Source organism: Blennius ocellaris (assembly GCF_963422515.1).
Source record: "Blennius ocellaris genome assembly, chromosome: 7".
In the NCBI taxonomy this organism is placed as follows: domain Eukaryota; kingdom Metazoa; phylum Chordata; class Actinopteri; order Blenniiformes; family Blenniidae; genus Blennius; species Blennius ocellaris.
This window is the reverse complement of record NC_137656.1, coordinates 2,115,880-2,187,968: the sequence shown is the minus strand read 5'-3', so window position 1 is coordinate 2,187,968 and position 72,089 is coordinate 2,115,880. Positions and strand designations below refer to the sequence as shown.

Below are 72,089 nucleotides of genomic sequence, written 5' to 3'. Positions count from 1 at the left end.
ATGTGTCTTTAAGGGAACGCTGCGATTTATCTGCTTCCTCCGCGTTTGGGTTTAAAGAGACGGCGTCGTTCGAGCAGAAGATATAAATAAGCTTCAATTTGGGAGGCAATTATTCCTCCAAAAGGCCATTTCAGCAGAAAATATTCGTCCAATCAAACGCTTCCCCGGCCGTACTGTCGTCATGCTCCGCAGATGAGACACACACACACACACACACACACACACACACACACACACACACACACACACACACACACACACACACACACACACACTCGCTGGCCTACTGTATCTACGTCAGCCGGGACACAAGTCAAGGCTGGAACCGGCTAAACTCGGCCTCTTTTGGCTTCTCGCGGCTGCACGCGCTCCTCCACGCGCTCCTCCACGCTCCCGAAGCGTGTCTTCACCAGGTGTGGTCCTGCTCCTCCTCCTCCTCCTCCTCCTCCTCCTCCTCCTCCTCCTCGTCCACCCCCCCCTGACCCCCACCCCCCCACCCCTCTCATCTCGCTCCCCTTGACCCTGACACGCCGTGACCTGGACGCTGATAACCGGGGGACAACAGCTCCGCCATTCCTCACCCCTCGCCAACTGACACACTTCCAGAGTGTGTGTGTGTGTGTGTGCGTGTGTGTGTGTGTGTGTGTGTGTGTGTGTGTGTGTGTGTGTGTGTGTGTGTGTGTGTGTGTGTGTGTGTGTGATGGGGGGGGGGGGGTGTAACCTTGTTCTCTTCACATTTCTCTTCTGCATTTCTTCTTTGCTCCTGAAAGCCCTCTCTCTCTCTCTCTCTCTCTCTCTCTCTCTCTCTCTCTCTCTCTCTCTCTCTCTCTCTCTCTCTCTCTCTCTCTTTCTCTCTCTCTCTCTCTCTCTCTCTCTCTCTCTCTCTCTCTCCTCTCTCTATGTTTTCATGACACACACATAGAAATAAATGTCCACGCTGCAATCAAGAGCAGTTGATGCAAGAGCTCAACATTTTTATTTATTTATTTATTCTTCTTCTTCTTTTTGTAATTTTTTTCAACATCAAAAGTCAAGAGTTCTGCCTCCATTTGAAAAAAAAAAAAAAAAAACGCCGCCCAGGCTACACGTTTTGCGCCAGGAAGTTGTATATCGGGGGCAAAGAGCTCGACCTCCCTCGAGCTCCGAGGTGAATGTTTCTGTTGACATTCGATTTTTTGAATGAAGTGGGAGAATAAACACGGCAGGATTGGCCACTTTGTGTCAAAACAACGTCTGGCCGGGCTGCCGAGGCGAGCGCGAGACACAGACGTACGAGAGGATGTGGGAATTATGATTATTAGCATTATTATAAATGTATTACTGCATTAATGATGATAATAATACGCTTAATTTGGAGGCACCTTTCAGGTCACTTTACAGGAAATTAGAGTGTAAAACATCAATAGATCATAGAAAACAAAAAACAAAACAAGTGAAGTACACTGTCTAATTAAAGTCACCTGGAATCACACTTGGTACGTTTTTTTATATTTCCGTCGTGAAAACAACTGTAGAAGCTTCTGAACTACGGAAAGACGAAGGCCCCGTTTCCACGACGACGTTTTTCAAGCGTGACCTCGTTACGCGTCGTGTGCGTTTTGGGTGTTTTGGCGCTCGGAGACACTGAAAAGCACAACTTTTGGAAAACGCTCCGACGCCGTCTCCATGGAAACGAGGGAAAGGGCAAACATTCTCTGCAACACGGCTGTCGTGCATGTGGACGACAGCGAAGATAACGAGTCGTTCTGCACGTGCTCAGTAGACGGACAATAAGAATGTTTTCATATTATGCTGGGACTTTTATTTTGACAGTCGCCGTAATGACGATCCAACTTGGTCGTGTGTCCGTTGTTCTCCCACTGTTTATGTTACGTCACAGTGTGGCTTCAGCACAAATACAATCAGCACCCACTAGTGGCCTGGCATGCAAACTACATCATTTTCAAAATGTTGCCTTTTCTAAAACAAAAAAACGCAAAATGTTTGCTTGAAACCTTGTCATGTCTTTTCTTCCTCACTGTTTTTACTGCTGAATATTACTTTTTAGATTTGATCTTGCACACTGGCAAGTTACAAACGAATTGTTTGTCCCACTGTGGGGTAAATAAACAAAAAGAGAATCCCATCAAAGTATTTTACCGAAGTCTCATTCCCTGCTGATGAAGACGACCGCCAAGGGAATGTTGGACACGTCCAGGACTTATTTAAGAAATCCAATCAAGTCACCCAAAACATGTTTGTTTTGTGTGTTTTCAAACTGGCACTCAAGGGGTTAAATTCCTCTAAAAAGAAGTAAATGTTTGGTAGTTTCTGTGCAGGACTGGAGATTTTCAAAAGATTGATGAAAATCACATTAATCTGTTTTGAAAGCAGCTATTAGAAATGGGACGTAATCACTTAAGAGGACGGTTGTTTTTTTATAAAAATTTTGAATTAAGTTTGACTTTCTTACAAAAAAACTAACAAAGTGAGGAACAAAAAAAAAAAAAAAACGCGTCAAAAATGTACATTAATGTACCTTCATTAGACTCCGAATATTATTATATAATATAATATAATTCGCCACTTATTCCTTCTTTTTTTTGGCGATTTCCTGTTGAAAAATAACCGAAAGTTTGTGTTTCCGTTGCGTACGGTCGTACCGATCTCTCATATTCCTTCCCTCCGAGTTCACCGTGGGTTTTTTTCTTCTTCTTTATATATATATATATTTATATATATACATATATATCCTCATTGGAGAAAAAAAAACTACTGGTGGTTTCTGTGCAGGGCTGAAGATTTTCAAAAGATTGATGAAAATCACCTTAATCTGTGAGGTTTTGAAAGCAGCTATTAGAAATGGGACGTAATCACTTAAGAGGACGGTTGTTTTTTTATTAAAATTTTGAATTAAGTTTGACTTTCTTACAAAAAAAACGGTAGTAAATTGTAAACGAACAAAGTGAGGAACAAAAAAAACAAAAACCCGTCAAAAATATACATTAATGTACCTTCATGAGACTCCGAATATTATTATATAATATAATATAGTTAGCCACTTATTCCTTCTTTTTTTTGGCGATTTCCTGTTGAAAAATAACCGAAAGTTTGTGTTTCCGTTGCGTACGGTCGTACCGATCTCTCTGAGTTCACCGTGGGTTTTTTTTCTTCTTCTTTATATATATATATACATATATATACTCTTTGGAGAAAAAAAAAAACTACTGTGAGCTACAAGTGCCCACAGAAAAGAGCGTGAATGTACTCACTCCTCGCTAATTACCGGCCCGGACCCGACACTCCTGCCCTTCGCCGCGCCGCCGTCATTCACGCCATCCGATCGGTCTTGATTGGAAAAGAAACAAGGAGGGAGGATTTTAATTGAGTTCACAATGTGTCACTGTGTTTTTGTGGCTCGCAGGTATTCACGGGAAGCGCTTTTCTCCAACCGCCGCGTTTTTTTTTTTTTTTTTACTCCCGTCTCCAGTTCTGATGTCCGCCGGTTTGTAAAAAGCCTCTTTTATGACGGCTAATTACCAACCAGCTCGCCAGCGGCCTTGGGAAATGAATGCGATTCTGGCATAAATCTACACTTGAACATCTGGTGTCCAGATAATGAAAGGAAAAAAAAAAAAAGTTCCACACTCATAATACAGTAGAAAGAAAAAAAAAAGTCGTGCTCTCCTTCATAAATAGCGATAAGACGTAGAAATTATCTGGTGAGGAGAGTCAAAGAAAGTGAACACAACCGCTTGTGATTCCAATTTTCTGTTGTTATGAAATATATGTGACACACTTTAAGATCTTCATCCAAACAGTCAGAGGGGAACAGAGACAGGGGGGGGAAGGGGGTGGGGGAGGGGCGGGGGGGGGGTCAAGGATTATTTGAAGGATTTTGAGATAGCGTTTGGCTCGCGTTGCAGCAATATTTGCTCAGCGAGACGTTCGAGGCCCATTTAGGCTTTCGCCGACTTTCCCCATCCGTCACACCCGGCGTGACGCCGCGACTCACGGGAGCGCCGTCGCCGACGGCGACGACCGCCGCGCCCGACGACGACGACGACGCACCGGGAGAACGACGGTCGCTACGCCGTTCAGCAGGAGCGTGAATTTACAATTCATACCGACACACAGAAACGCTTTTTAACATGACGCCTCAGAGTAGTGGATAGCGAAGACGGGGCGGAGCTTAACTCCGTGTGGGCGGGGCTTCCTTACCTGATCGCACCATTCCTGCTTGACGGAGCAATTTCTGTCCCTGCCAGTAGATGGCACTGTCGCTTTAAGAATACGTCTGAAGTATTTAATAAAAAAAACTCCCCCTTGAACTGCAACCTTATCGTGGTGGGGGAGTTTGCGCACCCGAATGACCCTCGGAGCTATGTTGTCGGGGGGCTTGCCCCCCCAGTAGGGTCTCCCAAGGCAAACAGGTCCGAGGCGACGGGTCAGACTAAAAGCAGTTCAGAAAACCCCCATGGATACACGCAAGAGGAGCAAGGTGACGTCGCCCGGTTTGGCGCAGCCGGGGCCACACCCTGGAGCCAGGCCCGGGGTGGAGGCTCGCACGCGAGCGCCTGGTGGCCGCGTTCTTGCCCGCGGGACTCGGCCGGGCTCAGCCCGAAGGGACGACGCGGGCCCCTCTTCCTCATCCTCCTGTGGACCCACCACCCACAGAGGCTGCCGTAGGGGTCGGGTGCAGTGTGGATTGGGTGGCAGTCGACGGCAGGTGCCTCGACGACCCGATCCCCGGACACGGACTCTGGCTTTTGGGACATGGAATGTGACCTCGCTGGGGGGGAAAGAGCCCGAGCTTGTGAGGGAGGTTGAGAGATACCGGCTAGATATAGTCGGGCTCACCTCCACTCACAGCTTGGACTCTGGAACCCAGCTCCTCGACAGGGGCTGGATACTCCACTTCTCTGGAGTTGCCCGCGGTGTAAGGCGGCGGGCTGGAGTGGGCTTGCTTATTGCCCCACAGCTCAGCCGCCACGTGTTGGAGTTCACCCCGGTGAACGAGAGGGTTGCGTCCCTACGCCTACAAGTAGGGGACAGGTCTCTGACTGTTGTCTCGGCCTATGCACCGAACAGCAGCTCAGAGTACCCAACCTTCTTGGAGTCCCTGGGAGGGGTGCTGGATAGTGCCCCAACTGGGGACTCCATTGTTCTCCTGGGGGACTTCAACGCCCACGTGGGTAATGACAGCGAGACTTGGAAGGGGGTGATTGGGAGGAACGGCCTCCCCGATCTGAACCCGAGCGGTGTTCTGTTATTGGACTTCTGTGCCAGTCACAGCTTGTCCATAACGAACACCATGTTCGAGCACAGGGGTGTCCATAAGTGCACATGGCACCAGGACACCCTAGGCCGGAGGTCAATGATAGACTTTGTGGTCGTGTCATCTGATCTCTGGCCGCGTGTCTTGGACACTCGGGTAAAGAGAGGGGCAGAGCTGTCAACTGATCACCACCTGGTGGTGAGTTGGATGCGCTGGACTGGGAGGAGGCCGGATAGACTCGGCAGGCCCAAACGTGTTGTGAGGGTCTGCTGGGAACATCTGGCCGAGCCCTCCGTCCGCGCAGCCTTCAACTCCCACCTCCGGGAGAGCTTCTCACAGATTCCGAGGGAGGTTGGAGACATTGAGTCCGAGTGGACCATGTTCTCCACTTCCATTGTCGAAGCTGCTGCTCGGAGCTGTGGCCGCAGGGTCTCTGGCGCCTGTCGTGGCGGCAATCCCCGAACCCGGTGGTGGACACCGGAAGTAAGGGATGCCGTCAAGCTGAAGAAGGAGTCCTACCGGGCACTGTTAGCTCATAGGACTCCCGAGGCAATCGACAGGTACCGGCAGGCCAAGCGAGCCGCAGCCCGGGCTGTGGTGGAGGCAAAAACTCGGGTCTGGGAGGAGTTCGGAGAGGCCATGGAGGAGGACTTTCGGTCGGCCTCGAGGAAATTCTGGCAAACCGTCCGGCGCCTCAGGCGGGGGAAGCAGTTCTCCACCAACACTGTTTACAGTGGAAGTGGGGAGCTGTTGACCTCAACTGGGGACATTGTTGGGCGGTGGAAGGAATACTTCGAGGACCTCCTCAATCCCACCACCACGTCTTCCATTGAGGAAGCAGAGACTGGGTTCTCAGAGGTGGACTCGTCCATCTCCCAAGCTGAAGTCACCGAGGTTGTTGTGAAGCTCCTCGGTGGCAAGGCACCGGGAGTGGATGAGATTCGCCCAGAGTTCCTTAAATCTCTGGATGTGCAGGGACTGTCGTGGCTGACTCGTCTCTGCAACATCGCGTGGCGGGCGGGGACAGTACCTCTGGACTGGCAGACCGGGGTGGTGGTCCCTCTCTTTAAGAAGGGGGATCGGAGGGTGTGTTCCAACTACAGAGGGATCACACTCCTCAGCCTCCCCGGGAAAGTCTATTCCAGGGTACTGGAGAGGAGGGTCCGGCCGTTAGTCGAACCTCGGATCCAAGAGGAACAATGCGGTTTTCGTCCTGGTCGTGGAACACTGGACCAGCTCTATACCCTCCGCCAGGTGCTTGAGGGTTCGTGGGAGTTCGCCCAACCAGTCCACATGTGTTTTGTGGATCTGGAGAAGGCGTTCGACCGCGTCCCCCGAGATGTCCTGTGGGGGGTGCTCCGGGAGTACGGAGTCCGGGGTCCCTTGTTGAGGGCTGTTCGGTCCTTGTATTCCCGGAGCAGGAGTCTGGTTCGCATTGCCGGCAGTAAGTCGGACCTGTTCTCTGTGCACGTTGGCCTCCGGCAGGGGTGTCCTTTGTCACCGGTTCTGTTCATCATATATATGGACAGAATTTCTAGGCACAGCCGGGGGCCGGAGGGGGTCCGGCTTGGGGACCACAGAATCTCATCTCTGCTATTTGCGGATGATGTGGTTCTGTTGGCCCCATCAAGCCTGGATCTCCAGCGTGCACTGACACGGTTCGCAGCCGAGTGTGAAGCAGCTGGGATGAGGATCAGCACCTCTAAATCCGAGGCCATGGTTCTCGACCGGAAAAAGGTGGCTTGCCCCCTCCAGGTCGGTGGAGTGCCCTTGTCCCAAGTGGAGGAGTTTAAGTATCTTGGGGTCTTGTTCACGAGTGGGGGAAAGATGGAGCGTGAGATCGACAGGCGGATCGGTGCAGCGTCTGCAGTTATGCGGACGTTGTATCGGTCCGTCGTGGTGAAGAAGGAGCTGAGCCAAAAAGCGAAGCTCTCGATTTACCGGTCGATCTTCGTTCCTACCCTCACCTATGGTCATGAACTATGGGTCATGGCCGAAAGAACGAGATCCCGGATACAAGCGGCTGAAATGAGCTTCCTCCGTAGGGTGGCTGGGCGTACCCTTAGAGATAGGGTGAGGAGCTCAGTCACCAGGGAGGAGCTCGGAGTAGAGCCGCTGCTCCTCCACATCGAGAGGAGCCAGCTGAGGTGGCTCGGGCATCTATTTCGGATGCCCCCCGGACGCCTCCCGAGGGAGGTGTTTCGGGCATGTCCCTCCGGTAGGAGGCCTCGGGGCAGACCCAGGACACGCTGGAGGGACTATGTCTCTCGGCTGGCCTGGGAACGCCTTGGGGTGCCACCGGAGGAGCTGGAGGAAGTGTCTGGGGCGAGGGAAGTCTGGGCTACTCTGCTCAGACTGCTGCCTCCGCGACCCGGCCCCGGATAAAGCGGTAGCCAATGGATGGATGGATGGATGGTATTTAATAAAAAAAAATTGTTTTCCTTTTACACATTTCTTATTTCTTGTACAATATTGTAAATAACATTTCTTTGTTTTGGTAACAAAAGTAGTTAGTTTGATTAAGAATCCGCTGGTTATGTCGGGGTAACGTGGGCGTGTTCGTTTCTTTCATATCCTCCTCTGAACGGAAAATCCAAAAAACAAAAACAAACACGGACCAAGATCATATTCCAGTTCTTGTAAAAACTTTTTTACAGTCGATTGAAGGATCATTTTGGGCTTTATTACATAACGACACTTTGGGTTTTATTACATTTTAGAACAATGGTAAAGGCTCTGGTAAAGATGGACGTCGTTACACATATATTTTAGACGCTTCAATCAACACGTTCACTATTTTTTCAGCCGTCTTTTCCCGAAAATTGAACATTTAAATGACGAGTTGACGGGCCGTGGCTCTAACAGGACCACATCAACCTGATCTGACCTCTGGAGGCCCAACAAGTCAAACATAACATATTAAACTACAGATATGGACAAATGGCAAAGTCTTTCCTTCTTTTGATCCTTTTGTAACTGCAAGAATTTGCCAGTCTATTCTGAAATATACATATTAAAAGAAATCAGATATTGTATTATATATAAGTCACCTGTATCTGGATATTGTATTTTTATTCAGGATTAAAACAATTTGTCATCATCTGGAAATTGTTTTGAGTTTACGTGTCTAAAGTGTCACTTCACATAAGTTGGACTCGTTGTTTTATTGTGAAAGGCATCGCGTCATGTGACCTCCACAGATGCATTAATGTCGGGAGTCAAATTCTGACCAAGGGTGGTTTTGAATGTCATTTTTGCCAATCGAGTGTTTTTAGATCAGCCTCTTGTCACTTTTCATTTTTAATACTTAAAAAAAAAAGAAAATCACACGGCGGGCCGGATTACATCCTCTGGGGGGGCCGCTTCTGGGCCCCGGGCCGCATGTTGGACACCCCTGGGCAAACTCTTTCGTTCATACCTGCAAAACTCCCAGACCTTCAGTGTCACAGAACCAGTACGTCATCAAACTGCGGGAGGAAACCACAAACACATGCAAACTCCTCACGGAACTTGTTTTCTCTCTCTCTCTCTCTCTCTCTCTCTCTCTCTCTCTCTCTCTCTCTCTCTCTCTCTCTCTCTCTCTCTCTCTCTCTCTCTGCGATCGCTGGAAGTTGGAAAGCGTCGCTCGGCGATCTAAAACCACAAACAGATATTTTATTTATTTTTTCTCCCATTGAGCCGCCCGCTATTCAGCTAAAGCAACCACGTAAAGTGCTCGTTCATTCAAGAGGCGGCCGCCGGCTCTGATGGATTACTGCGCGGCGGATATATTTAAGAGCGAGCAAGGTTGCAATTGAGTTTAGCCTTAACTAACAGCCGGCTCCCATTGTCGACGGGACACAAAAGCCAAGTTCTCAAAGTAGCACCATCAAGAATAGGAGCTGTTCAAAATCAGGAACCTTGTCAAGGGCAAGAAGTGGTGGTGATTTATTATGTATAACCCCCCCCCCACACACACACACACACACACACACACACACACACAGTGCCTCCATTCCTGCACAGCTCTCAGACTTTTTGTTCCATTAATCACGCAGCGTTCACCGTCCTGATAATGACTCTCTCAGATTCCTTTTAAAATGTTCTCAGCTCACCTCTTGACAAAGAACTCCCCCCCCCCCCTTCAAATTTCTGAATAAATACAAGATGTTCTATTTACTGTGAGACAGGGGGGGGGATCAGAAAGTGTTTGCGGGTCATCGTCCTATGATAAACACATTACATGTTTATTTACTTGTTTGACCATCATTGCATTCATGCGTCTATCTCGTAGTTCATTCAGGTGGAAAACTGTTAATTTATACTCAGAAAGGGAATGTACAGCAGGTATTTAGCGTCTATTATGCGTTTGTGGAATGTGAATGCGCCACACGGCGTAAATGTTGGAAGAACAATGATGAAAGCAGCATTAAACTAGAGCTACGCTCGGCCAAGGCCGCAGTCGTTTTTGCCGAACCAACTTAGCTTCGCTAGCACGATAGCCGTTAGCTCATGTCGACGCTAACTCGGTAGCGACGTCACTGTGTGAAAAATACACTGAGCAGGCGGCGTCGCCAGGGCAACCGACGCGGATCTTCTTTGATCTCTTATGAGGCGCCTCTCTCGCCCGCTTTGTGTGGGGAAACGTTTCCACGGGGTTTTTTGGGGGATTTGTTCGGAAGTGGTTCGTCGTTCACGTCTCGAAATGGAATCGACTGGTCCTCGGATGACGGCAAATCGGAGATGAAGATTTCATGCGATTCAGGTGAGTCGCTTTCGAGAAGTTGTAAAACGCATACATGCAAACCAATGAATAAATAACATGCAAGCAAAAAGAAAAACAACAACCTTCCACCCCAATTAAAGGTAAAAAAAATCACAATTCCGCATGATTTTCTTTTCTGGTTTTGGTGTTTTCACCTCTAATCTTTCAAAACTTGTGAGACAAACCAGTTTATAATGTTTATTTGGCAGTTTATACACTGTATACGTAAGTCGTTTCATTTACCCTGGTTCTAAAATACATACAAATAAAAAAAAAAGAATAAACTCACATGCAATTTAAAATCTTCAGGTGGTCAGAAAAGGGAGATAAGCAGAACTTAATTTCCAAGTTACATCACATTGTTTTCTTATTTTCCTTCACTGCGTCTCAGACGCAGATGAAAAGCAAATTTTAAGGCGCTACTTTTGCACGTTCTTGCTTTTTAGTCATCAAATAGGAAAACACCGATTGATGTAGCCGAGGTGAATGTCAACAAACTTCTCTTTCAAACTTCTGGAAGCTTTATCAAGTGTTTCCCAGAAGACTTTGGGAAAAAAAAAAAGAAAAAAGAAGAATCATTTTGGTAAATATGATGCAAGCAAACATCCTGCAAACGGCAGTAAACAACGTCAGCACTACTTGAGCCTCAAAATGAGAGGAAGTCAATAAAACAATGCTCAGAAAGGACACGGCGATTCCGTCCAGTACCCCCCCCCCCCCCCCCCCCCCCCCCGGGGGGGTCTGTCCGAACGCCTCCCACCGGAGAAACCAGCATCTTTTTAAATAATTTCCCCCCCCGAGAGAAACGTCAACGAGACGCTACACCTCTGGTGGGAATAGCGTCTCTCTCGGTGTTTTGCATATTTCTCCATCGCTTTCTGACCTTCCTTCCAGAAAATATTCACCCACCGATTCCAAACAAAAGGCCCAGACTTGCAAGAATTTCTGCATTTTTTTTCCTGCCGTTTGAGTCGTTCGTTTCAGGCTCCCTTCGGCGGGACTGAAATCTGAGCTCATTTCTTGACTTTATTTAATTATTTATTTACTTTTGTCGCGGAGCTTTTGCACCACGACGCTTAAAAACGACTGTTTTCAAGGGAAGACGCAACTTTCTGCAAATGGTTCCCAAGGTGGAACTTTTTTTGAAAACGCTGGGAAAAGAAATCCCCCGCAACTTCTTACGTCTCTGTAAAAAAAAAAAAAAAAGCTGTGCTCTGCTTTAGCTCAGTTTCCTGTTTAAAAAGTCCACTTCAGGTTCATCGGGAGTTTTAACGCGTCTTCGGCTCGGGTTTCCATTAACGAGTGAAAAACACCAAAACCCGCGACGGCGGCGACGGCGGCGGCGACGGCACTTCAAACCACTTTGAGTCTGTGGGAGGAATTAAAACCCATTAGTGTGAAAAGAAACAACAACGACAAAACGAAAAACAAACAAAACAAAGTGAATGTCTGCAAGGTGTGAATGTGGAGATTTAAAAAAAAAAAAAAAAAAAAAGCTATAACTTGGAGAACATTTGCTGAGTTTTGCCGAATCAGTTCAGCAGACGATTAATTGTGGATTCATTAAAAAAAAATTTTTTTATTATTAAATATGTATATTTTTAATATTCTCAAGTCAGGGGCAATTAAATATCAGAATGTTTTTGTTTTTTTCTTCTTCTGGCCGTTCCCTTCCTATCATGGAGGTCTTTATCTGATCATTTAGTGTGCATTGTTGTACTTATTTCTTTTTCTTTTCCTTTCATGAAAGTGCTTTGTTTCTGCGAGTATGCACTCGTTTTTCAGGGTTTTTTGGATGTTTGTGCTGCAAAGGGCATCAGGGCCTGTCGCCGATAACGCAACTTTTAGGAAACGACTCCCAAAGTGGAGCCTCATGCCATAATAAGTGGAACAGTTCCAACGGTTGCAGACTATATATGAAGATGATATTTCTAAATGAAAACGCCCAAATAGAAGACGTTTTATTTGATCTAAACTTTAAAGAATAGTGTTCCTCAATGTTAAAAACAGGAAGTCTGATTAAAAAAAACCAAAAAAAAAACGGGTGCATTTATTTGTATTTCCAGGCAAGTTGGTTCAATTAAAAGTTGAAAACATGTTTGGATATTTCATATTAATGCTGTATTTAATTGGAGCGAATGCTGTCACTGTAGTTCTTATAAACCCCTCCCATCACGCTAATTATTACCATTACAATCTTCCAAATATATTAGAAACATCATGTCCTTTAATATTATCACGTAATACAATAAAATACAGGAAATGAACATCTATGTATGTATATAATTTGAATCAGTGGGAAAAAGATCTGGCTATTTGAAAAGGAACTAATAACGTAGGCGTTTTCAGTTAATGCTAATGCTAATGCTACCAGGACAGAGAGAGACAGCAGCTCTTATTCTGGTAAATTTACTAACTAATTACTACTATAAAAAAAAAAAAATAGTTGTGCTTCATTCAAGTTTTTCACAACAATAGATAGTTTAGTATTTGCTTATTTGGCCGAACGTGTTTGACTGAATTCTGACCAAAACTTTGTTGACAAATTAAATCCAGAATGTTCGTCTGTTTGCTAAAACCACATTAAGACACTTTTGGTTGGCGCAACTTCATCTGGAACTGCAAAGACGTTTCAAAAACTGATCTTTCAGGCGCGTTTCAAGACTTTTTGACGGAAGAAACTCACGGTGGGATCGATACGCTTCACAGTTTAGCTTAGCTTGGCAGCTACATGCTAACAGGGTCCCTATTGTGGGGTAGAGGGGGGGGGGGGCTGGGGGGGGATTTCCCAATGTGTTATGTCGTTATACGGGGGGTTTCAGGTTAAGCCATTGATGTTGGAGATATGGACCAAATGTCAGCAGTCTTCGCGGGGCCCCATCTGGGGGATTCCCACATATTGTCATTGTTTTGGACGGCGAGTACGAAGCAATATTCCATCATACTGTCACCGACACCGACCAGAGCGCGGCAACGCCACCACTTATAAAACGAGTAACTAGGAACTGTAGTCAAGTAGAGGTTGTCAGTGTTTCCTAGGCTAAAGGAAGCATCAGCGTTTCCTAGGCTAAAGGAAGCATCAGCGTTTCCTAGGCTAAAGGGAGCATCCTTTCATTTGCAACCTTCATTTTGATGCAACCTTCATTTTCACGTTTGACCGAATATCTCACATTATTTATGTCTAAATCTAATTTTTCATACTTTTTTTTTTTGACATTGTACCTTTTATGCATATCTTGAATACTTTGTTCCATAAATATGGAAGTAAAACTGTGCTATCCGATTCTGAATTCGAATTTCTAACTCTGAATTTTTGTACCATCGAAATCAGACTTTCAATTTTAAAAGCTGTCGAATTTCAAGTACGTATCTTTTTTTGCAGCTGAATTTTTAGACACATTGAATTTTTTACACACTGAATATTTTTAGATGCTGAAATAAAAACTCTGAAGCAAAAAAAAGGTACGTACTTGAAATTCGATAGCTTTTAAAATTCAGCAAAAAAATTTTCACAGCTGAATTTTTTTTGCAGCTGAATTTTTTTTTTTGCCAATTGAATGTTTTTACAGCTGAATTTTTTTTGCAGCTGAATTTTTAGACACATTTGAATTTTTTACACACTGAATATTTTTAGATGTTGAAAAAAAAAAATCTGAAGCAAAAAATGGTACGTACTTGAAATTCGACAGCTTTTAAAATTCAGCAAAAAAAATTTCGTAGTGAATTTTTCACAGCTGAATTTTTTAGCAGCTGAATTTTTTTTTTTTGCCTATTGAATGTTTTTACAGCTGAATTTTTTTTGCGGCTGAATTTTTAGTCACATTGAATTTTTTACACACTGAATATTTTTAGATGTTGAAAGAAAATCCGAAGCAAAAAAAGATACGTACTTGAAATTCGACAGCTTTAAAAATTCAGATTATATTTTTTCGCAGCTGAATTTTTTTTTTGGCGATTGAATGTTTTTACAGCTGAATATTTTTTGCGGCTGAATTTTTAGACACATTGAATTTTTTACACACTGAATATTTTTAGATGTTGAAAAAAAAATCTGAAGCAAAAAAGGGTACGTACTTGAAATTCTACAGCTTTTAAAATTCAGCTACATTTTTTTCGCAGCTGAATTTTTCACGGCTGATTTTGTTTTGCAGCTGAATTTTTTTTTTTTGGCGATTGAATGTTTTTACAGCTGAATTTTTTTTGCAGCTGAATTTTTAGACACATTTGAATTTTTTACACTGAATATTTTTAGATGTTGAAAAAAAATTCAGAAGCAAAAAAAAGGTACGTACTTGAAATTCGACAGCTTTTAAAATTCTGCTGAATTTTCTTCGCAGCTGAATTTTTCACAGCTGAATTTGTTTTGCGGCTGAATTTTTTTTGCAGCAGAATTTTTTTTCGTGGCTGAATTTTTAGACACATTTGAATTTTTTACACACTGAATATTTTTAGATGTTGAAAAAAAATCAGAAGCAAAAAAAAGATACGTACTTGAAATTCGACAGCTTTTAAAATTCAGCTGAATTTTTTTCGCAGCTGAATTTTTTTTGCTGCTGAATTTTTTTTGCGGCTGAATTTTTAGACACATTGCATTTTTTACACACTGGATATTTTTAGATGTTGAAAAAAAAATGTGAAGCAAAACAATGGTACGTACTTGAAATTTGACAGCTTTTAAAATGCAGCAAAAAAATTTTCGCAGCTCAATTTTTCCCAGCTGAATTTTTTTTGCAGCTCAATTTTTTTTTTGCGATCTAAATTTTTTTCGCAGCTGAATTATTCACAGCTGGATTTTTTTTGCAGCTGAATTTTTTTTTTGCGATTGAATGTTTTTTGCAGTTCAATTTTTAGACACATTGAATTTTTTACACACTGAATATTTTTAGATGTTGAAAAAAAAAATCAGAAGCAAAAAAAAAGATACGTACTTGAAATTCGACAGCTTTTAAAATTCAAAGTCTGATTTCGATGGTAAAAAAAAATTCAGAGTTAGAAATTCGAATTGATGGCACAGTTTTACTTCCATACATAAACTACTTCCTGTCACTCCGACAGTTCGTTCCATTGCTTTGGAATTGAATGAGACCAAAAGTACAAAACAAACAATAAATAGTAAATTCTTTGTTTCCTATTCAAATAGTGAGACCACTGAACTTTTCTGTACGTAGAAGTCTGCCATGTCAGATATGACCCCCCCCCCCCTAAAGTCTTCAGTGAGCCAGGATGTGACTGTTCATTTAAAGAAGCAACATGGCCGCCACCCGCTGATGTCAGAGTGAAGGTTACGCCACGTCGCCAGGCGACGTTTAAAACACACCGACAGGGGGCATGAGTCAATCAGACAAGTTAAAAGCGGTGATATACGCTCTTCAGCCGCGAGTTAAATTTGTGTGAGATATTTTTCTTTTCTTTTCTTTTTTTTTTTTTGACCTTGCATTGAGGAAAATCCCTGCCAAGTTTGCTTTCTCTGCACTCTATTGTGGTCGCTCTATTTAATTTCCCTTTTCTAAGTGGTTTGTTGTGATCGTGCCCTCCGTCAGCCCCCAACCCACCTCCACCACCCCCACCACCTCCTCCACCACCCCGGCTTGGTCAAGGACATCTGGATGCTGAATGTGACTCGTTTAGTGCAAAAAAAAAAAAAAAATCCCAGGTCTTTTTTTTTTTTTTAATTGTTACACAGTGTAACAGGAAGTGCCCATGCGGCTCTCACCTGCTCTCAGTTCCGTCAATCAGAAAACAGAAAGATTAATGTGAAACGTGATTCTTTGCTTCATATTGCGACAAAGAAAGACGTTATTTAGGAAGTAGCATCACTTTGAAGTGAGTTTTGCAGGTTCTCTCCTTGTGCATGTATGAAAGTATGCTTTTGTGTTTTTTTTTTACAAAAACAAATCGTTTTGGTCTTTTACAACATTTTCAAAACAATCTATGTTTCCATGGAAACAGTCGAAACAAAATGAAAATGAAAAGTTAGCATGCTGGGCCACTAGTTGGCGCTGTTGTTTGTTTTGGTCATAAAACCAAACACATGCAGGAAGAATAACTGTAGTAATTGTTGGTGTTGCATAAACTTGTATATATACTTGTACAGCTATATTATGATATGATGCGCATACATATGTGTTTATAATATATCGTGTATACTTGTATAAATGAAACATATTATTATGTTTTTTCACTTTAAATATGAAGCTTAGTTCAGAGTCTTGCTCCATCTTGCATTTTGATTTGTTAATAGGGTTTAAGCGAGATAAGTGTTGAACTTCGGTTTGTAAAATTGTCAATCTTTGGAAGAAAAATTGCTTATTTTATTTTGTTGACAGTCACGGTGACTGTCAAAATAAAAGCACCAAGTCCCAGGAGAATCTGGACTGAGAGTCACGACGCTCCGGAGGAAACACGGTTGCTACTGTCCGTCAACTGAGCACGTGCAGGAGTCAGGACGACTGTGGTGCGCATGCAGAGCGGCAGTTTTCGACAGCGTCGGAGCGTTTCCAAAAAGTTGTGTTTTCAGTGGCTCCGAGCAACTCAACCCCCAAAACACTGCAAAAGATTTACATTTTCACTTGTAAATGTTTTAAATAAATGTATGTATTACTTCTACTACTACTGCCTCAATATATTTTCTTTTTTAATTGCAATTTATATCGTTTCGGTGCAATAAAGAGGTAGAAATTGTATTTTGCAAAGGGGTCTATTTCAAAATAAAAGAAATTAGTTAACTTGTATTTGTTCTGCAGCAATTGAGGTTCATCAAGCATTAAAAGTGACCAATTCCTGCAGGTACTCAAAGTTATACCCTTATTAACATGCATTTTTCCAAACAAGTTGGACTTTTTGTTACTTTTAATTTGTTATTATACGTAAATTGCTACAGGAGACAATTATTTTGTTGCTCTATCAATGTTTAAAGAGGTTTTATCCAACGTAACTGTGGTCAGATGTGACGTCTCAGGCTCTAAAAACAGATTTAGCAAGTTTAGATAGAACGAGACTGGAAAACATTGTTCTCATCGTCGCCCTACTGAGCATGTGCAGAACGGCTACCACGAAAAGTCGTCTTTCTCTTTGGAGCCTTTTGTAAAAAAAAAAGAAAAAAAAGTCACTTTTTCAGCGCCGTCGTGTGAAAAAACCTCCAGAACGAAACAGAGGTTTCCAGTTTTCACACTCGCTCACCGTTAGTCCACATTAGACGACAGAATGATTGAAGAAAAGTGAATAGAAGACGGATCGATGGAGCTCGGACGATAAATAATCTGTCGTTTGCCACATTTGAGGCTCAACAATCTGCAACGCACTAAAGGAAGCGGTTCAGATTCTACAGCTAAAAGAAAATAGCATTTAAATGTGATGTGCAGATAAGCAAAATATTACAACATGCATTTCTTAACTAAGAATTAAAAAAAAAAAGAAAAAAAGGTGCTATTTACAAGGTTGTAGACCTCGTAAGTTTCTAAGAATAAAGAGAATGAATGCAGCGATTCCATCCCAGGGTTAGGAGTAAGAACAGACTCCCGTGTTCCTCTGAACACATCATTTGACCCAAATAGAAACTGAAAACAAACTAATTTGACGCTACAAAGCCTCCTGATTGTTTCATGCCCATAATCTCATGGACTGTAAAACATCCATCGGGTCATGAGGGGCGTCGCTTTAGATAAATGAAGAAGTGTGATTTTCATTTTTTTCATCCCATTCCTGTTGACGAGACCCCGGAAGGGTGGGGGGGGGCTGGATGTCCACTTGGCAGCGACAGAGGAGGTTGCGTTGGCGTCGAGCGGCAGCCGCTGCCTTGCAGCTCCGTGCACAAAGGGCGGCGGGCTGCGAGGCGTCGTGCGACACGTGTAAGGAAGACGGCGACGTGTGCCGCGCATCGTGGACGGGAACGTTTAGCATCTCTTATCAGCAGTGTTGCCGGTTACTTCAAAAAAAAAAAACTTACTAGTTACTCCTTTAAAAAGTAACTTAGGGTACATCCACACTACCAGAAAAATTTTCTTTTTTTTTTTTCTCCTCCAGCTTTCTCCAAAAAAAACCTCCGTCCACATGTCACTGTGAACACGAGGCTTCAGGGCCTGCAGTACACGTGCCAGGCCTTTAGGGGCGCTGTGACTCAGTAAACACACCCAAAAATAAACAATGCAGAAGGTGAGATTATAGAACTTTAGAAGTAAAATCCTCCCCATAAACATAGATATAAAACACTTAAATGCCTCTGTTTGCCACCTGTCACGAGCCTACAGCGCCGCCATCTTGGAGAGGTCTCCTGCTCATAAACTAGATGACACGATGCCGCCTGTCACGTGCCTACAGCGCCGCCATCTTGGAGAGGTCTCCTACTCTCATAAACATAGATATAAAACACTAGATGACACAATGCCGCCTGTCACGTGCCTACAGCGCCGCCATCTTGGAGAGGTCTCCTGCTCATAAACATAGATATAAACCGCGAGATGACGCAATGCCGCCTGTCACGTGGCTACAGTGCCGCCATCTTGGAGAGGTCTCCTGCTCGTAAACATAGATATTCTGCCGCCGCGTACAGCCGCCGCGACGGGCCGCGATCGAGCGCCGCTTGTTATGCTAATCCACAAACCTTGACTCTGACGCCGCGGCGTGATCGCGCACTGTTTATCTCGCTGGATTATCAAAGTGTTAATGGAGGAAGGCTTTGTCAGGAGAGAAATCATGTCACATCTCTCTTCTTCTTTTTTTTTTTTTGGAGGAGTTTGCATAAATGGAGTGTTTGAAGCTAAACACGACGTGGCGGCAATTAGCTGCAGGAGGAATTAGCGAGACGATTTCATGGTCGTTCTGAAGAAGAAGAAATGAAAATAGACTCAAGGAGTGATAATTTATTATTTTATGATGTTTTAATGTATGTTGGGGAATATTCCTCTACCAATGTCCAGATTATGAGCATCTTCCTCTAACATCCAGATTATAGAGCATCTTCCTCCTCTAACATCCAGATTATAGAACATCTTCCTCCTCTAACGTCCAGATCATAGAGCATCTTCCTCTAACTTCCAGATTATAGAGCATCTTCCTCCTCTAACCTCCAGATTATAGAGCATCTTCCTCCTCTAACGTCCAGATTATAGAGCATCTTCCTCCTCTAACATCCAGATTATAGAGCATCTTCCTCCTCTAACATCCAGATTATAGAACATCTTCCTCCTCTAACGTCCAGATTATAGAGCATCTTCCTCCTCTAACATCAGAGTATAGAGCATCTTCCCCCACTAACATCCAGATTATAGAGCATCTACCTCCATTATCATCCAGATTATAGAGCATATTCCTCCTCTAACATCAGATTATAGAGCATCCTCCTCCTCCAACATCCAGATTATAGAGCATCTTCCTCCTCTAACATCCAGAGTATAGAGCATCTTCCTCCACTAACATCCAGATTATAGAGCATCTTCCTCCTCTAACATCCAGAGTATAGAGCATCTTCCTCCACTAACATCCAGATTATAGAGCATCCTCCACCTCTAACATCCAAATTATAGAGCATCTTCCTCCTCTAACATCCAGAGTATAGAGCATCTTCCCCTCTAACATCAGATTATAGAGCATCTTCCTTGAACATCCAGATTATAGAGCATCTTCCTCCTCCAACATCCAGATTGTAGAGCATCTTCCACCTCTAACATCCAGAGTATAGAGCATCTTCCCCTCTAACATCAGATTATAGAGCATCTTCCTTGAACATCCAGATTATAGAGCATCTTCCTCCTCTAACATCCAGAGTATAGAGCATCTTCCTCCACTAACATCCAGATTATAGAGCATCCTCCACCTCTAACATCCAAATTATAGAGCATCTTCCTCCTCTAACATCCAGAGTATAGAGCATCTTCCCCTCTAACATCAGATTATAGAGCATCTTCCTTGAACATCCAGATTATAGAGCATCTTCCTCCTCCAACATCCAGATTGTAGAGCATCTTCCACCTCTAACATCCAGAGTATAGAGCATCTTCCCCTCTAACATCAGATTATAGAGCATCTTCCTTGAACATCCAGATTATAGAGCATCTTCCTCCTCTAACATCAGATTATAGAGCATCCTCCTCCTCCAACATCCAGATTATAGAGCATCTTCCTCCTCTAACATCCAGAGTATAGAGCATCTTCCCCTCAAACATCAGATTATAGAGCATCTTCCTTGAACATCCAGATTATAGAGCATCTTCCTCCTCTAACATCCAGATTATAGAGCATCTTCCTCCACTAACATCCAGATTATAGAGCATCTTCCGCCTCTAACATCCAGATTATAGAGCATCTTCCTCCTCTAACATCCAGATTATAGAGCATCTTCCTCATTAACTCTGATCATGGACCCTTCAGCATCCTGGATGAAAAATGTATAATCCCCAACCTCCTCCTCCTCCTCCTCCTCCTCCTCCTCCTCCTCCTCCTCCTCCTCCTCCATAACGCTCCCTCGTTCCGTCCACCTCTTCTTTTCAGACTCTTCAGAACAACGTCTCATTCAAGCAGTTTCGAAAAACTGCTTTTCACACGAGCCTCCCGCTAAACTTTAATAAGTGTTTCTGCGGAGAGCTCTGGATCAACCTCTGACTCTCCATCCACTCGGCGGCGGCGGCGGCGCCTCTGAAAACAGAGGCTCAAGGACACCGAGGCAGCAGGCGGACTCAACCTCTGGCTCCGGCGCAGGAGGCACTCTGGGCAGGAATTGGTTTTGCGTGAGGTGAGAAGGGTTCAGAGTTTCCCCCTCATGATATCCACGTCCACTGTCATGGGGGTCACACGTGATGAATAAACAACACAGAAAATCACTTCTTTATTTAGTTTTTTGTTTTTTTGTTTTTTTTCTCCCCTCCAGCTGCTTCGATAATTTACAATCTAATTGAATTTTTCTAAACTGCATTTAGTGTAAATTTAACGCAGCTCAGGCTTGTACTGTGGGAATAAACCTGAATAAATCCAGTATTTAACTTTTTTTTTACATATTGAATTAGTCGCAAAATTACACATTTTGACATCTATAAACACTGAAAACATTATTGTGCCTCGAAATAAAGTTGTACTACAATTGTTTGTAATTTTGTCTGGTTGGATTTTAGATCGTTGTGTTTTTTTTTGCAGTCATTTGTCACAAACACAAATACAAATATGTATGTATTATGAAAAAAAAAATACATAAATACATTTTATCCTCTCTCTCTCTCATGCGCACCACACCTGGAGTAAATACTTCTTCTGCACATGCTCAGTAGAGAGTGTCACATGACTCCCAGTCCATATTCTCCTGGGACTTGGTGCTTTTATTTTGACGGTCATCAACAACAACAATCAGCTGGTGTTTCTGAATGAATGAATGAATGAATGAAATAGATTTTTTTGAACATGAACATGATTATTAGCAACAAAACATATTTTAGCAGAAAATAAGAAAATTAAAAGTCTCAGCATTTTCAAAAAAAGAAGGAAGAAGCGAACTAATGTTTGCCTTCCTCTTTTACACATCTAACTTTGAAACGGCTACTGTTTACTGTCAAGATGTCATAATTCCTCCTTATTGAGAAAAACGAAATCATTTGAGGTACATTAGTCTGAAAATAATAATAAGGAAAAAAAACATGTAAATAAAATAATTTTTTAAAAAATTATATGCAAAATGGCCAAAATCAGACTGTATGGTGATTCAAATCAACCTCTTGAAGAGGAAATGAGACATTTGTCCCATGTCCACCTTCATTTATGTACTTTTCTAACGTAAACCTTTGAAACCTTCTTGAGTTTGCTTTCTTTGATTATTCCAGGTCGACGATCCCACAGCCTCACTCCACTGACATGGATTGTGAGAGATTCCCTCTCCTTCTTAAATGATATCTACTATCTCTTTCTTTGAACCATTTGTGGATATTATTTTTTGGGGTACTTTGGGTTTTTTTTTTTTTAGCTTTGTCCATAATTTGTGTGGTCTTAAAATCCACCATGTCCATAAATTTTAACGTTTGTAGTTTTAAAAATAAATCATTTGCGTGTGCATGATAGCCAACACTGCAGAATGTTTCCACTAGAATGTCTCTCGTTGTTGATGTTTATGTGGTATTGATCTCTGCTGCATGTGTGTCTGGTTTGATTACAAAAAACAAACAAACAAACAAACAAAAAAAACAACCAACAGCACCAACCGGTGGCCTGGCATGGTAACTACATCGCTTTCAACCTTTCAGCCGTTTTTTTTTTTTTTTTTGTGAAACTTTTCTGAAACTAAAACACAAAAACGACTGGAGTCTTCATATTGGAGGAACCCCCCCCCTAACCCCCCCTAATCCCCCCCACCCCCCCATTCAGCTTTCACCCACAGCGATAGCGGCGGCTATCGGCTGTTATCGGACGATTTTCTGCTTCTGCAGCAGAAATAAAAGATGGAGGTGCAGGGAGGAGGAGGAGGGGGGGATGGGGGGGTGGGTAGAGGAGGGGGGGGGAAACAAAATATAAAGGATGGAAGTCAAAACACGAGCGGGCCTCGGCCCGTCCCCGTCTTATTTATTGTGCAAATATATCTGTGAGACGGAGACAGAGCTTGTCTGATGCTGCAGCTCCGTTTGACCCGTAGCCACAGCAAAACGCCGCCGGAGACAAACAGCAGATAGGACGCCGCGTCGCTCCTCCTCCTCCTCCTCCTCCCCCTCCTCCTCCACCGGGGGCCCTCGCCGTGACTCCCGGAGGTCAGGGGTCAAACACGTTGATAGATAGATGCTTTCGCTGAGCAAACAGAGATGTGCTGCGCTCGGCTTAATGATATTTGCTCTGCGATGTTTCTTAGCGATTCCATCAATTATCATCGGAACCTTTTAAAAAAAAAAAAAAAGGAAAAAAAAAAGGTGCAAAAACAGCATTATTTTTGGGGGGTTTTAGATACTTTAATCGTCTGCGTTTTGACCGATGTGGCCGAGAGGTTAGAGGGTTTGAATCCCACAGCTGACCACTGTGGACTCCTGAGCGTGACCTTTGACCCCCATCAGCGATGCATCCCGGGAATAAGAAGCAAGGAGTTTCTCAAAGGAATTATTTATTATTTATTTATTTTAGTTTACGCCGCCCCAAAAAATCCTTTTTGAATATTTAGATCTCGTCCATAAGGGTGTAATAATTCTTTTACTTTATGAAATTGTATGATATGTATGTATATGAGTCTATGAGTCTATATATATATATATATATATATATATATATATATATATATATATATATATATATATATATATATACACATATATACACTTTCACTACAATTTGGGCGCAACTTTTTGAAAACGCTCCGTTTCCATGGAAATGGCGTAAATCGCAACTTTTTGAAAACGCTTAACCTATGTCTCCATGGAAACGGAGGGAAAAAAAACTTTGCGTCTACATATATATGGGTATTTAATATCCATTCTTTGTTTACTTGATACTTGTGTTGACATATTCGAAATAAAATGATCAATCAATCATTTCATAAATGTCCATTTTAATCCTATTTTCAACTAATTTTCCTTCACTTATGCTTTTCGAGCACAAACATGTATTCCAGTACGAATCATGGTGACGTTAACAATCATCAGTGGAGTACCGAAATAAAAAATAAAATAAAATAAAAATGAAGGGTGAAATTGAGTAACAGCAGAAGAAAGTTGGGAAAAAAGTTTTCTAAGTGTTTTTTTTTTTCTTTAACTGGATTATTTTAAGTTATTTGGTGCTTAAATCTGAATTATTAATTGTCCTTGTTTCATGTGCGTTAAAGAGAATAAATAGAAGGTAAAGTTGAGTTGCAGCAAAAGAAAGTGAGAGAAAAGAGGAGAAAATGAGTGATTTAGTTCTTTCATCAAACAAATATGTAAGATAATCGGTTCTAATTATATTTTCCACTCTTGTCAACTATTTTTACTACATTTCTTTTTTTTTCTTTTTTTTTTTTTCCTATCAGCAATATTGACTTCAGGAACTTAAAACCTTTAGAATCCTTGAGAGCTTGTTGTGGATGGAAGAGTCGAGGTTAAAGCAAACGGCACAGCGCTCCTATCAATTACAAGCAAAAGATGTTAAAAACAAGAGAACAAGTAAAAACAAGAGAAAAAGTAGAGCAAAAATAAAGTTTTGGGGGAGAAAAAAAGAACAAAACCTTGAGAATTAGAGGTTTTTTTGGGGTCATATTTTTATTTTAAGTGTCTTCATTTGAACAGTTGATTTACAAACATCTCAGAGGGTCAGTTTTCCTTATCGTTTTCGCAGGATAGTGTTTTTTTTACTTAATTTTTTCATTTCAAAATGTCTAAAAATCAAGAGATCTGATGTCTGAAGAGCTTCTCCTCCATCGAAAATGTACGTCTGCAGCGTATAACAATAACAAGGCGTGGGAGAGTCATTTCATTTTGCTTTTATTCAAGTTTATTTCATATATTCAGTCTGTAGAGCCTCCAGACATTGTTTATGTGACTTACAATTTTCATCTGGAGGTAGTTTATTTGTTTACGTGACCGGTGTCAATGTGGAGTTTTTTTTTTTTGTTTAAATAGAAATGCAAAAAACAAAAAACAAACACATTTGACTTTATTTCTCCACGTCTCAATGAGATGACCTGTTTACTTCTTGTTGTTTGTCATTATCGTGACTAATCCTCCTTCAGAGCTGTTTGTGGCTGTAAAAAATCAACGTAGCATCACAACAAGAGGTTAGAAAACACAGCAGGCGGAGAAAATAAGACTTATTGGATCGTGAGGCTGAGAGAACCGGCAGATAACGTTGACAACATTCCTCTGCAATGACCTCGTTTGCTTTTTTTTTATTTTTTTGAAGGAGGGGGATATTTGAAATTGTCGGCTTTTGAAAAAAAAAAGAAGCAGAAAATCACAGAGATTGTTTAAAGGATTGCTGATCATCTTAACTCTGGAAGCTTTTCATTCCATCTACACTTTTTTTTTTCCTGCATTGAAGTGAATATTTCTTTATATATTTGCTGCTTCTGGTCATATTTTAAATACTTCAGCAAAAGTTCAGCAATCTTAAAGGGTTTCAAATGAAGAAATGTGCAGATCTTTTAGCAAAGAGCATAAAACCAAAGAACATTTTTATGCATAATATAAGAAGCTCAGCTCTCCCTGGTCTTCGTGTTTTTGACGTTGCATGGGAGCTTGGTGGTTCAGAGTTTGCGTGGGATTTGGATCGTGTGTCTTCCTGTGATGGATTTGTCCAAAATTCAGCTTGTCGTTGACAAAGAAAGTCAGAAAAATGTCACTTTCAGGCATTTTTGAATTGTTGTTTTTACATTTAATTGTTGGAAGATGTTCCTTTTAGCACATTTTAACTCAGAGCCATTTGAAATTAATCCAAAATATTGAATTAATGAGGTTATTTCAATGTAAAAAAAAAAAAAAAGGGAAAAAAAGGACATTATTTCTTATTACTTATTACTGAAAGACTTTTTTTCTATTTATAAAGTGGTCATAAATCTTATAAATCATTGTATTATTGATGTTTTTTGTCGTGGAAATGTTCAAATTCAAATTTCTAAACATATAATCTTAATATTTCTGCTGTTTTTTGTGTTTTTTTTACAGATATGTGGCTCCATAAGTGATGTGGTGAAGCTCCCTGCCTGTGTCTGCGGGTCACCACCAGGGGGAGCTAGAGGTTTCTACAGTAGACAGTGAACTGTCATCCAGATGTGATCTCCAGCAGGCTTTTAATCTCAAACTGAACGTTTCTGTGTGACACCAGTACAAACAAATTAAATAAACATTGTTTTCCCTCTTTTTTTTAATCAAAAATATCATCTGATAATAAAACACAGCAAACAATCGGTGCTGGAATCTTTGTTGTGATTCAGAGAATACATGATGAAAATAATGATATTTTAACAAAAACAGTTGCTAATAGAATACATAGATGATTCTTTATTCATCCTGAAGGAAGGGGAAACAAGATGTCCAGCTACTCTAGATAATAATACTATCATAATAATAATAATTATATATAATGAATCAGTAGCAGTTTACACAACAACGTCTTGAAAACAATGTCCGTTAACACAGAAATGTCAGAAGTTGACAGAGCGATACGCTGTAAACAATAACAATGTCGAGGACACGAAACATCCAAAACATAACCTTTGATGTTGGCGAAGGTAAATATAAACACACAAAAAACAACAACATAGAAAATGTCCAAATATTTAACGAACTCTTCCAAAAAGAACAATGACACCCTACGTATGTATGTATGTATGTATGTATGTATGTATGTATGTATGTATGTATGTATGTATGTATGTATTTTACCCACTTTTTCCAAAAACTACTCACCCGACTTTCATGAAATTTTCAGAGAGGATTCGTCATCATCCAAGGACCTCTCGATTAGATTTTATGACGTAAACGGCTAATCGTTTCCGAATAAATTCACAAAGAAATGTCCCATACAAAGTGGATGAGAGAGGCGCCTCATGGAGGAGATCAAAGGAGATCAGTGTCAAAGGAGATCAACGTCTGTTGCCCTGCTCAGCGTTCCACACAGTGGCTACCTGGCCCACCTGGCCGGCATCAATGTGAGCTAACGGCTATCGTGCTATCGATGCTAAATGGCGTGCTAAATGTCGTGGCGAAGCTCTGCGTTCTACCAAGCGCCCGTTCCAGTTCCTTCTCTCGTCACTAAATCGTGACTGAAACGACTCCGCTTTCCACCGAGAAATGTTTCCGAGCAAAAGATCTTCCCCGTTCCCATGGGGACGGATGGACGGATCGTTGCAGGCGGGGGGGGGGGGGGGGTTACCGAGACGAGTGTCCGTCCATCCGTCCGTCCGGGTTCCCTTCGGCTTCTCCGCATCCCCGACGGTACGATTCCGTCCTTGTCGCGAGGGAATGCGCCAACCCGAGGACTCGTCCGTCAAATCGAACCGTCGTCCGAAACACTGGAGCTGATGGGAGGACTGGAGCCACAATGAAACCCTCTCAGGCCTTTCAAGCGCGGCACAGAAGATCCGTAATGAAGGCGTCAATGGAGAAGGCCGCACAATGAGTACGTGCGTGGCGGCGCCTATAGCTCCCTACCTACCCCCTCTGTCCAGGGCGTCGATAATGGATGTTCGGATTGGACGCGTCGGAGGACGAGCAATCAAAGCGCGTCACTTCAGCTTTGATGCCGAAATCAATACTTCCCGTCAGCCCGCCATGTTCCACATTCCACGTTCGCTGCCCACCCCCCAAAAAACTTTCAGTCTGTGACTCCTAATGGCTGCCGGGTGATTCATCAATGCGGACATTTCGTTTTTGCTTGTTTTGTTTTTTTCAAGAAATGTATCCGTGAAAAAAGAAAAAGACATTCAATACATCAAAGAACTGTAGGTTCAAGGCTGCAGCAGGAACATTGTGTCGTAGGAGCGGTTTGGACTTTGTTCGGTCAATGTTGGCAACCAGGGAAGTAACGAAGCAAATTAAGCATCAGTTCCAACAATCAGCCCAATTCCATCTTGAGTGATTAAAAAAAAAAAAAAAGTGTAATAATAACCTTTAAATATATGGACACGTGATGGAAATGTCTATATTTTGACAAAACCAAAGAATTACTATTGAGAATGACTTCTGCTGTAAAATACAGTGAAATTACTGTTTTTTACATTTTTTTTTTTAGAATCTCAGCCTGACGCTAATGCTAATATGCTAGCTTTCACCGTCGCATCTCATTTCAGCTCTCTTAAGAAGTTTGTTGAAAAATCAAAATCTTCTTCCACATAGTACTTTGCTTGGTTGTTTGGCCGGATTGGAGCTTCAAACCCTTTAAAAGGGACTTTGTTTAAGATAGAAAACAGATCAATTGAAATGTTCTGTATCACTGCAACGTCACCGCAGTCATGAAATAGAAATATCTGCTCATGATCAGTGGTTTGTACTTGAAAACCTAAAGAGTTTTGTCTTTGCTAGGAGCAATTCTAAAAGATGCTGGAGCTCCAGGCACTGAGCCAGAATGATCGTTTCCAACTTCCTGACCAGGAAGTCCCTGATCAGTCCGAATCCTCTGGACCTCCTCCTGAACCAGGAAGCAGCAGCAGAGTTACATGATCTGCTATTTGATTTTTGGTGAATCAGAAAGGAGCCATATTGTGCAAAATTCACTTTCTAAAAGTTTTCCAGCAGTAATAATCGTCCCCATACCTGGAACGACGCCCCAGAAGTGAAGAAAGTGTGTCCAGGTTTTAAAAAGTGTGTTGCTCCAAGCAGCCAATCAGAAATCAAACCCTATATAGTGTCATCGGGGGGTTTAGCCAATCACAATCAAGCTAGGCTCCCCCCCCCCCCCCCCCCTTTGACCCCTCCCACAATCAGGCAGCTCTGCTCTGGCACATGGCGCCACGAGAGGAAGTACTTCCTCCTTCTTCCCATAGATGGGCGTGTGTGTGGGCGGAGCCAGTCCAGCTCACACAGACACAGCAGATTCTGAATGCAGCTCCTAGGATCCGATATTCTAATGGAGGGAAAATCAAGGGGAAGTAAAAAAACTTTGAATATTATGTTTTTTTTTTAGACCAATGAGAGCCTGAAAGTGTTGAAAAGCTGAATAATATGACTCCTTTATGTATGTGTATGTGTGTGTATCTGTATATATGTGTATATGTATGTATATATATATATGAATGTACATTGGTATGCATATATATTTATCTGTGCATAATATTATCTGATACTTGCGATATTGCACTTCTGGTTAGATGCTAAACTGCATTTCGTTGCATTTGTATTTACAATAATGTTTAATCTAATCTAGTCTAATCTAATCTAATCTAATCTAATCTAATCTAATCTAATCCTTTAAGTGTGATGTTGACACATGTGATTTTTAGCCTTTGTTTCCATTGTTGTGCTTTAAATTAGATGTTCATTTCGTTTTATTATATAAACTAAACAAGAAAACCCCACAAAATATCAGTTGCATTGATTGAGATGTGGAGGATTGTTGTTTTCCTTTTAAAGTTTTTTTTAAAGTTTTTTTAATCAATTTAGTCTCAACACGACCTGTTTGAGTTTATTACGGCAGGAAATCAGAGGTCAATCTAAAGGAAAGAGGAATCTCTCTATTGTAGTTTGACACTTTAAGGCCCTAAAACAGCATCGAAAAAAAACCCCTCTACTCCTGCTTCAAGTACAGGAAAACTACCTTTCTGAGTCCGTGACGTCACTTCCCCCTGGATGACGCGCTGCCACGCGAAGGAGCGTCTTGTCCGCGCTGTTGGCTGACCCTCAGCGGCCCCGTGGTGGTTCCCCGGTGGTTCCCCGGTGGACCCCCCCCCCCCCCCCGGTGGAGGCCCCACCCGCTTCCCGTCACAGCTTAACAATAGGCCGACCCCGCTTACCCAGCAAAATGCCCTGTCAGGGGCAAGTTCTCATTATTAATGCCCCCCCCCCCCCCCCCCCCCCCCCCCCCCCCCAAACACTGCTGGAGCGGCCGAGAGCCGCGCGTGCGTCACACTGTCAGCAGCACGAGCTGGTAAATATAGAGTCAAAGTGATTGTTTCTGGAAATATATGACACTTCATAAACGTACTCATCATAAGGTATTGTACCATCTATAATAACAATAATAATAATAACAATAATTATAATAACAATAATAATAATAATAATAATAATAATAATAATAATAGTGACAAATATGAATTTATGAATCGTTTTGTATATTTACATTATAGTAAGTTGTTATATCAGCTATAATAACAACGAATCACTACTTTTGTTAATACATACTTTTATATATATATTTCTATTATGTGACGTCACTATTATCGTTACCAATAAGAATAATAGTAATGATAGATAGATAGATAGATAGATAGATAGATAGATAGATAGATAGATAGATAGTATATATACTTTCATATATATATTTCTATTATGTGACGTCACTATTATCATTACCAATAAGAATAATAGCAACGATCTGATAGATAGATAGATAGATAGATAGATAGATAGATAGATAGATAGATAGATAGATAGATAGATAGATAGATAGAAGGTAGTATGGAACGGTTGTTGTCGTCTCTTGAAACTAGTTGTCTATGATCTTTTCTATAATATATATATAATATAATCATTATTCTTGCCTTGAACCGTGATTGATATCATTGTTTGTAATTAAAAAAAAAAAATTAAAAAAAATAAAAGTATTTGGTTGCTTTGGATTTCAGTATAAAGTGCGTCTCTTCTCTCTGTCCAGGCATTTTTCTTTCTCCCCCCCCCCCCTCCTGGGAGGTGACCGCGGTGCGTCACGTGACTCCTCCTCCACCAACCAGCAGCCTGCAGTCTAACTTTGGAGATAAGGGAAGCGCAGTAAATAGCCAGCGGACTGGAGGAGTTTCACTCTCAGCTCCTCCAATGGTCCCGGTCACACACACACACACACACACATACACACACACATATACACACACACACACTAATACACACACACCCTCCAGTTGCGCTCCCGGCATAGACCCGAGTGTGTGTCCAAGGAGGATTTCTGAATTTTTTTTTTTTTTTTTTTTCTTAACCTGGTCTCATTTTCCACCCACCGTCATCATTTCACTGGTAATCCCCTGCAGCCCGTGCACGGCTGCAGCAACACCGACATCCTCACTCGAATCACCAGACAATCATCGCTGCTGTTCAGATGTTGGGAGACAAAGCTCACGGTAAGAACACTTTCACTTTTTAATGCGCGTGCACGACCCCCATGCACACCCCTCTTTATATATTCAAAATAACTCTGGTTTAATTCTTAAAAAGAGAGAGAGAGGGCAGGTTTTCGTTGTGGCCTCAATGTGTACCAGTAACGTTCAAATGCAGGTGTTTTCTGTTATTCTAGCTGTTGTAAAAAACAACATAATGAATAAAAAAAACCAACAACAACAACCTGAGCAAACATTGGAAAAATACTGAAAACAGAATTGTTTCGAATGCAAATTTAATCATCTTTAAAAACTCAATTAAATCGCACAAATAGCAGGTTGAACCATTTCAGTTGGAATAAAAGCTTAATTTGAACAAAACGTGAAGGATTGCCTAAATATTGAGATGTTAGAAATATACTTTTTTTTTTTTTAAACTACAATTAAAAACGTTGAAGGATTTTTTGCAAAAATACAAATAAAGATATATGGTAGAGATTGAGATATATGTATTAGAATACAATATAGTGACCATCTATCAAAATCCCCTGTGTTTTTGTGTTTTTTTTATGATAAATAATTATAATAAATGAATAGATAAAATAGTGCACGCGGCTTTAATCCTCCGTCAACCTGTAACGCGAGCGCGCCGCTGTTCCTCCGCACAGCGCGTGAAGACGCTGATTCGCGGCCTGTGCGCCTCGCGCCACTCCACCACTCACTTCTTCTTCTTCTTTTTAAAAAAAATCTATTTCAACTCACCTCATTGGAATAAATATTCATATCCAGTTTTTGGTTTCATATCCAAGCTCCTTTTTCGCTGTGGCTTGATATCCACTTTTTACGCGCGTGCCGTCAAACGCGCGCGCTCCCGAGCCGCGTCGAGCGTCTGAAGAACTATAACCTCATATTATTCACCTTTAAAACCCCACATTGGCTTAAAATGCTCAACAAGAGACGTCATTTCGTTGTTTGTTTGGGTTTTTTTCAAGACTCGTAAATATTGTTGTCACCTGTCAGGTGAATCGTGACAAAAAAAAAAAAATCTCTGATTTGGACGTAACGTGGCAGATTAAAAAAAAAAAAAAAAAAAAAAGAACAACAAAATAAAGCAGCTTCAGCGAATTTAACTCTCCACACTGAATTCGTATTTTTATAGTTCGGTCAACCAATTTACTTAAAATTATAATTTCTGTTAATTCAAGCGAATTGTGATTCGACTCACATTCGCATATTTACACGTTTGACACCTGATCCTGCAGGATTCTATTCAGAAAACCAACTGTAAGGAACGAAGTGTGCTTTTTTTTTTTTTTTTTGACGTGGCGTGTTTATTAGACCTGCTCTATTCATGAAGCTGTCTAATTCACTTTATTACAAATACAAAATGTAATAATGTATTTTGGACCATTTTCTACTGTAACAGGTGAATTTTTATTTCTCTATTCGTGTCATTTGTGAAATAACATTCACATTGCTTTGTATGGAATTCGTATTTATCTTTGCTAAATATTGTTTTCGTTATTAACATTTTATGAATAATGCAGAATTTGGTCAATTAACTTGTATTTTGTCATTTCGAACCCGTTAAAGTGGAGTTTATATTTAAAGAAAAGTTTTAAATGGTTGTTCTTTTTTTATTTTTTGTTTTTTAATAAACTGAACCACTTCGTGTTTATTATGGAGGCTAAAAAAAAACAACAACGCGAAAACTCAACTTTCACAATCCGACACGCTTCTCTGAAATTATTAATGACATACGAAACGTTTGATTTTCAGTTTTATCTTAATTTATGTCCGAGATTAAAACACGCATTTTAATGCGAATTACTTCAATAACACAAAATCTTCTCTATTAAAAACAAATACAATCCTGCAGAAGTAGTTAATCCACACGCACCTCTAAACGAAATGGAAGAGAACGTTTCTCGTGACAGACGATTTACTGCGGGAGCGTTGAATCACGTGCAGCCTGACGAACGAGCGCGAGATAAAACATTGGTACTTGACAGGCTTCTACTTTTTAAACGACTGAAACGAAACAAGGAGCTCGAGAAGCAAAGCGATCCTGACATTTAATCGAACAAAAATAAATATATATATATACATATATATATAAAGCAGCATCTTTCTTTAGAACTTCAATTCCCTCGTTTCGATTAGTGTTTGGACATTTTATTTCCTACAAATGTAGAAGGAATAAGAGTCGCGAGAAGTTGATATTTCTAACTGAATGGTAATTTATGTGACTGGTAACCTGACCTTGACGCGTGGAATCAGTAAAGTGGCTCTTTTATCATATTTACATGATTAACTAAGTCGTGGGGTGGAGTTTTACGCACAGATTTACGCACTTTTTTTCCCCTTTTAATTAAATATGGTGGCGCTTTGAGCACGTGGCGCGTCAATTGCTGTTATATACAAGACTGTGTGTGTGTGTGTGTGTGTGTGTCGCGTGCCTCAGGCGTGACTTTAAAGGTGATGGAGTACACGTACGACGACGACCTGGAAGAGCTGTGTCCTGTGTGCGGAGACAAAGTGTCGGGATACCACTACGGTCTGCTCACCTGCGAGAGCTGCAAGGTGAGCCCCCGTATGCAAATAAATGTGATGATTTCACGATTGATTATGTTAAAATTATTTGTTTTAAACTCAGCGATCCAAAGCGTTTGGCTCTTAAACGCGTAATTTCCTTCATATAGACGTGCGTAAAGTGCGTAAAGGCCGATTTCGCGTCTATGGCGCGTCCCGATCGACGCGCAGAGAGAGTTCCCTGCTGCGACCGTTTTGAATAAATAATAATAATTAAAAAAAAACTGTGTTTAAAAATAAAATGATGTGAGCGGCCCGCTGATTCCTGGTGTGTTTTTGCCCGCAGGGCTTCTTCAAGAGGACGGTGCAGAACAACAAGCGCTACACGTGCGCGGAGAACCAGGAGTGTAAAATAGACAAGACCCAGAGGAAGAGGTGTCCCTTCTGTCGCTTCCAGAAGTGTCTCAGCGTCGGGATGCGGCTAGAAGGTACCCCGCGCTGCCCCCACAACAAACAAACAAACAAACAAACAAACCGACAGACAGACAAACCCGCGATGATGTTTGGGATTTGTGTCATTTTTGGCTCGACATTTATTTTTGTGTTGTGTAGTTTATAATCTAAGTCGTTTATTTAAAAAATATAAGGGGTGGGAATACCCCCCCCCCCCCCCACACACACACACACACACACACACACACACACACACACATCCCCTTCCCATCATGATATGATTGATGCTGCTGATATTATTATTATTAATAATAATAATAATATTGTTATTAATATTAATATTATATACTGTAGCTCAAATATATCCACAGCATCTGTCTATACTGCTACTTTGAACTATTAAAAAAAAAAAATTTGAATCAGGAAAACTACTTTACAGCCAGGTGGCATAAAAAAATAAAAAAGAACATTTTGAAGGACTGAGAATTGAGTGTGTGTTATTTAAACAGGTGATCTAGTCAAGACACCTGTTAAATCACAATTATATGATGTTACATAAAGCTACACTTTTTTTTTTTTGTTAAATGAAAAAGTACAAATACAAATATCAGATGTGTGCAGTGGTATTACTACCATGACTAATACTATCACTACTACACCTAAAAATCATATAGATTTTTAGGTGCTAAATCAACTTTGTCCAGTGTTCCAGTCATATAATAATAACAACAATAAAAAATAATAATAATAATTAAAACATTTTTTTTTTCAGATTTCATTCAATTGTGTATTCATGTATATTTTCACAATTCCACCGTGTCCCTTCCTTGGTTACCATAGCAACATGAATAATCACAACAAGGTTCACATGATCACCTTTATTTCACAGTCACTTCAAGGCACTTTTACTTTGAAACACCAACAATTCAACAGGTGGAAAGGAAAAACTCAGTTTTAACAATTAAATCTATCTATCTATCTATCTATCTATCTATCTATCTATCTATCTATCTATCTATCTATCTATCTATCTATCTATCTATCTATCTATCTATCTATCTATCTATCTATCTATCTATCTATCTATCTATCTATCTATCTATCTATCTATCTATCTATCTATCTATCAATCTATCTATCTATCTATCTATCTATCTATCTATCTATCTATCTATCTATCTATCTATCTATCTATCTATCTATCTATCTAGGTGTTGATTTCCATTGTTTTTGTTGTGGTCACAACAGTTTAAATGATCAGATTCCCAAACATTTTTCTTGAGGGAGACAAAGTTGTACCATAGTCAACCCATGCATCAATTCAATTCAATTCAATAAAACTTTATTTACATATCGCCAAACGCAGCCCAGTCATTTCAGGGCATGTTCACATTTTTTTTTTTTTTTTTTTTTATAACATTAAAAATCTACATGAGCGACTGTGGAAATCCTCCCCTAAATCACCGGTTTCCAAAAAAAAAGTCAACATGAAAACAACTTGATCAATAAATACGAAAAAACAACTCCCGTTGATAAAATTATTTCTTTTTATGATCCTGGTGGATGAAGAGGGTTTTTATTGCCTGATTTGTGGGCCGTCTGTGTGGGCTGTCGAGTAGTTTTCCCTTACACACACACACACACACACACACACACACACACACACACACACACACACACACACACACACACACACACACACACACACACACACACACACACACACACACACACACACACGCGCGGGGATGATGGGATTATTTCCCAGACAGCGACTCAAAGGAAAGCACCTGCTTCCGTAGCAGAAAATGAACACATTCTTGACTTACTGATAAAAAACCCCAGAGGGAGAGAGGGGAGCCGAGACACACACACACACACACACACACACACACACACACACACACACACACACACACACACACACACACACACACACACACTGGAGGATTATTCTTCTCAGGCCTAAAAAGGGGAAGCAAGAATTAGCAGCATGACTGTTATGTTACTCTGAGGAGCGAATTCTCGTTCTGTGTTTTCGTTGTGTAAACCTGCCCCCCCCCTCCCTCCCTCCCTCCCTCCCTCCCCCCCACCCCCCCCCACAGCGGTGCGCGCCGACCGCATGCGCGGTGGGAGGAACAAGTTCGGCCCCATGTACAAGCGGGACCGGGCCCTGAAGCAGCAGAAGAAGGCCTTGATACGATCCAACGGCTTCAAGCTGGAGAGCGTGGCGCCGCCGCCGGCCTCGCCGCTGCAGACCGACTACAGCTTCGCCGGCGCCCTGCACGGCCTGCCCGCCATCCCCAAGAGCCTGCTGCCGTCCACGCCCAGCTCCGTCACGCCCACAGACTACGAGGCCGGCGTGTACGGGCCGCCGTCCCTGGGCATGGCGGTGCAGTCCCACGTGCCGCTGGCCGCGCAGTACCAGTACGCCGCCGCCGCCGCCTTCCCCGGCCGGGCCATCAAGGCCGAGTGCCCCGACTACACCAGCTCGCCGGAGTCGCTGACAGGATACCCCTACCCCGACATGTACCCGTCGGCCTCGCCGCAGCCGCCCAGCCTGCCGCCGCTGGTGCTGGAGCTGCTGCGCTGCGACCCGGACGAGCTGGCGGTGCAGAACAAGATCGTGGCGCACCTGCAGCAGGAGCAGGGCGGCCGCGGCCGCGCGGACAAGCCCAGCACCTTCAGCCTCATGTGTCGCATGGCGGACCAGACGCTCTTCTCCATAGTGGAGTGGGCGCGCAGCTGCATCTTCTTCAAGGAGCTGCGGGTGAGTCAAACGCATTCTTTTTTTTTTTTGTAATTTCCCGTTTTGAGAACGGCGTCCGTTCACACGGAAACTGCAGAAACGTTAAAAAACGACACAGAGAGCATGTTTGGCCACTTTATTTGTTCCTTTTTCTTGCTCATTTTTTTATTTATTAAATAATACATTTATTTATTTATTCATTCATTCATTCATTTCTTTATTTGTTTATTTATTCAGAATTTTTTTGTATTTATTTTTTATTTAAATAAAAAAATAGTGTTATTTTATTTTATTTTAATCTATTTTATTTTATTTTGTTTTATTTAACTTAATTTCATGATTTTTTATTTATATTAAAAATTAGTGTTATTTAATTTAATTTGAATTTATTTTATTTGAATTTATATTATTTCATTTTATTTTATTTTAATTTAATTTATTTAATTTTAATTCATTTTATTTTGTTTTATTTCATTTTATTTCATGATTTTTTATTTAAATTAAAAAAATAGTGTTATTTTGTTTTATTTTAATTGATATTTTTTCATTTTATTTTATTTTAATTTATTTTATTTCATTTTAAACTTCAGTTTTCACATTTCCATCTCGCCAAGTTCTCAGCGAATCGGTGATCACAAGAGGTGTGTTTGGCCACACGTTGGCGCTGTTGATATTGTTTTGGTAACGGCACTACACACACACACACACACACACGCACACACACACACACACACACACACACACACACACACACACACACACACACACACACACACACACGTGCAGCAGAGAACAAGACGCTGTCGACGACGGTAGTTGGATTAACGTTACGATGTTTGTTATCGTCCATCTACTGAGCACGTGCAGAACAACTATTACGTTCATGGCGCGCATGCACGGTCGCAGCGTTTCATTAAAGTGACACTTTCTCACCCCCCGTTTCCATGGAGACGACGTGGGAGCATTTTAATAAAGTTGCGTTGTCAGTGACTCCAATACGGTGGCCCTGAAGTGCAAACCACAACAACAAATGACTAAACACAACAACAAATTGAAAAACACAACAGCAAATCATTAAACACGACAACACATCATTAAACACAACTGCAAATGAAAAAACACAACAACAAATTGAAAAACACAAGACAAATGGAAAAAACAACAACAAATTGAAAAACACAAGACAAATGAAAAAACACAACAGCAAATCATTCAACACAACAACAAATCATTAAACATAACAGCAAATGAAAAAACAGCAACAAATTGAAAAACACAACAGCAAATGAAAAAACAGCAACAAATTGAAAAACACAACAGCAAATGAAAAAACAACAACAAATTGAAAAACACAACAGCAAATGAAAAAACAGCAACAAATTGAAAAACACAACAGCGTATGAAAAAACAACAACAAATTGAAAAACACAACAGCAAATGAAAAATGTTTTTCATTTTGTTGTGTTTTTTCATTTGTGTTGTGTTTTTCTATTTGTTGTTGTGTTTAGTGATTTGTTGTGGTTGGCACTTCAGGGCCACCGTACTCCAAGCACCGTTGTCGCGTAAACGGATCCCAAAACAAGAGAGACGTTTTCCTTCTTCACTCGTTGGGACGTAAACGTGGACGAGAAGCACAAATCCATTAAGGTCACAGGAGAGATTCATGCTACGAACCAGCGGCGGTACAAATACAGGGTCAGAACTTTTAATTGGATTTTTAAGGTAGAAAGAGGTGCAAGATTAAACTATTGATGAGCTTATTAAAAGACACTAAAAAAAAAAAAAAGAAACATTGAATTCATTTCAATGGTAAAATTATTCTATTAGCGACAGAAACTCACTTCAACTGGTATTTAAACCACAAGTTCAAACCAACAGAGGACATTTATATTGTAAATGCGGCGCTGGGGGGGAGATGAGGTTGGAGCTAAGCCCCGCCCCCCCTACCCCCCCCCCCCCCCCCCCCACACACACACACACACACAATCCACACATATTTCCTGTTAAATGCCACATTCCCAGGTTTATGACATTCTCCTGGCCGTCCGCTTTCTCTCGCGTTCGAGGAAAATTGCTGCAGAAGAACCTGATTTCATCCACGTTTGCCGGATCGACTGATGGAAAAATAGCCGCGCGTCGCGTTCAGAGGCGTTACCGACGGCAACGAGCGGATCGCGTTAATTAAACGTGGAGTTACGACCGACTAAATGAAGTTTAGTAACAACAATCCGCAACAATCATTGCGGATGAAATTGGTCGAATATTTGTCATTTCTTGAAATTTATGAAACTTTAAGCTGCATTGTCTAATTAATTATGTAATAACACGTCAAGACTTCAAAAGTTATATAAATAAACTTTAAATACAATTTTTTTTAATCAAATAAACTGATTAACATATCTGAACTGACCATTTGCACTTCAAAATTATTTGAATTAAAGTAAATTATCTCTATTTCGACTATTTATTGTTGTTAAATTGTCTTGTATATGATGAAATATCGTCTCGTCTGTTACTTGAATGAGACCAAATACATTTTTATAACTCGGTCTATACATATATTGCTGTTTGTTGTGGTTCCTGCCATATTTACCGTTATCGTCAGACTTTACAAGATTTTATATTTGAAAACTTTTTTTCTTAACTTTATTAACAAAAGAAAACTCAAGTCGTTGCACCACCACAAACATGTTCTTATTAAAAGTTATTTATCAAATTGTATTGATTAATTACAAATGTTGATCCCACATTTGAAGCAAAATAGGAGTAGCGGCATTGTCGAAATGGTGATATCAGACGTTAAAATTGCTAATTTAACAAGAGATAAAGATCGCGACAAACAACAAAAACAGTAAAATTATTTCAATAGAATTTGTTATTTTTGCATAAATGTAACAAATAAACATTGCAGTCAGAGGAAAATGCGTAATAACATAGAGAACATATTTGGAATAGATTTGAGATCAATTGTTTTGTTTGGTTGTCAATGATTAAAAAATCAAAAACAAAACAACAAATCAACATGAAGCTCTTTTGACCCGATACGATGACATCATCATGAAATACGTCTTTAAAAGGCACAGAAGTAAGTGTATACAGTCGACCACACTATAGTTCATTGTTGAAATAAAACATTATATTAGATGGTGGGGCTGTTTCCATGGTAACCGTGCTAATGATTTCATGTAGTTGTTCTCTGCTGCGTGTGTGTGTTTGTGTGTGTGTGTGTGTGTGTGGTATCATTACAAAAAAACCCAAACAATCAACAGCGCCACCTTGTGTGGCCCCGACATGCTCACGACATCGTTTTCAGCGTTTCTGCCGTTGCCGTGTAAATGGACATCGTTGTCAGGACGCTCAGAACTTTTCTGAAAGGAAGTGTGTTGCCGTGGGAACAAGGCGGCGGGGATCTTGTGCTGCTGAACAACGTTTGTGAAATTTATTGTGGTATTTTCACTGTGCGTTGATGTTGGAAGGACAGAGGAGAGAGAGAGAGAGAGAGAGAGAGAGAGAGAGAGAGAGAGAGAGAGAACATTATGGAGGGCGAGAAGAAGTGTTGGTGAAACAGAAGGTGGAGGTCGTTTACTGACTTCCTGGTTTATCTGTCGGCCATATTGTCATTGTGTCTCTCTCGACATCTAGCAGCCGGACTTTGTACTTCTTTAGCCTCCCAGCAGGATTTTTACTCTTGTGATCCACGTCATCGCTCCGACATATTCTAGAACTCTTCTAGAACGTTGAGAGGTGTTAGGAACCCTAACCCTAACCTTACAGCTGTCATGTTCCAGAACATTCTACAATGCTGACTCATTCTAGAACTGACACATCCCACAACTCTGAAACATGCTAGAACTCTTGTCACATGCTAGAACTCTGACATACTCTAGAATTCTGACACATTCTCGAACAAACACGTCTCAGAACTCTTAACACATCTTAGAACTCTGAAACATTCGAGAACTGACACATCTTAGAACTCTGAAACCTTCAAGAACTAAAACATCTTAGAACCCTGACACATTCTCGAACAAACACGTCTTAGAACTCTTAACACATCTTAGACCTCTGACACGTTCTAGAACTGACACATCTTAGAACTCTGACACATCGTAGAACTCTGACACTTTCACGAACTGACACATCTTAGACCTCTGAAACGTTCAAGAACCAACGCATCGTAGAACTCTAAAACATTCAAGAACCAACACATCTTAGAACTCTGGCACATTCTACAATTGACACATCTTAGAACCCTGAAAGGGTTCTCTGACACAATCTAGATCGCAATCCCAATCTAGAACTTCAACGCATTCTGAAATGGACACGTTCTACAATTCTGCCCGGTTCTAGAACTGTGATACATCCGAGTACTTTTATGGACTCTGTGTCTCCATCTCATTCTAGAACTCTGACACATTCTAAGATTCTCTAACATTATAACCGACACGTTCTAAGATCAACTTCAACCAGAACCATGACACGTTTGAGAATTTTTGGCACGTTCCAGGACTGTGAAAACATTCTAGATCTCGGACATAGTCTCTCGTGGAGCTTTGCACAGATGTCAGGAGTCTCGAAGCGTCTCAGATCTTAAACTCCTCGTTCCTCCGGTTCTCTCTGACTTTCAGGACCGTCGCTGTTTGGAGTTTAGAAGCAACATGGCGAGTTTTCAAAAAAAAGAAAAGAAAGAAAAGGCCACTATTCTGATAAAGGTTATGAGATTTTCTTAAAAAGACCAACCGCGTGACCCGACGGCAGCACGTTCTGGAAATCAATTAAAAAGTGTATAAACGTCAACGCTTTGTACAAGGACGACTTATCTTAGTCTTCTTTTTCCTTTTTATATCTTTTCTTTCTTTCTCTGAACGCTGATATTACTAAAAATATCTTGCTTACATAACTTTTGCTGAGATGAAGCGGAGCCTCCGAGGAGAAGCGGCGGGTTGTTTTCGGGCTTCTGGGCCGTTTAGGAAAGAACAAATGTGTACGGACGCGTTCAGATCGGAGGGAGCCGACTCGCACGCCCACGGCTCGGCTCGGGAACCACAGAAAAAAAAAATGGGCTCCGGGCCCAAGTCGGGAGGAGAAACTGCAGCTGTCGGGAGATTGTTATGGTTTTATTTTATTTAATTTTTTTGAACGCGCTCCTGCAGGGAACTCGCCATTTCAAAAAAAAAAACATTTTATACAAGAGAAGTAGAAAGCGTCACGCGTGGAGCTTTGTTGAAACTCCCGTCGCTTCGACGACGCTGCAGAAAACGGGACGTTTGTGGCGTTTGGCTGTTCGTGGAGGCTGTCGCTCAACGGTTTTAACCTTTCGTGTTGCAGCGCTCACACACACACACACACACACACAAAAAATGAAATGAAATGAGAAAAGAAAAAAAAGTTGTTCTAATGAGGAGTCGTGTTGGGGGAATACGTTCAGCCTTGTGAGAGTAATTATTCCAGGTGGGTGTTCTCTGTGTTTAGTCTGCGTGCTCATCAGACCACACACACACACACACACACACACACACACACACACACACACACACACACACACACACACACACACACATGGTTGAGAACATTGATGACTGCACATACATCAGCGTCTCCTCCAGGGCTGATTGTCTTTATGAATTGTGCCACAAACGCAGGGCGGCTTGATTTAGCCGCACGCCAGTCGAACTGAAATCAATACCTTTGTTGTGGCTCAGCGCGCCGCCGCCGCCGCCACCGCCACCGCCGCCACCGCCGCCGCTGACAATATGGCTGATCGCTGCTGAAAATGGAGGATCGTAATTTTCCTCCTGACAAATCAGACCACTGACAGCAACAATAGAGGAAATGCCGCCGGCAGCAGCGGCAATGTGTCAGCGAGCGACGGTCCAAACGATCCGACTCGTTAAATCTGCCCGACGACGACACAAAAGGCCCGAACCGGGCTTGTTGGCATCCTTGTCTGATTCCCTGATGTGTTTTCATCTGTAGATTTATGGATTTTTTGTTGTTGTTGCTTTTTTAATGATTCAGAATCACCTGCTGATGATTTCTCATTGGGTGATACTGGGCCTCCTACAGAGGGAGTAGGACAAACAAACAAACAAACAAACAAACAAACAAACAAACAAACAGCAACAAAAATGTCATTTAAAAACGTGCTGGAAGTGAAATAAAACTAGATGCAACAAAAGAAACAAACTAAAATGAATCCCAGTGAATGTCTGATGGAAAGACAAACAAACAGACAAAAGGCCAACTGGTAAACAAATACCAGAGGTCAAATTAAACTAGACACACCAAAAAATAACAAAAAAAAAAACGAACCCAAAACAGAAGCAAAACAACTCTAGATACAACAAAGTACCACAAAAGCGAAACAAAAGAAAAGAAACGGCACTAAAATAAACTAAGTAAACTGGCACACCATCAAGAACCAGAAGTAAAACAAAGGTTGATACAACAAAAACAAAACTGAGAAGCAAAAGACTCCAAAAACAAAACAAAAAAATTACAGTTGCAAACAGGAAATCACAAGATCAACTAATAATTAACTGACAAAAGCAAAAACGCTGACGTATAGACAAACAAACTGGTATACAAACAATTACCTGAGGTAAAACAAGACACAACAAATAACAAAGCCAAACACAAAACAGAAACAAAACAACTCTAGAGACAATAAACTACAACAACAACAAAAAACATAACAAATAAATACCCAAACAAATAACAGTGACAAAGGAAAACTAGATACAACTAAAACAAAAACAACTAGTTGCAAACAAGAAAATAACAAGATCAACTAATTGACAAACCGGAAGAAACGACACTAAAACAAACAACGTAAACAAACACACAAACAAAAACCAGGAGTAAAGCCAAACTTCAAAGACACAAAGAAATCAAACAAAAAGAAAAACTGAACCGAAAACGAAAACCAACATACTATCAGATGTAAAGACAAACAAACGACCAAACAAAACTTGATACAAAGAAAAACAAAAACAAAAATAGAGTAAACAAACAGCAGAGTTACAACAAGGAGTTATTTTCTTATCGAGGCAACTTCTTCTTGTTTCCTCCAGTAAAAAGATCAAAAGCATTTCATAAAGACTGGAACCGTTTTGTTGTTGTTGTTTTGTTTATCAAACACCTCAGTTTCACACTCGGAGGATCAGTGATTGTCATGGGAGTCTTTAGATTTGAAGACGATGCCCGGCCGGGTTTTTTTTTTTCTTTCTTTCTTTCTTTCTTTCCTCCTTCCCATCTCCGGGAACAAAGATCACATTGTGGTGACGACGAGATTTGTTGCATCTTCTCACGGCAACACAACCTGTTATCGTGACGCCACCTGGGTTTGGATACTGAGGCGTTTGTGTGTGCGTGCGTTTGTGTGTGTGTGTGTGTGTGTGTGTGTGTGTGTGTGTGTGTGTGTGTGACGGAGGCAGGAGGGAAAGCACGGCGGCTGCCCTTATCTACCAACTGATACCGTCTCACTGTGGCCTCTTGGCTCTCAGACGCCCGGCGGGACGGACTTTACCGTTTTCCTCCTGGAAAATGTTTATTTTTCTGCCATTTCTATTCAAACGCAAAGAAAAATAGACACTTAAAGCGTTCATAATATTCAGCTTTCCAACACGTTCACATGTTGGCTTGTTTATCACTTCTTGATTTTTCCCTCCATTTGAATATCGGATCGTAGGAGCTACATTCAGAATCTGCTGTGTCTGTGTGAGCTGGACTGGCTCCGCCCAAAACACACGCCCATCTATGGGAAGATGGAGGAAGTACTTCCTCTCGTGGCGCCATGTGCCAGAGCAGAGTTGGCTAATTGTGGGAGGAGTCAAAATGGGGGAGGAGCCTACCTCGATTGTGATTGGCTAGTACCCCCCGATGACACTATATAGGGTTTGATTTCTGATTGGCTGGTTGGAGCAACACACTTTTTAAAACCTGGAACAAGCCGGGGAGAGAGAAGACACACTTTCTTCACTTCTGAGGCGTCGTTCCAGGCGTGGGGGCGATTTTTACCGTTGGAAAACTTTTAGAATGTGAATTTTGCATCATATGACTTCATTAAAACCCTTAAAATATCCACGTGGACAATAAGTAATCTGATTAAAAACTGATCCGCCTGGTTAAACTTGACAGAAAATGTGATAAATTTGGATGAAAGTTTGGTTTAAATCACCGACGAGTTAATATCTGATCGCTTGATTCCTCAATTTAAAAACACTTTTAAAAAAAGCAGCGATGAATCAGAACAAGTCGTTTGCCTTCCCCAACAGCTTCAGGTCCAGTTCACGCAACATTTTTTAAGTGAAATCGTAAAACTATAAACGAGTTTGTTTACAAAGAACACACACATTTTTATTAAAACTGCTCAGAAGGTGTAAGTTTAAAAAAAACAACCTCTGATCCCCTGGAAAACGTAGATTTTTTTTGGCCTGGCGTGCAACTTACAGTTTTTTCCCTCCTACATTTTCAAAACGTTGCAGTGTAAATGTGACATTTTTCCAAATAAAATTAAACGATACGTTCTCATACATGTTCTTACATAACAGCTGAGTCTCCCATCACATGTAAACTGATCTTTTTTAAAAGTAACCCCACAAAAACGATACAATTTTCTTGTGGCGGGACGAATTCTGTCGCTATATAAATATTTGCTTTGTCAAACTGGAACCACTGGAACCTTTTTTACATTGTGAAATATAATTTTGTGAGAATCGTGGGAATTTGTCACCAATTTTAAAAAGCCTTCATGCAAAATGTGCAACTGTTGGAAAAATGTGAATATTTACAATGAAGTAACACTGGAAAGTCCTCGACAACCTGTAATAGACATGAAACCAACAGAACTTATTTCTTTGAATTTTAGTATGAAACAATCCTTTTTTTTAATGTTTTTTTTGTTATATCATATCAGTTTTTTTGAAAGAATGACCAAATATCCCATGAAAGGACAACAAATGTCACAAGAATTCAACCTTATTATTACAATTTTTTCAATATGACAATGCTGCGGCTGAATTCTGTCCCCAAAAAAAACGGTGAAATTCAACAAGGACATTTTCAGGAGAGGAGAAAAATGCTTTCACATGAGTTCAGTGATGGATTTTAAAGATTTTAAATGTTCCCTTTAATATGTTTTTTTTTTTTTTTTTCCCTTCTAAAGCGACATTGTTGGGCTCCATTGTGGCTCTTTGTGTCTCGGCGGAGGCTGAGGACACTTAACGGTTCAGAAAACTACGGCGTCACGCCGACACTTTGTCCTCTAAACGGTGACGAGCCTCGCCGCTGATTAAGAAGCGCCGTCGCTTTAAGGTGATGCGCGTCTTTTGTCCCTGGATAAGAAAAAAGGCGTTCGGTCAAGGCTGGAGGAGGATCGGCGTGGTTATGTAAATGTCGGCGCGCCGTCGCCTTCGTTTAGAAACTTTCCTCATTGTTGCCGCGGGAAGAACGAGCTGGTTTAGTGGAGCTGCTGCTGCACGCCGGGGGGCGTACTCGTCTTTCTATACATCCCTCCATCATCTCTAGATTTATCTACCATCCAGCCATCCATCATCTCTAGATTCATTTACCATCCATCCATCATCTCTCTATTTATCTATCATCCATCCATCCATCATCTCTATATTCATTTACCATCCATCCATCATCTCTCTATTTATCTATCATCCATCCATCCATCATCTCTATATTGATCTATTCATTCATTTACCATCCATCCATCATCTCTATATTATCTACCATCCATCCATCTCAATATTCATTTACCATCCATCCATCTATCATCGTCTCTTTATTCATTTACCATCCATCATCCATCCATCCATCCGTCATCCATCTCAATATTCATTTACCATCCATCCATCCAAATACTAATTACCATCCATCCATCCATCCATCCGTCATCCATCTCAATCTTCATTTACACCATCCATCCATCCAAATACTAATTACCATCCATCCATCCATCCATCCGTCATCCATCTCAATCTTCATTTACCATCCATCCATCCAAATACTAATTACCATCCATCATCCATCCATCCGTCATCCATCTCAATCTTCATTTACCATCCATCCATCCAAATACTAATTACCATCCATCCATCCATCCATCCATCATCCATCTCAATCTTCATTTACCATCCATCCATCCAAATACTAATTACCATCCATCCATCCATCCATCCATCCATCGTCATCCATCTCAATATTCATTTACCATCATCCATTAATCCATCCGTCATCCATCTCAATATTCATTTACTATCCATCCATCCATCATCCATCCATCTCAATAGTCATTTACCATCATCCATCATCCATCCATCTCAATATTAATTTACCATCCATCCCTCCATCCATCTCTATATTGATCTATCATTCGTTTACCATTCCTCCATCCATCCATCTCAATATTAATTCACCACTCATCCCTCCATCCATTCATCCATCTCTATATTGATCTATCATTCATTTACCATCCATCCATCCATCATCCATCCATCTCAATAGTCATTTACCATTCATCCATCCATCCATCCATCCATCCATCCATCCATCCATCCATCCATCCATCGCTTTCTCAGTGATTTTGTTTTCTGACAAAACACTTTTTCTTTCTTTCTCTTGCTCGGTTCGCCTCTTGAGTGTCCGTCAAAAGCAAATCGCGATCAAAAGGGGGGGGGGGGGGGGGGGGGGGGGGGGGATTGCAGGTCAAAGTGAAAGCAGTGGATTTAACCAGTGAAGTCGGAGCGGTGAGAACGTAAACAGTTGTCGTAACGTCGGCGTCCATCAGATTCCCGGATGTGAAGGCTGGGAGAAAAGGCAACACCTGGAGTTTTCCTATTACCACCCCCCCCCATATACCTCCACCCCCCCCCCCACCCCCCCCCTTACCCTCCCCCACCCCTTCCTCCGGGCCTCCTTTCAAACACATCTGATGCATTTCTGTTGACAGTCGGACCACTTTCATATGTACAGTGGTCGGCCGCCGCGGACAGCGAGAACAAAGCTCCGCACATTCTGCCAAGAAAGCCTCCCGCTGAAAGAGCCGCTTCCCCGGCGGGATAATTACATTCCACGCCGACGATAACGGGGGAATGTCGGCGCTCCGCCGCGGCTCCGCTCGCCGCTCGCCTACATTGTTGTTAAGTTGTTTGGCAAGAATGGAAGCTATTGATTGCCGAGGTTTTTAAAGCATGCGCCTCGCTTGGCAGGGAGGAGGAGGTTGCAGGTTTGACTCCCTTGGGGGGGGGGGGGGGGGCGGGGGGGCGTCAGAAATGTCCCTCCTCACTCCTCAGCCGTCGACTTCTCCTTTAAACCCCGGATGTGTTTTGTGTGGCGGCCATGACGAGGACGGTCTGAATCCTCAAGACGCGAAGAAGAGGAGGCTCGCTGCTTCCTTCAGAGCCTCCTTTAGCCTAGGAAACACTGATGCTTCCTTTAGCCGAGGAAACACTGATGCTTCCTTTAGCGCCTCCTTTAGCCTAGGAAACACTGATGCTTCCATTAGAGCCTCCTTTAGTCTAGGAAACATTGATGCTTCCTTTAGCCGAGGAAACACTGATGCTTCCTTTAGCCTAGGAAACACTGATGCTTCCTTTAGCGCCTCCTTTAGCCGAGGAAACACTGATGCTTCCATTAGAGCCTCCTTTAGTCTAGGAAACATTGATGCTTCCTTTAGCCGAGGAAACACTGATGCTTCCTTTAGCCTAGGAAACACTGATGCTTCCTTTAGCCTAGGAAACACTGATGCTTCCTTTAGCCGAGGAAACACTGATGCTTCCTTTAGCCTAGGAAACACTGATGCTTCCTTTAGCCGAGGAAACACTGATGCTTCCTTTAGCCGAGGAAACACTGATGCTTCCTTTAGCCGAGGAAACACTGATGCTTCCTTTAGCCTAGGAAACACTGGTGCTTCCTTCACAGCCTCCTTTAGCCTTTAGACTGTGACTGCAAAACATTTTTATTTTTAGTTTCATACTTTTGCCTTCTGATGCTGCAACGACCGTTCTCTTCTTCTTCTTCTTCTTCTTCTTCTTCTTCTTCTCCTCCCTCTTTTTCTTCTTCCCCCTCTTCTTCTTCTCCTACCTCTCCTTCTCCCCATCTTCTTCTACCTCTTCTTCCTTTTCTCCCTCTTCTCCCTCTTCTTCTTCTATCGCTTCTACCTCTTCTTCTCTTTCTTCCTCTCCTCCCTCTCCTTCTTCTTCCACCTCTTCTTCTTCTTCCTCTCCTTCTTCCACCTCTTCTTCCCCCTCTTCTTCCTTTTCTCCTTCTTCTACCTCTTCTTCTCTTTCTTCCTCTCCTTTTTCTCCTCCTATTTCCTCTCCTTCTTCCTCTTCTTCTCCTTCTAACACTTATTCTCCTTCCACCTCTCCTACCTCTTCTTCTCCTCCCCCTCTTCTTTTTCTCCTCCTGTTTCCTCTCCTCCTTCTCCCTCTCCTCCTTCTCCCTCTCCTTCTTCTTCTACCTCTTCTTCCTTTTCTCCCTCTTCTCCCTCTTCTTCTTCTATCGCTTCTACCTCTTCTTCTCTTTCTTCCTCTCCTCCCTCTCCTTCTTCCACCTCTTCTTCTTCTTCCTCTCCTTCTTCCACCTCTTCTTCCTTTTCTCCTTCTTCTACCTCTTCTTCTCTTTCTTCCTCTCCTTTCTCTCCTCCTATTTCCTCTCCTTCTTCCTCTTCTTCTCCTTCTAACACTTCTTCTCCTTCTTCCACCTCTCCTACCTCTTCTTCTCCTCCGCCTCTTCTTTCTCTCCTCCTGTTCCTCTCCTTCCTCTCCCTCTCCTTCCCCTCCCTCTCCTCCCTCGCTGAATCCTCCTCTCCTGCACACAGCTGGACGCTCACACGGGGAAAAGCTCAGAGTTTTTCTGCGAAGGCGTGTAAACCTGGTGGTAACTTTGTGTTTCAGCTGATTTGACTTGGTGTCTTTGTTGCGGCGTTTCTCACTACGGCTCAGACGCTCGCACCGATAAGTAACGTCTGTAACGAGGCGAGTCTCAGCACATCCAAATGTCGCAGTTTCCTGTGGGAGCGGGTGACAAAAATCAGTCAGACGGACACAATGGACACATTATAGGCTCACGTAATTCTGCGTGTCTTAAAGGTACAGCGGCGATATGAAGTCTAAGCAATGTCTCTTGTGCGTCTTATATCTGAAACAAGTCTTCTGTCTCAGCATTCATACTATATTTTAAATACATATCTTCCAATAGTCTGTTGAGCCTCTGGACAAATGACGTGGAGCACTTGTAATTTGACCCCAGCCTCACTGTCATGCAACCTGCGTTTGTGCTTGAAGCAGACGATCTTTACAACAAAGTGTATGACAGTTATTTTGACGTGACATGCGACTGTCTGGCCACATTTATATATATATATATATATATATATATATATATATATATATATATATATATATATATATATATATATATATATATATATATATATATATATATATATATATATATATATATATAAAATACACCAAACGGTGTAATGTCTTATGCGTGACACAAAATAATAAACAAATAAGAGCAAATGTTCATATAGATGCACGACTAATATCGTCAACTTCATCAACGTGAAAACAAACGATTTCATAATAAAGGCGTGTTGATAAGAATAACAACAAAAAAATCAGTAAAAAAAAAAGGTAACGTGGTATATTTTCATATTTTTGCATAAATGAGCAGTGGAGTATTCTGCAGTATTTTCTGTGATTAAATGAATGAATAAATGAAGAAGTAAGTAAGTAAGTAAATAAACAGATAAATAAACAGATAAATAAAATTACAAAATAAATAATAGTGCAAAATAATTGAAATAATTAAATTAATATAAAAGTTTTAAAAAAATTACATCAAGAATACAGTAAAAAAAACTACAATATATAGTAATAATAACAATAATAATAATAATAATAATACATTGGAAACTAAAATGTTTTTAAAAAAATTAATAATAGATTTTTTTGGTAAATTGAGCTCAACGTTGTTTATGCTTCTCCTCCATCCATATATTTTCTGTCACGTTTCGCCTAATATATGTTGGACCAGCAGTGCTCACCACTGCACAACCGTCTGGTTTACTGTTATTATGATATACTCGCGTACATTTAACGCTCTGTAACCGTGTGGCAGTTGCACAAAAATCGTACATTTTCATTGTTTTAAATAAGGAAAAAAACAAAAAAAAAAAACTCATTTGTGCTTCACAATGAAGCAAAAAGCAGATGTGCGGCGGGTTCAAAAGGAGCCCTTTCATCATTTCATTCTCCACTTTCATGTCGCCTTTATCTGCCGTTATCACGTCTTCGTGCACATCCCCCTCAACGGCCGAGTGTTGGAAAATTCTCCCTCGGCGCATTCGCTCGGCTGACGTTTGGTTTTAATAAAATCTGGCTCTCCTCTGGTAAAGCCTGACACTTGACAGGTATATAACCCCATAGATCAGCCTCGGCTCGGACGTCGGAGCGCAGAAACACCGCAGATCCATATGGGGGCTAAAATGAAGCCGAACTGTCTGAGGAGTGTTTTTTTTTTTTCTTCTTCTTCTTTTCATATTTTCTTTTGGCTGCAGCTGAGTGAGAGGAAGCGCAGGAGGTCGCTGAGACCTCTTGCTTCCTTCACCCCTTCCTTTATCGCCGCATGCCCGGAACCCCCCCCCCCCCCTTATACACCGGGCCACGTAAGAGAGTGTGTGGCCGAACAGATTGGACCCTCTTCCACCGGGGGGGGGGGGCTGATATATAGTTCCGTCGAGGCGGACTGTAATTCTGTCAGCTCCGTGTCAGATGAATGTGCGTCTGGGCCTATTAGCAGCTGCGGCTGCAGAATTACTGACCCGGGTGTCCTTCACTTCACAGACAATATTGTCAGCGGAGGTGGAGGAGGAGGAGGTGGAGGAGGAGGAGGACGGGCTTAATCTGTACACACCCCCACCCCCACCCCTCCCACCCCCACCCCAGTGCAGAGCACACGTGGGTGGGTGGGGATCAGGGGAGAGGTGAACAGGTTGCAGAGGTCTCAGGCGATGCTCGTAAATACATCAAACCGTGAACACAAACCGTACAGTGTCACTCAATCTGGGTTTTTTTTTTTTTTTTTTAAACCATATATATATATTTGTGAGCAATCTGGAGCCCGACGCACACAAATAAACACATCCGTGCTTCATTGTGCTCAGATAAGAGCCTGGAAATGCAAAAAAATATGTTGTGAATTCACTGTTTTATCTCTCTATAGACGTTATATATATATATATATATATATATATATATATATATATTAACCCTGTAGATGTGCCCTTGTACCGTATATACAATTTACCTTTTTTAAAAATGATCATTCTCAGATATCTCCATACACATGGAGACACATAAAAATATTTTTTATTCTAATATCCATCTATCTATCTATCTATCTATCTATCTATCTATCTATCTATCTATCTATCTATCTATCTATCTATCTATCTATCTATCTACACACATATCTAGTAAATATTTATTCCTCCAGATTACAGTTTTTTTTATTATTTATTTTGTAACTTTGATTGTACAAACCTACAACAAAGCAAATATGTAATTTTGTGAAGAGATTCCGCATGAAGCTCGCAACATTGCGGTTTCCCGCAGCTCAACGTGGCCTCGGGAGCGTTTAAATGGTAGTTTTTTTTTTTTTTTTACAACCAGCAGGAAACTGTATCGCCGCCATGTTTTGCTCCTACGAAGTGATTTAATGGAGCGCTGAGCCCCAACAAGCACAAAAAATGTGGACTTGGACGTGTCGGCGGAGGAAGTTATCAAAGCTTATTGGAGCCTTGCAGCAAATAAATCAAATCGTAGCCGAAGAGATTCTGGGTAGATAATAACTCAAAATGTGATTTACGATAAAGGAAATGTCTTGTAACGTGTCAGCCGAACAATGTTCTTTTATTTTAATTTCAGACCAAAGTATTCGACTGATTTGAGTCACGAAAACCTGATTGCAATTTGTTTAAATATGTTTAGAAGGAATGAAAGAAAAATATAATACAGTATATACAGCGGTGGTGGACTGGTGAAAATAGTGCCACAGTAACCTTTAAAGTTAAACTTTAAAAAGCTGTTATGTGTTGTGGGGCAGAGTGTCTGATGAAAACGTTGATATTTTCGCAAAATGAAAATCTCAGCAAAAAAATGAAACTTTCTTGTGCAAATTACAGTGAAATATCCAGAAAACCTCTCCTGCAGCTGTTGCATTTGTTTATTCAAATTAGTCCCCGGAGCAAATAAGCAAATTCTGAGCATTTACTTGGTGGTTTTGTCAAATTACAGCCTCTTGCAGGCCGGTTTTGACCGACTGTCAGAGGAAATACGTCCAACTGTTGAGAATGTTGCCATTTCAGATGGAAGCCTGGACGTTTTCTACCTTCTTATTGTTAACTGTAAATCTCTCTCTCTCTCTCTCTCTCTCTCTCTCTCCCCCCGGTGGGCGTTTCCTGAAGGTGGGAGATCAAATGAAGCTGCTCCATAACTGCTGGTCTGAACTTCTGGTCCTGGATCACATTTTCAGACAAGTGCAGCACGGAAAGGACGACAGCATCCTGCTGGTGACCGGCCAGGAGGTGAGCGACTCCCTCGCACACACTTCCCATCGGCACGCCGCCCGCCCCCCTCGCTCGCCCGCCCCCTTGTTCACCGGCTCCTTTCCAAAGCCTCCAGAAACAAGAACGCTGGAACCAAAAACAGCTGTCTTATTTGAGTTCGTGTTCCACACAGACACACACACACACACAGTTAACTGTGAAACCTTCATCAACGCGTTGCAGACCACGTTTTTATGTGAAAACAGAAAAGCTCAGTGGCGTGTTGGGGGTAATAAAATAAAATAAAAAACTAGTCGGCGCCGTCGCTCACTTTTGAGAAACAAGGGTCAGGGCATTTTCAAAAAAGTTGCGTTGTCGTGGAAACGGGGCACCACCATGTGGAGGTATATCAACTTTCCAATATGTGTAACTTCTGCCTCGATTAGTGAAGAAAGCACTTTATTTGTGAGTTATTTTGTTATTACAGTGACTATCGACAGTAAAACTTCAAGTTCCAGGAGAATCTGGACTGGAGGACGCATTGTTCTTGTTGTGCACTACTGAGCATGTGCAGAACTACGAGTTACGAAAGTTGTGATTTGACTCCGTTTCTATGGAGGCTTAGTAAAAAAAAAAAAAAAATCCTTTTCAGTGGCTCAGAGTGTAAAAAAAACCCTAAAACACGATAAAAGTTTTCCATTTTTACTTCAAAATATTGCGATTTTATGCATACAAACTTTTAGTAGTTCAGACCCGAAAGGATATCAAAAGAAAAGCTTTTTTTACTTCTTCAACACGCAAACTAAAAGACCTCACATTGTTAAGTGCTTCGGGATGGTTGTGTTTTAATTGGTTCCATATCAATATAATAGAAATTAACTGAAAGGACCTATTAAACTCAAGTAGGAAGATTTCTTAGAAGAATTTCTTGATGATAAATAATTTCTTGTTCACGGATGCATTCATGAATTTTCTAATTCATTATTCGACCTGCGGCTTGCTCCGAGTTATTCTGTAGAAACCGTGGCCGTCGGCGTGAACGTCGCTGTTAAAAGAGGCGACGCTCAGTCGAACCTCACTCACGTTAAAGCTCTGCCTTTGATTCACGCTTGATTTATTGCAATAAAGTCTCACCAGACAACATCAACTTTAAAACTGTTTAAGTAAACGTATGAAATACTATACGTATATTACTACAATAATAGTATTTAATACTATAAAAATACTACAATTGGACAACGTAGCTTAAAGATTTGATTTTTTCTTTTTTTCACGTCGCTGCTGCAGCTTTTACTCTGAGTAGAATACTGTGTTACGTCGCAGGTCACAGTACATTTCTATCAATCAAAGATGTTTTATTAAGATAATTTACAATTTATTGTGCCTCCACTAACCACACAGTATGTGAGGGTGTAGATTTGGAAATATTTACATCCTTCAGTGTTGAAATTGTCTTTTAAATAAACATCCTCCCAAAAAAAAATCAGTTAAACTTGTATATCTCAGGTGGTTTTCAACTATATCAGAAAGTGATCGCTAATTACTAAATATAAATGTGTTTGTTTGGGGTTTTTTTTAACTTCCTTTTCAATTATTGAGGAGATCCAAAAGAAACATCAGTGGGCCAAACAGTGAACCTTGAGGAACTCCACAAGTTTGCTTCAGACAGTTACACTATGTGTTGAAACCTGAAATCACAGAATACAAGAAAGTAAAGTAGGTTTAGTAACCAAACCAACCAACCAGTCAGCAAGCAAGCAGGTCAAAATAAGTAACTAATGAATGAATGAATAACCTCGACGTTTATGTATGCAGTGTTTGTGAAAGTTTCTATAATTTCATAAATTTCACGATATTCTGTATTAATTAGAACTGCAATTATTCGCTCCTCAGGAACTCAATTGATTTCTTCTGCTCACACGTATGAGCTCAATTCTGATGTAATGACTGGAAAATGACAAGATAAAAAAAACAAAACAAAACAAGATTCTGCAGAAAAAACAAGAAATCATCAATGACCCTGACAGGCGACTTAAACCTGGGAAATTTCAACAAGTAAAATAAGTAAAAACAAACCAAAAAAATATATTTTTAGTAATGTTTTTATTAAAAAATATAACAAATCGATGTACTTCCTCGCCCACACACTTTTTTTTTTCTTCCCCTCTTCAAAGCTCATCTCTGACGGCTTCTATTGTTTCTGTTGTCGATTATGTCACATTCACCCCCCCTGTAAGCGGATGAATTGGACACGGGTTGAACACGGCGGCTGTCTGTGGTTGCAGGTGGAGCTGTCGTCCATCCTGTCCCAGGCCGAGGTGACCCTGTCGGGTCTGGTGCAGCGCGGCCAGGAGCTGGCGGCCAGGCTGCGGGCGCTGCAGGTGGACCGCAGGGAGATCGCCTGCTTCAAGTTCCTCCTCCTGTTCAACCCAAGTGAGTCGCTGCCCGAGTCCTTTCCCGTCCCTTTAAAAGATAAATATCTTTAAAAAAACATACTTGACGCAAGGGTTTCTGGGATATCGAAGATTTGCGTCGCGGCAGCTCCGGCCGAAATATTAACATTTGGCCGATTTAGCCCGAAAAAAAAAACCAAAACTGCCAAATCTTCTCCAAGAAAAAGTCTTTAAGTGGTGAGAATGATGCGAAATGTTGTGAAACTGATCGTTGGCCGTTTTTCCAATGTCAACAAAACCCGGGGTGTCTTTCGCGAAATGGAACTGCTGCAAATACGTGTATTTATGAGTGTAAAGAGGAATTTCCTTCAGAAAAGTATTAAAGATGTACATCAACAAGTAAAACCGGGTCCTGAATTGTGAGGTCAGATCGTTGGCAAGAGGAAGTTTAACACAAAATAAAGAGAAAGAAGAGTCAGCGCAGATGGTTTTTGAAGGAAAAACACCTCAGATCTTCAGTTTGGAATGTAAAAACCCCAAATGATGTTGAAATCAGGCGACAACAACTTCATTTATTTAATGTACCTTTAGAGTAACGTGTACAATCTGAAAGGCACTATATTTAACTCAATATTGATCAATAATGACATTTTATTAAGAGGATAGATTGAATAATGCAGTTTATTTCCACTTATTTATGTTCGTCTGAAATTTTTTTTTATTATTTCAAGAAACTACTTCACTACATAGTGGAGGAATTAGATTTACTAGATTATGTCATCACGTCTTTGCAAACCACCGGAAACCTCGAGTCGTTTGCTGTTAAATCGAGCGCAGTTTGTAAAATCGTGCATTTGTGGGATGAGCAGCCGAGATGAAAATGAAGCAGCGAAGTGAAGTGAAGTGAAGAAGTAGATGAAATATCGGCGATTTTCAAAGAACCGAACATCAAAGCCAGAGCTCAGTCAGCTGATCCGTGGCCAATCGAATGACTGCCGAGATATTTGGTGATGCGTGCTTTACATACAAACGTGACGCCATTTAATTAAAAATGCAAAAACAAAACAACATTTAAAAAGGAAACAGACTCCAGCAGCCGTAATTCTGTTTTATCTATAATCTGCCAAATGAAATTCCATCTTTTTTTGATAGATTTTCTTTACAAGCTGACATTTGTATGAGAGCAGCAAACCCTTGATGATGTGTTCTGAGTGAGCTTTCAGTTTCTGAAAAAAAGAAGTCCCCCCCCCCACCCAAAAAAAAAAAAAAAAAAAAAAAAATCAATGTCTGTGCCTGCATGGTTATACCGATGCTGCCTCTCCTCCAGACGTGAATAGCAACACTGACGTCCCTAATGAAAAACGAAAGACGCCACAATTGCAGATAATCTGCTATTTATCATCGAGGCTACGAGTGTTTTTCCTAACTGGCCTTTTTTCTCTCCCGACAAATTCACTTAATTAAATTTCTTGGGGGGGTGGGGGGGGTTTGACAAAAGCCAACATTAACAAAGACATCCTCCTCCATTGTCCACTAATGGCATTCAAAGGCATCGTAATGGATGGGGCCTATCGTTTGATAGCGTCCCCCCCCCCCCCCGACATTCATGTGGCGGCTTGCTTGCAGATGGAGACGAGCGCAGATTGCCCAGATTTCCCACAAGTGTTTGCTGTTTAGCGCCGGCGAGGGCGAGAGCCAGCGAACAAAGAGCTTTTTGAGGCGGGAGAGCACTTGTCTTAGGCAGGAAAATATTTGCTGTCTGCCAGCGGCTCCTTTTGCTCGCGTCGCCGCCCCCCCCCCCCCACCCCCCCGGCTCTCCGGAGTCAGGTTTGTCGGGGGGTAATTTAATTGCCCTTAAGCAGCTTGAAAAGATGATTCAGAGCATCGATTCAAAAACGGATAATTACTGCGTGAATGGATTCGGCGAGATGGGCTCAGCTGATGCTGAATGCCGGGTCGGCCGCCGGGGCTCGGCCATTGTCTCACCTGCACACACACACACACACACACCACACACACACACACACAAATATACGTGTATACGAAGCGGAGCATTTGGAATAAAATGGCGACACAAACACACATTGAAAGTCCCGTCTTTTTCTCTCGTGGTGTTTTCCATTTTTTTACTTTTAGCATGGAAAAGAAAAAACCCCAAAACAAAACACTTTAGGTCAAAACCCGGCGGCAATCCGGCCCAAACCACCAAACAAAGTGTAAAAATTAAAAAACAAAAAGCCATTTTATATATATATATATTTTTTTTTTTACAAATAAGAGTAACGACACAACACGACACTGAGATGTCGGCGATGCTGACATGAAAACTAGAAAACTAGCATCTAGCATTAGCCTCAAAGCCACGCTGTCAGTGTGAGATTGCAAAAACTCCCATAATGCAACAGTAACAGTTTTGATATTTCACTATATTTCGCACCAGAAGGGTTCATTAAGAAGAAAAAACAGCTTTATGCTGAGATTGTACTGGTTTTCCATTGTATCTATTTGGTTTTGTGACACTATAAATATGTTTATCACATATATTCTGCACCACAACAAAGAAAAACCTCTATACTTTAAATTTAACGGTTATTATGGCGGTATCTTACCGTAACATCTGACACCCCTGCACGAGAACAAATCACATTTTCGGCATTTTTTAAAATGTTTGTTCCAAACACTCCATCATGTTTGATAACTTTGTCCACTAATGCCTCCTCTTCCATATGTTTACGTCGCATTTTCAGTTTATTGCCATTTACAGACTATAAGATGCTACTTTTTTCACACGCTTAAACAATGACCCGCCAATTTTTTGAATTTTTTTACTGGTTAACATGCTTCATGCCACGATACACAGGTGATGCGTTCAGGTGCATCACGTAACTCCGACATTTTTTTGTGGTTCTTTTTAAATTCAGTGGGTGTGGCTTATATTCATATTATATAACAAACACAAACTGAAAGCTCAATCTATTCATGCAGGATTTTTAGTCAAATCAGCTCCCTGGGATTTCATATGAAGTCCGGCCGGGTTTTAGAAATCAGAAAATGTTGTTATTGCTACAAAAAAACCCAATAAAAAAACAACAATAAAACTTTGTCGGTTGCATTCAGACTTCTTGGAGCTTCAGATAAATAGTAAAAAGAGCAAATTTTGTGTAAAAACTGTAAAAAGACAAATCCTTGATAAATAAATAAAAAAAAACAAGGGTTAAAACAACTTTCTCTGGCTGAATGGAGCAATAAATAAATAAATAAATAAAAATAATGACATAAGTGCATTTATGACGTGTGTCGCTGCCAGTGATCAAGCATCTGCAGCCACGTTGATGAAAGGATGGTCAAATGTAAATGGAATCAACTTATATAGTGTTTATTTATTTATGAAAGCATTTTGGCTAAATATTTGTTCTCACTTTTAACTGTATTTTATTAAATTCCTGCGTTCTCTTTTATTGCACCAATTTTTATGTGCAGCACTTTGTGATTAAAATTTTTTTTTTTTTTTAATACATCAGTGAAAATCGCTTTATAAATGTACTTTACTTACTTACTAACTCACAGTTTGGGGTTCAGTGCCACGTTGACATGTGAACTTTAAGTTAAAGAAGTTGAATCTGTACTTTTGAAGTCTTTTAATGATAAAAAAAAAAAAAAAAAATCAAAAAGTGAGCTTTAATTTGAAGGACCTGCGTTGTGCCTCTTTCCCCCGCCGTCCAGACGTGAAGCTGCTGGAGAACCAGGTGTTCGTGGAGGGCGTCCAGGAGCAGGTGAACGGCGCCCTGCTGGAGTACACGCTGGCCACCTACCCTCAGTTCCAGGACAAGTTCAGCCAGCTGGTGGTGCGGCTGCCGGAGCTGCGCTCGCTCAGCATGCAGGCCGAGGACTACCTGTGCTACATGCACCTGAGCGGCGAGGTGCCCTGCAACAACCTGCTCATCGAGATGCTGCACGCCAAGCGGGCGTGCGTGTGACGGGGCGAAGGGGAAGGGGAAGGGGAAGGGGAAGGGGAAGAGGGAAAGGGGAAGGGAGGGGGGCGGGGCCTGGAAGACACCCCTCCCCCTTCCCCACCCCCGCCGTGTGTCGTCTGTGTAGGTGAGACTGCGTGGCGAGGAGTGAGGAGTGTGATGGAGGACGGACGGGGGAAAAAAAAAAAAAAAAAGAAGATATTTCTTTAGGGATTGGAAGAATAAAACTCCATCTGTATCCGAGGTAGTTTTTGAGATTTTTTTGTTTTTTGAATGTTGACATTTTTTCGTACCCCCTTGCAGAGCTACATTGACGTTACCTTTCGAAACTGGATTTTCTACCCCGTCTCAAAATGAAGCAGCCCGCAGAGTTTGCAGTTACATCACAAGCGCTTTCTCCTGGCCAATTGTTTCCGAGATGCACAACGTTTCAGACGCCTCGCCGACGAGGCCCCCCGGGACCCTGAATGAATGTCGCTTCCTCATATTCGCCATTAAGACAGGGTGCGATTTGAGAACCTCAGCATCACAGTCATTGTCAGTCAAATCCGACCAATGCTTTATAAAATGGAAGGGAAGCAAGCCTGAGGCTCTTTACACAAACTTTTCAAGTGAAAATGGTCGATTTTTGGTTCATTTTTACCTTTTAATTCCTAAAATTGCGACGGAACAATTACGCAGCGTAAAGTTTTCAATTCCTATCCGAACGAGAACTTTTCAATGCAGTGGAAGTCAGTTTTGACAACAATACCATCGAAGGAGAGACGCATTTCGTACACGTTCCAGACACTCACCGGACATATTTTAATATATGACATGGCTTAAAGACATTTCTTTTTAATGTTCACATCATTCTGTTCTCTGCATTCATGTGTCTTTTTCAAAAAAAACTCGATACCAACTAGTCTGGCATGAAAACAGCCGATTCAGGCCCCGATTACGTGACATTTTCAAGTGGAAACGGAAAACTAGGGTTGGTGTTTTGTGTGTCTTTTTAGTCAACAATGGTGCTGGAGGTCACTGAAAGCGCAACTTTTTGAAAATGGTCCGACTTAATCTTAATAAAACGGGGAAAATGCAATTTTTGTGAAGGGTTACATGCTCAGTAGATGGACAATAAGAAAAGTTTCCCTCCAGACTGTCACATGACTCACAATTCATTTCCCCCTGAGATTTGGTCGTTTTATTTTGACAGTCCCTGTAATAACAATCCAACATTAAAAAAAAAACAGAAAAAAAAAGTTTATACCGTATTGGTCTCTGCTGTATGTGTGTGGTTTCCTTACAAATACAAACAACAGCGCCAACCCGTGGCTACAACTACAGCGTTTCTGCTGTTTCCGTGGAAACAAGCATAATTTTAAAGCGGGACAGTTCTGAAACAAAAAAGAAAAAAAAACACGTGTTTTCACTTGAAACGCCGTGTGAACGGGGTCTTACGACTTTGTAAATGCAAACGATTGTTTGCCAACAGGTGCTAAGCGAAGTATTTTTACTTGATACTGAAATCTACAGTCAGTTTCCACAGTTTCTCCTCCTAAATCTTTATTTTGCTTGTTAGCTTACATTGCTATACCTAGAGCATTAGATTATAATTCTTCTCTCAAACAAGAATACTGTTTAAGAGACCTTCATCACAAATCGCACCCTGCATCAAAACAAACGTGTTTATCTGGTGACTTTCATGCTGCAAACGTGTCACACAAGATGGCGGCTAATGCTAGCATGACGAGGCGGGATGCGGCTACACGCTGGTTGAGCTAACATGCACTTTTTTCTTTTCTTTTTACATCAGATCTTGTAGCCTCTTTTCACAAATCAGCGCTTTGTGTTCCAACGACTCGTTTCTGATCCCATTGTGAAAGTTTGTTTGATTTTTTTTTTTTAAATCACTGTTCATATTGCTGCACTTGTTTATTTGTTTTGTTGTTGTTGTTGTTTATTGCATTTCCCACTTAACACCTACATATAAAAGCTCTTATGGGCTCGGGCAGAGATTTCTTTGAATCTATTTAGATGTTAATATATTGATATATCAAAACCAGACTTGTTAAGAGAAAAAAAAATAAAAATTTTATCCAGTCGTTCATCGAGCGCTTAGGGAGAGAGTGGGACATGGACAAAAGACGGCAAGATATGAAAAAAAAGAAAAGCCAACATGAAAAGATTTTTTAAAAACTACACAGAGATGCTTTGTGGCTATAAAAAAAAAAAAAAATCAGGAGCTGGATTTGAAAGGAACAAAAAAAAAAAAAAAGGAAAAAATAGACAAATCAATGTGCAAATGTTGAGGGAAAGATGAACAACAAAGGCAGCGTTTTGTTTTATCTTTTTATAAGTGTGAGAAGCAGAAGGAGCCATACGGAGCGATTGTCCTTGGGTTTCCTCCGAGACAAACAACGCAAGGAGGGAGGAAAAAAAAAAAAAAGTCATCTGGCCACGTTCCTTTGCAATTTATTGCATTTATTTATTATTGACACGTGACGGCTGAAGAAAATCACCCTCAGAAAATGCAAGTCATTGCGTGCGCACGCTCACTTTTGTGTTACTTTTTCAACACACAGCTGGATGTGGACTCAGCTGACGGGGTGAAGGCTGCTGCTGATGCTGCGTTTCACTACAACAAGCTTAGATTTCTTTTTAAAAGTATTCCAAAATTTTAAGTAGATCAAAGCTTCTACAAAAAAAACAACAAAGACACATCAAAGCACCAAAGCACCAAAACCAGTGGGATTTAACAATCTTGTCAAGTTTGTTTCTTCTTTTTTTTGTGGCCAAATTACTATATATATTAATTTAAAAATTTTTTTGACAAATTGAATTTCTTTCTAAAACACCAGGATTTTCCTGATAAGTACAAGCTACTATGTATAGCACATGAGATACTTCCTTGTGAGCACGACATCGTTTTCCGCATGAGAAAGTCTCAGTAAAGTCTGAAAGATATTCACACTTCCGGCATCAATAACGCTTTAACTGAACGTCCTTAGCGCTCAATCGACGCCTCTTTCCCATCGGGTGTGAGGTGAATAATATGATCTTTTTATTAATTTTTTTAATTAAAAGCAGCGGCAGAAATAACATGAAGCCGTGAAGCAAGAGGGCAGGAACCGGGAACAAAACAAACAAAAATATCTAATAATGTCACTTGTATTCACTGCAGCGGGACCAGAATCACTGCAGCCTTCAACTCGTCTCCTTCTACATTTGATTTGATATCATTTGAATGGATTTCTTCACTTTTGTTAAAAACTGAAGCAAACCTGAAAGTCGACTTAAAAGATGAAAAGGTAAATAATTTCAACTTCAACCTTGCAATGCCTTACAGCCTCCGGATTTGTACCCCAAAATCCAGATTTTTTTTGGCAAATTATGATTTATTTCTTGGCTAAATGAAGATTACATTTTTCTTTTTTTTTCCAAATTCATTGTTTTTCTGCCCTGCATCAACACGTATAGCTCCATCACATTTAATTTAGCATTTAGCACCCCTGTGTAGTAATTTTATTCCTAGTTTTAAGTACTAAACAGGCTCTCAGGCAAGATTCACCTCACAGTCGAAACACTTAAGTTTCTTTGTTTGGTCCAAAAAAAAAAAAAAAACCCTCAGAAACACTGAGTTTACGATATCTTGCACATTTTTGAACGATTCTAAAGCCGTGAGATTGAAACAAACCATGTGGCCTCGGCGTAAGAGAACCTCAGTCGGAGAGAGGGTTGTTGTATTCAAAGAGAAAAAGAAAGTGTGTCCTATGTTGAAAAGTAAGACGAGGACGAGCGTTTGTGACATTGTGCAGCTCAACTTTCACACTGTGGTCGTTCCCCGTCGCCCCCCCGCCCCCCCCACCCGGCCCGGCGGCGCTCGCCATTTCAAGGTGTCGTAGACAATCACTCCGCCTGCCTTAACTGAATGTCTGCCTGAACACACACACTCTCTCACACACACACTCTCACACACACACACCTCGGGCTCCAGCTGTGTGCGATGGCTCACTCTGTACAGTATATTTATGTTGTGAAGTGAATATCTACTGAACAAGTTCTCTGCTTTATGTTGAGGTCAAATCGCTACCGTTGTGGAACTGATTCTCTTGATATTGCTTTGTTTTTTGGGTTTTTTGTTTTTTTTTAAACTTTTGTTTTCCTGTGAGTTGTCCCGTCTCTTAACCCTGAAGCGCTTCACCCCCCCCGCCCCACCCCGCCCTTACCCCCCCAGCCCCACCCCGCAGAGAAAAGTGAGCGAAACATGTTCGTTTTTTTCTTTTTTTTTTCTTTAAATATATTTTATTGTAATAGCATCAAACCAATAAAACTGAAAGTAAAGCTCTGCTTGGTGTCGACTTATCTTTCTGCACACACGCACACACACACACACACACGCACACACACACGCAATTTAGTACAGCAGTCATAGTTCTGAGCCTTGTCGCATTGAAAACATGTTCTAAAACATTAAAATCCTCTACAAAAAAAGAAAAAAAAGAAGTCTCTCAGTAAAATCTGGAGTTTACTCAAAGTTTAAAGTGTCTTTATTTAAAAAAAAAAGAAAAAAAAAAAGAAGAAGCTGGATTTCTCCCTTCAGTCGTCTTCTACATACGGTTCCTACACATAAAGCATGCATGATTCAGCAGGACGTCACGTTTTAAACCCTGTGCAGGAGCTCCTGGGACTCCGTCTCCAATAAAAGCTTGTTCCTCTTCCCGGTGAATCAAACTGTCTTTTATATCACAATGACGTTTGTCCTCACATTACTATTGAACTGTGGTGTTTTCCACGCCTGCCAGATGTGCATGTGAAGTGACTTGGTGGGATGCTACGTAGCGTAGCGCGTCAGCAGCGACTGGTCATTTCTGCAGTTTGGGGATGAGCTGATATTAAGAATGACAAAAGTAAGACGGACTGTAAAAAAAAAAAAAAAAAATATCAAGAGGAGGAGAAAGAGTTCGTACAACATCAGCAACTTCGTCACCGGAGACATTTGGAACGACGGAGTCAGTCATTAGTTTTTTTCCAGCCGCGCTACGTGCTACATGCTACATGCTACATGCTAACGGGTTTTGATGCTAGACGTTTCACATGATTAAAGGTAGGACGGGTATTAACAACGAACTCTACAGTCTGCAGCTTGAGGGACGGGAACTGATACGACTTTCCGATTCCGCGTCGCGATTCGGCTCTTCGTCGATTCTCTTCGCGATTCTTATCGACGCTAACGTTGCCGGGTTGAGGTTCACGCAACCGTCCAGCGTTTGTGCCGCATTTCCCGCTGGAATCGATGTCACGGAATTGGCAAACGATTCCAAAGAAGTGAAACACTGGGAACCGGAGTTCACAGTACGCGGAACGCGATTCCTACATGGACGCTGGTGGAAGTGTGCGTCGCGGCGACGCGTAGCCTTCGCGTATCGCTTGCGTATGGAGTATAAATTGGGCTTTATGTGTTGGATAAGGACTTTAATCAGTAAAATTAGTACTCATATTTGTGCTTGTTCTTTAAAAAAAAAAAAAATGATATCGGTGCATCGCTGGTTTTATGTTTTAGAAAAGTTTTGAAAAGACTTTCAGTGGCTTTTTCACACTCGTCCGACTCCACGGAGGAACTAACGGAAGTAAAATACCTTCTGTGTGTGTAAAGCTGTGTTTGTGTGACGATACGGATGTGATGGGATTCATTTGGACTAATATACTGAGTTGTATAATTTTTTGAAGTGACTGTCAGGCCGCGTGTGAATTTTCTGCGAATTTTTTTGCACCATTCGTGCAGAAGAAGAAAAAAAAAATATACAGTAGGCAGTTCGTACAGCGACGACTCACGCTCGAATCGACATTTCCCAGCATTCCACTGCATAGCGAACGAGCTAATGGCGCCGCCAGGCGTCTCCCGGGAACTTTCAAAAACCTCCACGCCATTTCAGAAACACAACATTTGCAGGGTAGAAACTGTCGTCCGGTGGAGAAACCGTCGTCCCTCGGTGCGGCGAGTGTGTCCCAGGTTGTCCTTTCTTCCAGTGTGTGCGTGTGTGTGTGTGTGTGTGTGTGTGTGTGTGTGTGTGTGTGTGTGGAGGACAGGATCCCACTCCATTTGCAGCTCAACAACCTGAAACGAAGTGAAAGACATTAGCTTGGAGTCGCCGCCTGATGTTTCCCCTTTCTGCCGGTGCGGCTGTGTCTACGTACAAAGGAAAACAGACGGTGTGTGTATGCGGGGGGGGTGGGGGGGTGTTGTGGGGGGGGGTGGAGTGTGAGGACGAGTGAGAGAGAGAGCAGGTGTTGGAGTGGTTAATGGCCGCCGGCGTGAATAGTGGACGCCGTCCTGTTGCTGATTAAGGGTAGAGAAGTTGATGCTTTGTCTCTTGTGGGTCAACAATGAGCACTCAAACATCGGCCATCAGGCGCCCCCTTTCTCCCCCCCCCCCCCCCCAAAAAAAAAACCCCTCTAATGACGCCGCCACAAAACTTCCTGCTTCCCGATCTGCAGCCATTGACGGTGCGACTTTAACCCCCGGGAAACCTGGGGACCATCTGTTGTGGCGCTGCCGCACATTCAACGCTAACAAAAGACGGCGGCGCAGTTTTCACACAGACGTGACGCTGCGCAAAAACACACAGGTAAGTACAGGCAATGGGAAGGAAAACACGCCCCCCCCCCCTCCCCCCCTCCACCCCCCACCCCATCCATACTGCCACTCTTTCTTATTGTTCCGTTCAGCTCAAGCATAGAATCCTTTTTGGTTTTTCTTGTGCCAAATTCACCTCATTTTGAACTATTACAGATTTAAAAAAAATTTAAATAATAATAATTCTTCACCTTGAAAATATCAATAGATGACAAATCATCGAAAACGGACGGTTGCCAATAAAATCTAATATTCTGGTGTTTCTCAAAACAGAAAACTTTCCTCATGTTTTCTGGGTCTGAAATGTTTTTGGGAAAATGGAACTGTTTGACTGCGTCTCCATGGAAACATGGAAAGCGTGGCTCTGCACATGCTCAGTAGAGGGACAATGTCAACGATGTTTCTCCTCCAGAGTGTCACGTGACTCCCGGTCCAGATTGTCCTGGGACTTGGTAGTTTTTTTTATTTTGACAATCCAACTTGCTCGTCCGTCCACTAGAATGTTTACAGGTCATTGTTAGTTACAAAAACAAACAACAGCGCCAACCCGTGGCCCGGCATGCCCACTACATCGTTTTTTTTATCGTCGTTTGCTGTATAAATGTGAAAATCTTTCTCGGACCAAAACGCTGCGTTTTAACTTGAAAGCGTTGTCGACGAAACTGGAAATGAACTTCTAAAGTGTTGTTTTTAGTTCTTTCGTCTCTTTCTTCTCGTCTCGATTGAGGTTTTCTCGACTTCCTCCTTTATCTCACCATGACGTCATCGTCCCCTTCGGCTCCACTGTTCCCCTCAAACACCTCAGTAATAATCTATATATCAGTAATCGTCCCTTCGGGCCTGATCTATTTAAACACGTCATTGTTTATTAACGGATCAGAAATCGAAAGGGCACATGAGATTAAGTTCCAAGGTATTACGACTGATGAACATTTGACATGGAAATCACATATTAATAATGTCAAAGTAAAGGTATCCCAAATTATAGCTGTGTTGCATAGAGTCAAAGATTCTCTAAATAAGATGCTTTGTTTTTGTTGTATAACTCATTGATTGTTCCATATCTGACCTATTGCATTGAAGTGTGGGGAAATGTTTGTAAAACATACATGAATCCAATTTTTCTTCTCCAGAAAAGAGCGATTAGAGTCGCCAGTGGAAGTGGTTACAGAGACCATACTGATCCTGTATTTAGACGACTAAAAACACTGAAATGTAAAGATTTAGTGGAGTATAACCTTCTAAAAAAACCATGTTTAAAGCTCATCTGGAAAGTTTACCAAAACAAATAGCAAAACAGATTCGCCAAGAGAAAAAGTAGATATGAAGTGAAAGGAACTGAGGTTTTTTACAAAACCCAGGTTTCAATCGGCCGTAAAGGAAAAATGTATCTCAGTGGAAGGAGTCGGTCTGTGGAACAGTCTTGATTGTAAAACTAAAACTTCTAAGTCCATTGATGTGTTAAAGAAACTTGTTAAATTGTCAATGTTACAGAAATACGACACTGCGGAGCAGCAGATCAACCTTATTTATGTATTTTGTGTTTGATGTCTTGGAAAAAGACGCTGCATGTGAATGAACTGAACTGTAAAGGATTTTGTGTTGATGAGGGGCAGAACATTAGAAGTTTGACTTCTTTCTGCTCCTTTTCATTCATATGAAATGCTGCTGTTGCGTCGTTTTAAATGAATGAAATAAATAATAAAATGAAATTGAAATGAAAAATATAATTCTTTTGATCAAGTGACACTTGAGATACAAAAGACAGTAGCTGGTCATTCCCCTTATTTAGTGTTCCACTTCTATTAGTTCAGTGTCTCTACGTATAAACAGATCCAACAGCTCAGCAGCCGTAAAACAGAGACGTCAGTTGGTATGAATAATGTTTTCTTCTCTATATTTCTGTCTGCACCACAAATTGTCCCTCGGAAGATAACGGCGTTCACCTTGACCTTGTTTACGTGCGAGTGATTAATGCACAACAGCGCAATGTGATTTTACTAAGGCTTGCATTGTTGTCGTTGTTGACGGGCGCTGCGGCCTCATGAAGCGACATCGATAATACGTGGAGGCTAAATGAGGCCACGCAGGGAAGTCAAGTTCTCAAAAGGAAAATAATTCGCTTATTCAGCAGTTTTGTTGATTTTTTTGGTCTTTTGCTTTGGGGAAAGTAACAACAAGAGTTGAACCCTACAAAGTAGAAGATGAAAGGAGACGGAGACCCCCCCACAAAGGACGGAAATTTACATCAAAGTCAATAAAGAAGAAGGAGAAAAAGTTTCAATGTGACGACGGCAAAAAACAGGACTGCCGCTCAAATAGAGTAAAACCGAAAGAACTCTGGCGTGAGGGGAAGAGCAACATAGAGACAGAACTTTCGAAGTAAAGTTTGAACAAAACAAGGAGGAATCGCTCCTCCTGCCTTCCTTTATATCCCCTCCCTGATTGCCAATTGCCTGTTGGCCTGTGAAGGTGAGGAGGAGGAGGAGGAGGAGGAAGAGGAGGAAGAGGAGGAGGAGGAGGAGCCAGGAGGAAAAAAAAACACACTCCACTGCACTATTTACAGTAACGTCTACACACAAAACTGGTTGTTTAATGTCCAATATTAGTCAATATTTCATGCAAAACCTCGAGTTACCACATATTTATCTGCAATTGTTTTTTTTGTTTTGTTTTTTTTTTAAACTGGTATTGCTTTTCGCACCAAACTGTTATCATATATAATATTTTTCATTGATTTTCTGCTTAAATAATTACTTTAAATGATAAATACATGCAGTCCCTATTTTTTTTTTTAATCTCTGTACCTGTGGCAGTAAAATATTTCTTGCATTTATTTATCTATGATGCAATTTTGCACATTTACTTCAGTCCTAGGTTTATTGTGTGTGTGTGTGTGTGTATGTATATATATATATATCATTTTTTGCTGCTGTGACCACTCACTTCCCTCGTGTGATAAATAAAGTGTCGTCTAATATAATGTCATGTAATATAATCTAATGTCGGACGGACGAATCAAATAATGCTAACCCATAAATTATACCAGATTTATGTGACGATGAGCGAATAGTGTGGATGGATTTTCACTAAATAAAGCCGTCTTACATGCCACTATTTCAAAAAAATTTTTTTTTTTTAAACAAAAAATTGAGAGTACACCCACTTTTCCAGTTCTCACTAGATTACTTCCCGTAGTCGTCGCTCCAGGATCCAATATTGGACAAAGAGACACATCAAAGTGTCGTCCCACACTTCCTGTTCAAACTTCCTTCAGGTTTGAGCTTTTTTTTTTTTTAACCCCCGTCGTGGAACCGTTGGTTCCATCCAGTCAGAGCACCTCTGGTTCGCTATTGTTTTGTTTTGGACGTCATGTATTGGGTCATTTTCTAGGCTGAAGGTGACGGTCGGTCACTCGCCTACTAATTGTAGCTGTTCTCTCCTGTTTTCTGTGAGACAGACACGATATATAGTCTGTAAAAATAAAAAAATAAAAAACCTCCGCATTACTTGTTTTATTGATTTTAATGAAAGCTGACTGAAGAACACAAGTCACTTCATTCAGCCGACTCAACCATTTCTGCACATTGAAATTCCTCATTTGACGCCTATTTTCATTTTGTCGTCAAGGCTGTAGTGAATACGCTGTACGTCGGTGGAGCCCGGTAGAGAAAGCAGGTCGAGTTCAAAGTGCAGAGGCCACAGGTGGAGGCTGGGATTCTGGTGGCGGAGGTGGCGGAGGTGTCGCAACGACATGCAGCCATTTTTTATTATTATAATTGTTTTTTTTCAGAAACATAGGCGCAAAGTAGGCGATGGCATTGACGTGGTGGTGAAAGGATGCAGACGTGGATGTATGAGAGCTCGGTTCCCCTGAACGTGTCGGATTGACGCCCCACCGCAGAAAACATATAGAATCTCTTCTAAAAACCCACTTCTATAGTCTCGCTTTGAAGTGACGCTTTGATCTTCTTTTATTTTTATTCCATTGAGCTCTTTGTACTTCAAATTAGGCCCAATTTGTTCTCTCTTGTTAGCCACGGAGACCTGTGGTATTATTATTATTATTATTATTATTATTATTATAGAGAGAGCTCACATACAGGTTCTCTGTTGAGCTGCTTCACCAGCGACAGTGTGATGGAGCCTCCACCACCCGCCCTCAGCCGTATGACCATATATGGTCGCGTTGACGTTTCCTCCGGGCTAAACGGAGAGCAGCCGCACAAATCAAGACACTTGACAGGTGGTTTGTGGACGATTTAACCTGAAAGTCCCACATTTTCCCATCGGACAGTCGTAGCCATGGAGAATTTCTAAACCATATTTTGAGGATAAATTTTTTTTTTTTTTTTTTTATTTGAATCTATATTTAAAGTGAATATTTTATGAAACAGAGGTGATGTTTACTGCTGAGTTGATGTTAAGTTTGCTTTTGTTTATATTTACTGCGCTACTGTTTACCGTGCTGTGCGATCGTTAGTACGGTGACTGTCAAAATAAAAGCACCAGGTCCCAGGAGAATGTGGACTGGGGGGGGGGTCATGTGACGCTCTGGAGGCAACATTGTTGTGACCGTCTACTGAGCATGTGCACAACTACGAGTCATGACAGCCGAGGTGAGCGTGCTCAGTGGCGGCGTCCCCCCCCCCCACCCCGTTTCCACGGAGACGGAGTCGGGGCGTTTTCAATAAGTCCCACCTTGGCAGCCGTTTTCAAAATGTTGCATTTCCAGTGGCTCCAATTGCCGTTGTCATGGTAACGGACACCCGAAATGCTGTTAAAGTTTTCCGCCATGATGTTTACTGTGGTGTTGCTGATCTTTATTGTATTGCTGTTGATGTTTACTGTACAAGTGTTGATGTTTGTCTTCACCATGATGCCATGTTGTTGCCAATGTTGACTATTGTTGCTGATGTTTACTGATCTGATGCCGATGTTGGTCACTGCCGCCGTCGGTATTTACTTTGCCGAGCCTCCAGCACGACGACTCTACTCGATGTATTTCAGAATTCAAGTATCTCTATTATCGTCTTGCATCATTTTCACTTTCCTCTCCGGCTTCTACTCATGCAATACAATGTCTAGTACTTTTTGAAGTGGTTACAGAACTTTCAGTGCGAGGATTCTTTTTTTGTTGTTGTTTTTTTTCCTCTCCTATTTATACAGAGACACATGGTTAAACTTGTAATGCTGGAAAATTAACCTACAGAAAAGAGAGAGAGATACCTGAAGGCTTGAACCCTGTGAGCTGCACCACCTGTAGGAGCAGGAAAGAAATGCAGCTTTAATACTTAACGAGTAGATTGACGTGTGTGTGTGTGTGTGTGTGTGTGTGTGTGCGTGGTGCTTACTTGGATTCCCGTTGTTGGTTTCAAAGAGAAACTGACAAAGCTCTCTTTTCTGAAACTCTCTGAAAGATAAATAAAAAAAACAACAAAAAAACAAAGCTTTGAATGGGAAATTGGCATTTGTCTTGTTTGTTTGCCGCTTTTTCTTTTTTTTTTTTTAATGCAAGGACAGTCGTACAAGTAAAAGAGGACACAAAAGAAAACTCTGTCACACACACACACACACACACACACACACACACACACACACACACACACACACACACACACACACACACACACACACACACACACACACACACACACACACACACACACTGTTTGCAGAGAACGATACGCTATACACATCAACAATATGAGCACACGGACGTTCTCGTAGACAGACGACCAAGTTGGATTGTTAGCACGATGACTGTCAAAATAAAAGTACCAAGTCCCAGGAGAATGTGGACTGGGAGTCTGGAGGGAAACACGGTTTACTATACAGTGACAGCGTGTCAGAAAAGTTGCGTCCCCCCCGTTTCCATGGAGATGGTGTCGAAGCGTTTCCAAAAGTTCCACCTTGGGAGCCGTTTTCAAAATAAAATTGAAAATGTTTCTTCTATTTTAAGGGGTCATATTATTCAGCTTTTCAACACTTTCACATCTCGTTGGTCCAAAAACATGGTTTTCAAAGTTTATTGTTTCTCCTGGATTTTCCCTCCATTAGAATATCGGATCCTAGGAGCTGCATTCAGAATCTGCTGTGTCTGTGTGAGCTGGACTGGCTCCGCCCACACACACA

General features: G+C 41.4%; 2 protein-coding genes across 2 annotated transcripts in view; one reads left to right on the top strand and one right to left on the bottom strand.

Moving 5' to 3' along the window:
• Nucleotides 1-30,671: 30,671 nt before the first annotated feature.
• On the top strand, nucleotides 30,672-59,343 carry LOC308132530 (nuclear receptor subfamily 5 group A member 2-like; the record flags this gene model as incomplete). Its single annotated transcript, XM_080499666.1, has 7 exons — nucleotides 30,672-30,693; nucleotides 33,134-33,252; nucleotides 33,548-33,689; nucleotides 35,760-36,424; nucleotides 52,893-53,012; nucleotides 55,259-55,406; nucleotides 59,090-59,343. The coding sequence occupies 7 exons, from the start codon at nucleotides 30,672-30,674 to the stop codon at nucleotides 59,341-59,343; spliced, it is 1,470 nt and encodes a 489-aa protein (XP_080355792.1).
• An 11,817-nt stretch (nucleotides 59,344-71,160) lies between these two features.
• The window catches only part of adgrd2 (adhesion G protein-coupled receptor D2), a gene marked incomplete at both ends in the record, with an annotated part of 44,135 nt that continues 43,206 nt past the window's right edge, over nucleotides 71,161-72,089 (bottom strand). The window contains 2 exon segments of the mRNA XM_080499922.1: nucleotides 71,161-71,214; nucleotides 71,309-71,367. Of these exon segments, the coding sequence (XP_080356048.1) occupies nucleotides 71,161-71,214; nucleotides 71,309-71,367 (113 nt within the window).